Source organism: Silene latifolia, chromosome 4, assembly GCF_048544455.1.
Source record: "Silene latifolia isolate original U9 population chromosome 4, ASM4854445v1, whole genome shotgun sequence".
Classification (NCBI taxonomy): domain Eukaryota; kingdom Viridiplantae; phylum Streptophyta; class Magnoliopsida; order Caryophyllales; family Caryophyllaceae; genus Silene; species Silene latifolia.
The window spans coordinates 89,614,844-89,686,932 of record NC_133529.1 but is presented as its reverse complement, the minus strand read 5'-3'; the positions used below and the strand labels follow the sequence as shown (position 1 = coordinate 89,686,932).

At 38.1% G+C, this 72,089-nt stretch overlaps 1 protein-coding gene and 1 pseudogene across 1 annotated transcript; one reads left to right on the top strand and one right to left on the bottom strand.

Annotated features, from left to right (window-relative positions):
* The first annotated feature begins 50,116 nt into the window (after positions 1 to 50,116).
* LOC141652328 (succinate dehydrogenase subunit 5, mitochondrial-like) lies at positions 50,117 to 52,613 on the top strand. Its single transcript, XM_074459823.1, has 4 exons — positions 50,117 to 50,193; positions 50,788 to 51,098; positions 51,387 to 51,572; positions 52,170 to 52,613. The coding sequence occupies exons 2-4, from the start codon at positions 50,808 to 50,810 to the stop codon at positions 52,302 to 52,304; spliced, it is 612 nt and encodes a 203-aa protein (XP_074315924.1). The 5' UTR covers positions 50,117 to 50,193; positions 50,788 to 50,807; the 3' UTR covers positions 52,305 to 52,613.
* Positions 52,614 to 53,276: 663 nt separating this feature from the next.
* Positions 53,277 to 65,660, bottom strand: LOC141651741 (MACPF domain-containing protein CAD1-like; annotated as a pseudogene).
* Between the last annotated feature and the right edge of the window lie 6,429 nt (positions 65,661 to 72,089).

Sequence of the window (72,089 nt, the reverse complement as noted above, 5' to 3'; positions counted from 1 at the left end):
GAATTTCCTCCTCGGATCGACGGGTAACGGTGCTCGAACTGACTTGAGGACCAAGTCGCCCTCCTGGATATTCCTGGGTTTAACCTTCTTGTTGAATGCCCGTTGTATACGTCGTTGGTATAGCTGGACGTTGTGCAAGGCGTTGAGTCGTCGTTCGTCTAGAAGAGTGTTGGACCATATAGCTTATATGTTTATGTTTTGATGATGTCAAGGTATTTTACATTTTACATACTTGTTGCGTGTAATCGTTTGTTAAGTGTTTTAGCATTAACTTATTACAAGCAACAAAGAGGATTGTGACAATTACATGAGAAGTTCAAGCCTTTGTTCAAGATCAAACAATTCAAAGATTCATTCAAGTATTATGTGAAGACGAAGTTTGTCTAAAGAATAATCAAGCTTGGATGATGATGTAGCCTATACTCGAAGATCTCCTTGAAGATTAGAATAGTATAGGTGATTATCTCGTAATGGTAATCAAAGAATGAGTTTCTTAATTAGTAAAGTTATAGCTTTGCAGCTATAACATTACTAGTAAAAGAGCTCAATGTTATAGCTCTTCTACTATAACATTGAAATGCTGAGTTTTCATACACGACTTATAAATGTTTCGAAAATTATTTTGTAATTGTTTAAAGTTTATTTTAAATGTTTTAATGAAAGTATTTATTTTGTAAAGCCCGGTTTAGTGAGGAGTCCGGTTTTATGGTTAGCGTTAATTGATGGTTATTGGATCAACTTATGAGTTGGACTTTACTATCAATTAGGGTTTCCATATAGCCTCTCCTAAAACCTAAATTCTAATTATATGTTAAGATTAGGGTTTGCATGATTCACGAGCTTATGAGCTGTGTTATGCGTGTTGCCTAAGATATATTAGGTAAAGATTTTATTCTATAATAATATCTTTACATATCTTATATCTTACTTAATATATTTGTTTATGGTAAAAGATATTCTTGTTTTAGGAAATCTTATCATAATCTTAGAATTTATAGTAAAGATAATATTTGGAAAGATTATATTCTATCTTTTAGAATATTCTTTATTATCTTTCATGGCTTTTAGGAAAGAGATAATAAGAAGATATAATTTGTAATTATATCTTATTATTTCGGCTATTAGGGTTCTTGTAGAAACCGTGTAGCCTACCTCTTCCTTGCCTATAAATACTTTGCTATTTACAACATCTAAAACAGAGACCTTAAGCATAAAAATTGTTTTCATATTTTAAAGAGCAAACCGTGTGTTTTTAACGAAAACCGATTTGCAATTTTGAAAGGTCGTGTGTTACAAAACTCGCATACTTGTTCTTCATTTATCGTTATAAGATAATAGTGCTTAGTTGATTTCTTAACTTGTTCATTAACGTGAACCTTTGTTAGAATCATTAGTGCTTTCTTATTAGCGTAAGTTAGTCACAAGAGTATTTAACGGTACTCATTGAGTTACAGCTAGAGTTAGTTGTACGAGTTGGGTTGGTAAATTTGTAATCCGTAGAAAGGTACTAAATTTATTAATCGAGAATAGTGGACGTAGGTTTCGACTTGTGAAACTGAACCACTTCAAAAATCCGTGTGTCTCTTCTTGTTTCGTTCTTTCGTTTATTTCGCTCGTCATCGTTAGTTGATTAGTTAAAGTTTAATCAATAAACTTTAAATAATCAATTACACACGCACAATTGAAAAAGCTTTAAAAAGTTTTAAATCCTCAATTCCCCCCCCCTCCTTTTGAGTATTTTGGATCAATAGACTCTTCAATTGGTATCAGAGCCTCGTGCTCTTGATTGCCTAACCGCAAAGAGGCTGATCTATCTTGTTTTTCATTTATCTTATCGTTTTATATTCCGCTGCCTATCACGTGATAAATGGATTCCAAATATCTCAAGTGTCCCGTCTTTGATGGGAAGAATTACGGATTGTGGAAAAACATGATGACTCACTATGTGAAAGGACACGATTGGGAGTGATGGAGGATTATTCAAAACGGACCGCACAAAATTCTTGTTGCATCCGAGGAAGGCACTACCTATGAAAAGAAAGAAGAGGACTATGTCGAGGCCGACTACAAGAAGGCCGAAAAGAACTCCAAAGCAATAAGTCTTCTGCAAAACGGAATGACTTCTACTGAGTTTGATCGGTTCTCTTCATGTTCCACGGCCAAGGAAATATGGGATGGGCTTGAATTAGCTTATGAAGGTACTTCCATTGTTAGGAAGCACCGAATTGATTTGCTTATGCAAAAATATGAGCTATTCATCATGGATCCTAATGAGTCTCTACATAGTATGTCCGCAAGGTTTTCAAGTATAATAAATGAATTAAAAAACCTAGGTAGGAAATTCTGTACCGAGGACATTGCTAGAAAGGTTCTTAGGAGCCTTACTAAGAAGTGGCGTGCCAAGGTCACTGCAATGGAGGAATCACGAGATCTTGAAACTCTTTCCTATCAAGAACTCATTGGTGCTCTCATGGCCCATGAAATTACTCTTAACAAAGACGACGCTGAACCAAGTCGCAATAAGAGTATGGCCTTAAAGATCGAAGAAGTGGACTCTGACCTAGAGGATGAAACTATCTTGTTTGCACGACGTTTTAAAAATAAGATTTTTCGAAATAAACAAACAAAATCATCCTATAACAACAATAACAACAAGTCATTCAACAAAAAGGTTAATGACTCAAAGTCGTCTTTCGAAAATAGAGGTTGCTTCAAGTGTGGAGAATCTGGTCATATGATCAAAGATTGTCCAACATGGGAGACGATAAAGGACAAGACGAAACGTGAGAAGACAAAGAGAGAATTCAAGCAAGTTATGATGGCTTCGTGTTGGGGAGACCTTGACTCAGAAGATGACGAGGAATCTGAAGACGGCGAAGTTGCAAACCTTTGTCTCAGCAGTGTGAGTCTTGACCTTATCTCCGACAGTGACGATGAAAGCACAATTTCCCATTCAAACTATTGCTTTCTTGGAGAATCAGATGAGGATGACGATGAAGAGGTAAGTTACCTTGAGCTTAAAAAACGTGTTAGGAAATTGTCTAAAAGTGCCTTAATTAACTTCTTTGAACAATCTCTTGATAAGTGTCACGAACAGGATTTGGAATTGAAAGATCTAAAGGAACAGATTCTCGAAATCGCGGAAGAGAATCATACTCTCAAGACTAAAGCTAAGAAGTTGAAATCTAAAGTTATAGCTGAGAAAGCTACAACATTAGATTCTACTATGGCTGAAAAGAAGGAATTAGAGTCCAAAGTTATAGCTAATGAAGCTATAACCTCCGACCTAAAGCTTAACATCAAGCACCTTCAAGCCAAAGTTATAGCTAATGAAGTTATAACTTTAGAACTTAGAAAAGTCAAAGAACTCTTGGAAACTAAGGTCACATCTAATGAAGAAGTGATCTTGGATCAAAAGAAAGAGATAGATTCTCTTTCAAAGCAATTGAAAGAATCTAAGACCGATATGATCAATGTTAAGAAACACCACACCGATGTTGTGTTCATTCTTAACAAACGATTCCAAGACTTTCGTGACAACTTTAAAAAGGACAATGATGTAGATCACACGAAATGTCAAGAGGAAATCAAAACCCTAAAAGACCTACTTCTACACGCTAGAAAGGTCCATGACAAGTGGGAAGGTAGCACAAAAGTCCTAAACTTCCTAACCGAACAATCTGACAATAATATGAAGATGGGGTTAGGACATGAGTGCTACAAATAGTAGAGATCACTCTAAATGCAAATCAACACCTTCGGATTTTGATTTTAGAAAAAGAAAGTATGCTGATCTTCCTGAATACTTGATTTGCAATTACTGTGGTCATACGGGTCATATCCAAATCAATTGTGTCAAAAAGGCTCATGATTTACGGAAAAATGCCGAACATGCCAAAAATGTTGACACAGTTGTCGAGGATAAGGAAATCCCCACTAACGAACCTAACGAAGAAAGGAACAACAAATTTCGTTGGTTCTATGACATGGCCTTTGACTACACTAAGAAACCTAGCACCTCACAAAGCCCTTGTCGATCTCAACCTAGTAAATCTATTCACTAGGGAAATAGTCAAGAGAGACCTAGAGAAATTCCTAGACCTGGAGAAAACCCTAACCCTAGAACTCCTCCCAAGCCAAACAAACCTAAAGTTAGAAAAATGGTCATTAGACGTGTTTGGGTTCGAAAGGATTTAGTATTTAGAGTAACTAATCATAAGGGACCCAACTTAGCTTGGGTACCTAAAAACTGTATCTAATCCTTTTGCAGGAAGTAGTGAAAGAAAACAATCAATGGTATCTTGACAGTGGATGTTCAAGACACATGACCGAAGATAAGAATCTATTTCTTTCACTCAACCCCTTCAATGGAGGAAAAGTGACATTCGGGGACAACAAAAAGGGAAAAGTTATCGGCGTTGGCAAAATCGGAATCTCTAAGTCTCGCGCAATAAGTGACGTTTATCTCGTAGACGGCCTAAAACACAATTTGCTAAGCATATCTCAACTATGCGACAAAGGTAACAAAGTAGTTTTTCATACTGACAGTTGTCGCATTATTATTGAAGGAACTAGCAACGTTATTCTTGAAGGCCACCGAAAAAGGAATGTTTATATGGTAGATTTAAATGTTGTGCCTACTAACTCTTTTTCGTGCATGAAAGTTACACTTGATGATCCTTGTTTATGTCATAAATGTTTTGGTCACATTAGCTCACTGACCTTGAACAAGCTCAAGAAGTGGGACTTGGTTGAAGGGTTGCCTAAGATCAAGTTCGACCAAGAAAAGATGTGTGACACATGTGCAAGGTGTAAACAAGTAAGATCATCGTTCAAACCTAAAAGAGTAGTGAGCACAAATCAAGCCTTGGAACTGGTACACATGGATTTATGTGGACCTATGAAGGTAAGGAGTAGAGAAGGATCCAGGTACGTCTTTGTTCTTGTAGATGACTACTCAAGGTATGTATGGCCTATCTTTCTTCATTCAAAAGACGAAACTTTTGATGAATTTGATTGTCTTATGAAACGTGTTCAAAATAAATATAAGACTAATCTTGTATCTATTCGTACGGACCATGGCACCGAATTTGACAACCAAACTTTTATAGAATATTGTAGAGTTAATGGTATAGGACATAACTTTTCTGCACCAAGAACTCCTCAACAAAACGGTGTTGTTGAACGTATGAATAGAACTTTAGAAGATATGGCACGTACAATGCTTTTGTGTAGTGGTTTACCTCGTAACTTTTGGGCTGAAGCCATAAGTACTTCTTGCTACATCCATAATCGTGCTATGATCCGACCTATCCTCAAGAAAACCCCATACGAACTTCTTAGAGGTCGAAAACCTAATATCTCCCATCTTCGTTGTTTTGGGAGTAAATGTTTTGTACATAATAACGGTAAGAATAGTTTAAGTAAATTTGACCCTAGGAGTGATGAGGCAATTTTTATAGGATATTCAGATCATAGCAAGGCTTACAAAGTATTCAATAAGAGAACTCTCTGTATTGAAGAAAGTGTCCACGTCATCTTTGATGAAGATAACGTGTTCGATAAGCCTTTACAGGATGAGGAAGAAGACTTGGATGAACCCGACTTTCGTCTCTCAAGAGATGATCCCCCGGATTTGGAATTAGAGGATAATGAGATTGAGGGAATAAACGATGAACTTGATCGTTCCTCAAAAGATAAAAAGGAGAAAGGCAAAGTTATAGTTGATGATACTATAACATTGACTCAAGATAAGAACTCCCAAACCAATGTTATAGATGATGTTACTGTAACATTGAATCCAAATCAAGGTGTAGAGTCCGAGGTTATAATCGGATCAAACGCAACACCCGAATTGGATTCAGGGGGAACTTCCTCTAATTCCGAACCAAATGAAGTCGGGACAAGCTCAAATAACGATGGAGAACCAAGCACTTCGACGAAGTGGAAATACAAGAACTCACACCCCATGGACAATATTCTTGGGAATATTAAAAAGGGTGTTCAAACAAGACGTTCCTTAAACAACTTCTGCTCTTTCTACTCTTTTCTGTCCATGATCGAACCAAAGAACATCAATGAAGCTCTTGCTGAATCAGATTGGATTGTAGCTATGCAAGAAGAGCTACAACAGTTCGAAAGAAACAAGGTTTGGCATTTAGTTCCTAGACCAAAATATCGAACAGTCATTGGAACTCGGTGGGTCTTCAGGAACAAATTAGATGATGTCGGAGTCATTGTCAGAAACAAAGCTAGATTGGTGGTTCAAGGATATAATCAACAAGAAGGAATAGAATATGACGAGACTTTCGCACTGTTGCTCGTCTTGAAGCTATTAGACTTCTGATAGCATTTGCCGCACACAAGGGAATGAAGTTCTTCCAGATGGACGTCAAGACGGCATTTTTGAATGGATATTTGCAAGAGGAAGTCTTCGTCGAACAACCCCCTGGTTTTAAGAATATCAAATTTGAGGATCACGTTTTCAAATTAGATAAAGCCCTATATGGATTGAAGCAAGCACCTAGGGCCTGGTACGACAGATTATCCAAGTTTCTACTTGACAGTGGATTCAGTAGAGGATCCGTCGACAAAACCCTATTTCTGAAAACTGAGGATTCTGACCTTTTGGTTGTTCAAATATACGTCGATGATATCATCTTTGGATCGACCAACCGAAGCTTGTGTAAATATTTTTCTGAGTTAATGACTTCCGAGTTCGAGATGAGTATGATGGGAGAATTGAAATTCTTCCTAGGACTGCAAATACAACAAACAGATGAAGGCATTAAGATCCATCAACAGAAATATATCAAAGTGTTGATTCGAAAATTCGGAATGGAAAACTCACACGCTATGCCTACTCCAATGGTCGAAAACAAGAAATTGACATTGGATGAAAACGGTAAATCAGTTGATGAAACTACTTACCGTGGGATGATTGGGTCACTGTTATATTTGACCGCAAGTAGACCGGATATTATGTTTAGTGTATGCGTTTGTGCGAGATATCAATCATCTCCCAAAGAATCGCATATGACGGCCGTAAAAAGAATTTTACGTTATTTAATTGGAACGGCCAACTTATACCTATGGTATCCAATGGAATGCAATTTTGACCTAGTCGGTTATTCTGATGCCGACTACGCAGGATGTTCTCTAGACAGAAAAATTACGTCGGGTGTCGCCACGTTTGTCGGACCATGTATCATCACGTGGGGTTCGAAGAAACAAAATTCGGTTGCTCTCTCAACTGCTGAAGCCGAATATATTGTCAGGATCGTATGTACTCAACTTTTATGGCTTAAGCAACAATTACGTGATTATGGTGTTGATGTAGGATGTATTCCTATTTTGTGTGATAATACTAGTGCGATAATTATTTCTAAAAATCCCGCACAACATTCACGTACCAAACATATTGAAATAAGACACCATTTTATACGAGACCATGTTGAGAAGGGGAATATAAAACTTGAATTTTGTAGTACTGAAAAACAATGGGCAGACATTTTGACAAAATCATTAGCTAGAGAACGATTTGAGACTTTACGGTTGGAAATTGGTTTAATCAGTGGTACCTAAGCTTCTATAGCTGTTCAATCTTTTTATGACTGACTAGTTAAGTTAAGATTGTATGACTGTGTCCGTATATTGCGTTGCATGAATAATTTCGTTTATAGAAATATTTTTATCATAAGATTCTATTTGCTATTTAGAATTTAATTAATATACAAACTTATTCTTATCACAATAAACAAAACACGCCATATTTTTATCTTTCCAAATCATAAAAATTTCTCAAATAAAGCTCACAAGTACACGGCTCATCTTTCCTATATCAAAACAACTTCCTAATTCATGTCTTATCACCATAAATTTCCATACTTATCACTTTCCTATTCCTAATTAAAGACATTTACCATATGTTACCTCCACTTGTTAACCCTAAAACCTACACCTATATCTACCCTTGCGTGTTACCCGTCCACCCATCCCCAACTTGCCTACTTTTCTTTCTTCCAAATCTTTACCATCATTACACCTCTTCTCCTTTACTCAAACAATCACCATCACCTTCTTTTTCAAACAATCACCATCATCATGAACACATCTCATGCAAAAAATACCCGATCCTCAACCCGTCACCACCAAAACCGCCCCTTTCCTCACCAAACATCACCTTTGCCACCACATACCCCTCATTCCATGAATTGTCCTTCACCACAACCAAACCCAAACTCGCCCCTGTTTCGTAGTCGGGACGAATCGGTATCTGAAGGTAAAAGACGCCGTCTTTTCAAGGGTAAAAATAAAGTTGTTGTTGATGATAGTGAAGCTATTGTGGAGGAACCCGAGGTGATAGTTCGGAATGGTGTTGCTCGTACTCTGCTTAGGGATGCTTCGAAAGCCGCGACAAAGGAAGGGTTGAATTGTGTTCGGCTTACTCATGATGAAAGCATCTTGGTTAATCGAGTTTTGAGGTATTCCATTCATGGTGGTCGGTACTATCCAAAATCTTGGTTGGTTAGTGTACCCGCTCTTGCTTTCTTTATTAATTTTCTTGATTTTCAAGGGTGGAGTCACATAAGTCAGTTTTCGGGTCCTATATACCCGGTTGAGGTGGTACAATTCTTTGCTAGTGTCTCAATTAAGAAAGGAGTGTTGCATGCGGTTGTTAATGGTGTCGATGTTACCGTCTCTGTTTCGGATTTACTCGCTCTTTTTTCGGTTCCTAATGAAGGGATTGAATTAAATCCGAGTCTTGAATGGTCTAATGTTGGAAGTGAAAAGGAGTTGTTAGTGAAGAAGTATTTTGTGGAGATGACGGAGGGTGTCAATATCGTGGTTCGACCTCTCTCGGCTAAGATCAAGTTCCTCTTAATTTTTTTGTGGAACACAGTGGTGCCGAGAAGAGGGGGCCGTGATAAGGTGTCGAGTTATGAGGCGATAATGGTTTATTCTTGGTTGGAAGGTCAGAAGGTGAATTTGGGTAGTGTTGTCTTGCACAGTATCATTCAGACTAGTCTTACGGTTACTAAGGACAAGTTGAGCACCACAATCGATTTGCCGTATGGTATGTGGATATCTCGTTTGTTGGAAATTAAGCAAGTGATCGGGCCTGACAGTTATGGTGTTAGTGCTAGAGATTGTATGTGTGACAAGTTAATCAAGCTAATGGGTCTTGTTGTTGATGGACCCGAATTGCAACTTGCAAAGGATGTTGAGAAAGCCCCGGTGGATTCGGGTTTAGGAGCTATGGAGTCGAAGTTGGAGGGGTTTATGAATGGTTTAATGGAGAAATTCGAGGCGCATTCGGCTAGTTTGGCTACGGCATTGTCACGGGTTGGACCATCTCGGTCTTTAAACTCGGGTTTGGATGCTAGTCGGGTGTACTCGTGGATGGAGGACGTAGACAAAAGGTTAGCGGGTTTTGAGAGGGAGCTGAAGGCTATTCGTGGGGAAGTGTTCCCACACGGTGATCGTCTCACTTTCCTTACGAGTCAGGGTGGTGCTTTGATGATGCACGGGAAAGCGATGGCCGGTGATCAAGCTCTCACGTTGGAAGCTACAAAGGCTCTTTCTTTGAAGGTGCTTAATTTTGAAAGGAGCATTGGTACTCTTTCACAGTTGGTTAGGAGCTCCTTCGACCGTCTGGATGCTTTGGAGCACCGTACTAGACCCGACTACGTGAACCCGTATAAGACCTGTAACATCTGATTTCCTCTCGTCCTACCCTCATTAGCCCTTACCTTAATTAGCTTTTCTTTTATTTTTCCTAGTGGTGTGTTAAACAAACTCTTATTCGGCCCATTTTGGCAATACACTTGTGGTTATGACCCAAGTGTTCTATTAGACATGTGTTCATTCGGCCCACTTTGGCTTTAAACATGTTTAATTGTTAGTTTGTATGCTAATTATCTTTTGATGCTTATAGTCTTGCATGTTACTTTTATTTCTTATGGCGTTTTTATCTCTTGTCTCGTCTTATATTATTCTAGTCATTTTTGATTTGTTCTTAACTTTTCGATGATGTCAAGAGGGGGAAAGAACGTTTATAGTAAGCATCTACCTAAGCTTGCTCCTTGTCAAGACCGATTGTCTCTTAAAGTCCTTAAGTTTCGGTTTTTGAAACATTGTCTTAATCTTGCGTTAATCTTTATTATCAAGATAACGGTATTATATTGAGGGGGAACTTTCTTATTAGTCACAAGTTTAGGAGACTTGCCATCATCAAAAAGGGGGAATTTGTTGGACCATATAGCTTATATGTTTATGTTTTGATGATGTCAAGGTATTTTACATTTTATATACTTGTTGCGTGTAATCGTTTGTTAAGTGTTTTAGCATTAACTTATTACGAGCAACAAAGAGGATTGTGACAACTACATGAGAAGTTCAAGCCTTTGTTCAAGATCAAACAATTCAAAGATTCATTCAAGTATTATGTGAAGACGAAGTTTGTCTAAAGAATAATCAAGCTTGGATGATGATGTAGCCTATACTCGAAGATCTCCTTGAAGATTAGAATAGTATAGGTGGTTATCTCGTAATGGTAATCAAAGAATGAGTTTCTTAATTAGTAAAGTTATAGCTTTGCAGCTATAACATTACTAGTAAAAGAGCTCAATGTTATAGCTCTTCTACTATAACATTGAAATGCTGAGTTTTCATACACGACTTATAAATGTTTCGAAAATTATTTTGTAATTGTTTAAAGTTTATTTTAAATGTTTTAATGAAAGTATTTATTTTGTAAAGCCCGGTTTAGTGAGGAGTCCGGTTTTATGGTTAGCGTTAATTGATGGTTATTGGATCAACTTATGAGTTGGACTTTACTATCAATTAGGGTTTCCATATAGCCTCTCCTAAAACCTAAATTCTAATTATATGTTAAGATTAGGGTTTGCATGATTCACGAGCTTATGAGCCGTGTTATGCGTGTTGCCTAAGAGATATTAGGTAAAGATTTTATTCTATAATAATATCTTTACATATCTTATATCTTACTTAATATATTTGTTTATGGTAAAAGATATTCTTGTTTTAGGAAATCTTATCATAATCTTAGAATTTATAGTAAAGATAATATTTGGAAAGATTATATTCTATGTTTTAGAATATTCTTTATTATCTTTCACGGCTTTTAGGAAAGAGGTAATAAGAAGATATAATTTGTAATTATATCTTATTATTTCGGCTATTAGGGTTCTTGTAGAAACCGTGTAGCCTACCTCTTCCTTGCCTATAAATACTTTGCTATTTACAACATCTAAAACAGAGACCTTAAGCATAAAAATTGTTTTCATATTTTAAAGAGCAAACCGTGTGTTTTTAACGAAAACCGATTTGCAATTTTGAAAGGTCGTGTGTTACAAAACTCGCATACTTGTTCTTCATTTATCGTTATAAGATAATAGTGCTTAGTTGATTTCTTAACTTGTTCATTAACGTGAACCTTTGTTAGAATCATTAGTGCTTTCTTATTAGCGTAAGTTAGTCACTCGAGTATTTAACGGTACTCATTGAGTTATAGCTAGAGTTAGTTGTACGAGTTGGGTTAGTAAATTTGTAATCCGTAGAAAGGTACTAAATTTATTAATCGAGAATAGTGGACGTAGGTTTCGACTTGTGAAAATGAACCACTTCAAAAATCCGTGTGTCTCTTCTTGTTTCGTTCTTTCGTTTATTTCGCTCGTCATCGTTCGTTGATTAGTTAAAGTTTAATCAATAAACTTTAAATAATCAATTACACACGCACAATTGAAAAAGCTTTAAAAAGTTTTAAATCCTCAATTTACCCCCCTCTTGAGTATTTTGGATCAATAGACTCTTCAAAGAGTGAGTTGCTCGTACCTTTGACGGGTCCATTCCGCCTCAGGGACCTGACTCTCCAGTAGAATGCGTAGAGAAGGGACCTCTAACTCTACCGGTTGAACCGCCTCCATACCGTATGCTAGGTAGAAGGGTGTGGCGCCTATCGGTGTTCGAATGGAGGTTCGGTATCCCCAGAGTGCGAATGGGAGTTTGCTCGGCCAATCGCGGTAGTTGTCTTGCATTTTCTTGATAATGGTGACAAGAGTTTTATTCGCTGCCTCCACCGCTCCGTTAGTTTGGGGACGGTAAGGGGATGATCGATGTCGCTTGATCTTGTACTTGTCCAGCAAAGCTTGAGTTTCCGCCCGGAAGTGAGAGCCTTGATCACTGATGATTTCATGGGGTACCCCGTATCGGAAGATGATGTTGTTTTGGATAAACTTGGCCACTTGTTTGGCGGTCAAGACTGCATATAACTGTGCTTCTACCCATTTGGTGAAGTAGCCGATGGCGACGAGGACGAAGCAATGCCCCTTGGTGCCTACCGGGTTGACTTTCCCGATGATGTCGATGCCCCAGGTTGAGAAAGGCCAGGGTGACGTCATGGTGTATAGAAGGGATGGTGGTATGTGTTGTATGTTGGCGAAGATTTGGCAATTGTGGCAATGTTTGACGTAGTTACGGCAATCGGCTTCCATGGTGGTCCAATAGTAACCTAGCCGCATGATTTTCCGTGTAAGCATCATTGCGCTCATGTGAGGGCCACATTCTCCGTCGTGAACCTCTCCCATGACTTTTTTGGTTTTGTGATGGTCGATGCAAAGGAGGAGAATTCCTTGGGGTGTTCTTTTGTATAGTTGATTTTGGTTTATCACGAATTGTGATGAAAGTAAACGGATGGCTCTTTGTCCTCTTTGATCAGAGTTGGGAGGGAATTCGTTTTTGGTTTTGTAATTGAGGATGGCTTGGTACCAAGGTTCATCATGGCTTTCCTCGTTGTCGATAATGGCACAAATGTGAGCTGGCTCGCTCCTTCTCTCGACACATAGGGGCATTAATGTCATGTCGTCAGGTATGTTGATGAGCGCGGCAAGTTTTGTCAGGGCATCAGCAAATTGGTTTTCCTCTCGGGGCAAGTAGAAGTAGTCAATTTGGTCGAAGAACTCGGCCTCTTGATTGATCTTTGCTCGGTAGGGAGCTAAGCTGTCGGATTGGATTTTGCATGATCCGGACACCTGATTGATGATGAGCGAGGAATCGCCGTGGACCCTCAGTCTCTTGATGCCAAGTGTGATGGCTGCTTGTAGGCCGATGAGGCATGCTTCATATTCAGCGGCATTATTGGTGACGGCAAAGTCTAACTTGACCGAGATCGGAACATGTTCTCCCTCTGGTGATATTAGAAGGATTCCTACCCCAAAGCCTCTCAGATTAGATGCACCGTCGAAGTATAGGTCCCATGCGTCAGAGTCGGCACAAAGGATGTCTTCGTCAGGAAGTGACCATGTGTCGGTCGTTGGATCCTCGTTGACGGGATTTTCTGCTAGGAAATCGGCAACTGCCCTTCCCTTGATAACCTTGAGGGGTACAAACTTGAGATCAAATTCGGACAGCATGAGTGTCCACCTAGCCAGCCTTCCGTTTAGTACGGGTTTTTCGAAGATGTATTTAACCGGGTTCATCTTGGAGTAGATGTGGACCGAGTAGCTGAGCATGTAATGCCGCAGCTTCTTTGTTGACCATAATAGGGCAAGGCATATCTTCTCCAATTGGGTGTACCTCGTCTCGTACTCAATGAACTTTTTGCTGATGTAGTAGATGGCTCGCTCTTCGTTGCCAATAGTTTGTGCTAGCATTGCTCCCATGGCTGTGTTGGTAACAGTCAGGTATAGGGATAAAGGAATCCCCGGTTGAGGTGACATGAGGACAGGAGGTTTGGATAGGATTTCCTTTATCCTGTCGAAGGCCTTTTGACAGTCATCGTCCTAATCGGTGTGATCGGAGGCGCGAAACTTCTTGAATATTGGTTCACAAATCATGGTGAGCTTGGCAATGAAGCGGCTGATGTATTGGACCTGACCGAGAAATCCCCGAATCTCCTTCTCGTTTCTAAGCCGAGGCATTTGTTGAAGGGCTTTGATTTTGGTTGGTTCAATCTCAATGCCTCTTTTGCTGACGACATGTCCCAAGAGTTTTCCGGAGGTGACCCCAAATGCACACTTATGAGGATTTAGTCTCATGTTATATTTCCGCAGACGAGCGAAGAATTTCCGGAGGGCATTTATGTGGTCGTCCCGTTCTTTTGATTTGACAATCATGTCATCGACATACACCTCTACCTCCTTGTGCATCATATCATGTAGGAGAGTGCTAGCGGTTCTTTGATAGGTAGCCCCGGCGATGATGAGACCGAAGGGCATGACTGTGTAGCAATATGTACCCCACTGTGTAGTGAATGATGTCTTGTGCATGTCTTCCTCAGCCATTTTAATCTGGTTGTACCCAGCATGCCCGTCCATGAATGATAGGAGGGCATGTTCGGCAGTATTGTCCACCAGAATGTCAACATGTGGCAAAGGGAAGTCGTCCTTTGGACTCGCCTTGTTCAGATCCCTGAAGTCGACGCAAACCCGAATTCTTCCGTCTTTCTTTGGTACGGGCACAATGTTGGCCACCCAATCAGAGTATTCAGAGACTTTGATGAAACCAGCCTTGAACTGTTTATCTACTTCTTCCTTGATTTTCAGGGCCCATTCAGGACGCATCCAGCGTAGCTTCTGCTTCACAGGTTTAGCTCCGGGTTTAATGGGTATCCGGTGCTCTGCAATTTCTCTGTCAATCCTAGGCATGTCTCTTTAAGACCAGGCGAACACGTCCTTGTATTCGTGGAGGTCAATGAACTGTTGTCTTTCCGAGGGGTCCAGGGTTGTCCCTATCGTAAGTTCTTGAGGTGTGTTGTCGGTTCCTACGTTAATAGGCTCGGTCTCCTCAATGATGGGGGTTCTGGTTTTCTGTTTGTCAAGTTCTTTGGCTGGGTGAGGTGGGTAGTCACTCAAGTCAAATTCCTCATAGTCATTCAGAATTGCATTGCAGTTAAAATGAGACGAGTCATAAGCAAACTTAGCGATCATTAAGTTGACATGAGCGAAAAGCTCGGAAAGGACAGACATCTCGTGGTCAGTCAGAGGCGACATAACAGAGGAGGTAGCCCCTGGAATAGGCTCCAGGTTGTCACCTTTCATGGGAGTGAGGGTGACCCTAGTAGACTCAGCCTCTGAATCAGCCACGACTTTGTGTTAAAACAGCGGGAAGGGGACCTTGACTGGGACATCAGAAGTGTTAGGAGCCACGACAGACTCTGACTCCGACTCAGACTCCGACTCAGATTCTTCTTTACTTCCCTCTTTGAACATAGGGCCATCTCCAGTTGTGATCTTGAGAATGCGGCCTTGGCGATCGGTCCACTTGACGGTCTTCCTCCAGCCTTGGGTAGCTTTCTCTAGGTCAGTGTCGGAGATCAAGGCAGTTGGGTCAAATTGATTGTCCTTCAGGGCGATGTTGATAATGTCCTCATAGTCGAGGCGCTTGATGTTATCTTCCCCAAAGAGGAGTGTGACAGCTTGTCTGTCGAGGCATGGTGACGGATTAGACTCGGTTGATGCGGCCTCGGTGTTGTCGGGGATAAAGTAGCAGTCCTGGAAGACTTCTACTCCCGGGTATCTAGCCCTGGCCGCAGAGTCATAGATTGGCTCCGGAAAGCCATGATAGAGCTCGGACTCTCCCTCGGGGACAAAGTATCCGTTGAGGGTTGGATGATAGGGACGGAGGATAACTCCGTGCTTCTTGCGCTTTCGAACTAGGAGGTTCATCTCCTGGATATCCTAATCAGTAGGTTAAAATCCCAGTCCAAAGGGGATGTTGGGGACCTTAGCCTGTTTCAAGGGAGGCAAGGTATCTTTCAGTGGATTGAGCGACAAACCCGGGAAGTAACCCTGACGCATCATGATACGGTTGACTGTGAGGTTGGTGAACGGGTCACGATCAAAGGGTGTCGATTCATCAGTTATGGCGTTCACGGCTTGGAAACCCCACATTTCATTGTCATCCTCCTCAATGGCTTGGGAGGCTATTCCCTTTCTCATGACAGCTTTTATTGGGGGGAAGCAGGAATTGTGATTGTTTTCCCGTTGAAGGGGACCCTGATTTTCTGGTGGAGAGTTGAGGTAACTGCCTTGATGGCGTGAATCCAGGGACGTCCCAAGAGCATATTGAAAGAGGCGTCGATGTCGACCACCTGAAAACTGGTTTGTCTTTCCAGTGGTCCGGTTGCGACGGTCAGAGTGATGAGCCCCGCGACCATGCGACGAGTGCCGTCGTAGGCGCATACTCCTTGATTTGTCGGGACCAAATCAGCTTCCTTAATACCCAGCTTGTGAGCAGTCTTGAGAGGAATGACATTCACCGCGGATCCGTCATCCACGAGGACCATGGGTGCATTTTTCTTGAGGCATTGTACGGTGATGTACAAGGCCATGTTATGATTGGCTCCGAACGGAGGGATATCCTCGTCAGAGAAAATGACTGGGTTGTTTAGATCAGGGGCGTCCCTCGTCATATGTGCCACTATTTCTTCTGGGGAAGAGGTGGAGGGCACGGTTAATTTTCCCAAGGCCTGTAGCAAATCCTGTCGATGTTCAAAGGACGTTGCGACCAGTTGCCAGATCGAGATCTCGGCTTTTGCCTTCTGAAGTTGTTTGAGGATCAAATTTTCAGGAGCCCTTGGTTGAGTGTCTACCTCCGGAACGACTTGGTCATTCGTTGTTGGAACGACCGTTGGATTGTTCGGGTTCTGATAGGGGCGTCCGGACCGGGTAAGGTGTCCGATTTCTTTCGCCCGTTTCTCTTTTTCTGGGACCAGGTAGACGTCTTCAACGTCGTCTCTCCAGATGTCGTTGATTTCAGGATCCCGAGGGTACCTTGGAGGGGTATTCCTTGGTGGGTAGTTCTTGTGAGGGATATTTTTGTGGGGGTGATTTTTGTGAGGGTGATTTTTATGAGGGTGGTTATTGTGAGGGTGATTATCGTGAGGGTGATTATTGTGAGGGTGATTTTTGTGAGGTGCATGCCAGAACGGTCGCGGGAGCAATCCGTCCTGGTGTGGGTAGTTTTGAACGCTTGGGGAATTCTCCCTTGGGCGCGGTGGCGAAGGATTGAAGATAAGTCGACGGTAGGCATCGTCAAGTCGGGTGATTCTCTCGGAGAGACTGGCTATGGCTTCCTCGACCTGTTAGAACATAGTGAGCATAGTGGCAGCACTGAACACAAACACTCCGTCTGAGGGATCTTTCTCCAAAACATTCACCTCGTCATCAACTGGCAGGATGAGGTGTGAGCAGTCTAGAGTTGGCTCATCGTCGGAGATAGCATGGATTCCCAAAGGGTTCGTTTTGTTGTTTGGCTTAGTCGGTGGGGGTAAAGGCAAATCTCCTTTCTCAATCATGTCTTGGATGATGTGCTTGAGTTTGAAGCAGGTTTCGGTATCATGCCCTTTCCCTTGATGGTACTGACAGTAGGCATTGGGGTTCCAGAAGCGGGACTTCTTAGCGTCGGTCGGATCCGGGGTGGGTCCGATCGGTTGTAACTTTCCCTGGTCCATGAGCCTCTTCAGAGCACTCGCATAAGTTGACCCAATATTAGTGAACACTCTCCGGGGGCGCTCAGTTCTCTTAGCAGATGGTTCAACGAGGTTAACCTCATCAATCTTGTTCGTTTAGCCGTAAGGGCGGGATCCGGTTGAGGTGGATCCTTGATAGCCTCTGCCAGTAGTCTTGGCCAAGACACCCTTCCGGAGGTCATCTTCAATACGTGTCCCCAGAATTTGCAGATCTTGGAAGGTCTTAATATTCTGATACCTCATCAGGTTGGCATAAACTGGGCAGAGATTGTTGATGAACTTTTCCACCAAAGTTGATTCACTCAGCTTACTGACCAGTTGAGTACTCACTCTCCTCCAACGGGTTAAGAACTCGGTGAACCCTTCCTTATCGTTCTGGGTTAGAACCTCAAGAGTACGGGTATTGGCTTGGATTTCGACATTGTCGGCATATTGTTTGGCAAATTCAACTGCGACCTCGTCCCAAGTGGTAAGGTTTTTCGGATCAAGGGAGTAGTACCATTGGCGAGGGATCGGTTCCAAGGAGGATGGGAAGATCCGGGTGAAAAGCTCATGTTTGACCCCTTTAATGGCCATGTAGTGTTTGAAAGCGCGGATATGATTGAGTGGGTCCTCCACTCCTTTGAACTTAGGCACATCAGTTAGGGTGAAGTTGTCAGGTAATTGATCCCCAACAGGTTCGAACCTTCGGTTGTTCTCAAGATGGATATTGTTACCCCGGGCTAGGAGCTGTTCTTCCAAGAGCTTTAGCCTCTTCTCAGTTTCAGTCAGAGGTGGAGTATTATGTTCTCCAGCTTCCTTGTTCTCCAGGGCGTCGATACGGGTACGACGCAATCCAGGGTGACCTTAAGAGCGGTAAGCAGGCTGACTAATTGATCAGTCGTGACATCTCTGTTGTTATCATTGTTGTTGGATGAAGCTGAAGACGGGGCTATGGCTCTGAGGCAGAAAAACGGCTCACATTACAACTCAATCCGACACGGTTCCAAGACTGAACGCAGACAACACAAAGGGCGAGACAAAGATCAGACTCAACAAGACGAGGGTGACCGTGTGTGGTTCCTCGGTGCTGACTTGATTTATGACATGACGGTGTTTGACCGAACCTTTGACACGATTCCAACGTAACGGCGCGGCGCCATTGGACGGGTCTCGTGGTGAGACGACTCATAAGTAAAGACCCATAAGTACGTTTGCTTCGACTCGATAGACACGGGGCGGAATTGGAATGGTGGACTGAAGTTTTCGAAAATAGAAATTTTCAAAAAGATTCATTTGTCGCTTTATGGACGGCTTCCGAAGATAGAGATCTCCGCAAGTCGATCAGTTGAAAGGGGTTGTCTTAAGTTTATTTGCAAAAGACGGTTTGAGTTTGAGTCGGCTCGGAAAACAGTGCATTGTTTCCCAAGACGGTTTTGAAATTCAAAATTGTATGTTTTGAAAATCGGGTTTGAAATGTTTGAAGAGGTCTCGGGGACGGTGCGTGGTCCTCGGGATCCCGAAAGTGTCTCGAGAAAAGGGTGTGTGCTTTTCTCGGGTTTTGAAAGAGCCATTGTCGGCGTGAAAGGGGTTAAAATACGTGCCTAGACGCGGCGATTATAACGACGTAAAAAGGTGACTTGAAATGGTTGTAGAAAACCGGGTTTGAAAATCGTCATTACGACGGCCTAGAAAGGCGTGTTGAAATGGTTATAAAAAACCGAGTTTGAAAATCGTCATTACGACGGCCTAGAAAGGCGTGCAACGGTCGGCGAAAGACCGAGGTTTGAAACGGTCATTATAACGGCGCGAAAGGTGATTTTGAAAGTTTGAAAATGACACGGAAGGACTTATGATCAAGTAGCACATAAGCACTCACAGTTCATTATATTATGCATTATGCTGACACGGGTTTTGGCTTAAGAGGGTGGGTTACACACCAAGCAATCAACCCCCGATTTGCAAGAGGGATACCAATCCAAACAAAATGTGTAAGGAGGGTGCCCTAGCCTCGTGCTCGAAAGTGATGAAAGCTCTTTGACGAAACAGAAATGTGTAACGTCAACGGTATGCTTGACTCAATCGGGATTCAAAACGCGGGGATGAGAAAAACTCACGCCGACGAGACGAGCCAATTGGTCGAAAAGGGTTAGGTTATGGGCCCGGACAAGGAACCCGACCGTGACCGTAATATCAATTAATGCATTCCAACCAAGACCTCGTTTGAGTCTCACCATCTAGGGATCACAAAGATGTAAGTGTCCTAGTTTTCCCCAGCGGAGTCGCCAATCTGTGGACATGGGCCACCTACACGCCAAGCCAACCTGTTGGACGTATAGCGGTCTTTTGAAAGCCACGCTCGGCGGCGTAAAAATGCTTTCGACCGGATCGTTTTAGATCGGCCGGTTTCATCTCGGTAAGGGTCTCGAAATGATTAGAGATGTTCGGAGTTGCCACCACGCATTTATGGGATGCTTGGAACCCGTTCGAAATCCACTTTATACCTCGGTCAAATCGAAGCACAAAGCAGCGTTTGACATAGGTACTAAAGATAAGGAAATCGTCCCTCTTTAGCATCCTATCTCTAGAATGACTCTCGTACGCCCTGGATAAGGTCGTCCACTATCCAAAGTTTCTGAGTAAGAGGTGAAGGTACGTATTGGGAAGCCCTTTAATCAGACACCCAATCCCGTCCACGGTAGCGGCCTCTACTGATCGATCTTGGTTGGTTGAATGCAAAAGTTGATAAAACGGTTTAAATGCATGAATGCGCATCCAATAATTTAAACCTAACATGTGAGAGCTTTCTAAGTCGGTTGATTTAATCCAAGTATCAAGTATAAGATGTCGAGTTGGATTAATGATTGATTTGCATGCAAGACAGAAATTAAACATCCATTTACCGTATTAGGTTTAGGGTGCATAACGTGATCCATTTGTCTTAGTAAAGCGTTTTGCAAATACGATTTCCAATAGTCATCTGATCCGTCCTATATCCGGGCTAACCGGAGTCGGGATTGTCCTAGACTAAGGCTGGAAGGGAACAGACCCTGTACCAGACGGCTATATGAGGCGCGAGCCAGCCGGCGGTATGAGGGGCCTCTTCCTGGTTTTGAAAATGAGAAATGGAGGGCCTGTTTAGGCGCGGGTTAGCCCACGGTTTATGTGCCATGTTCTGACTTTTTAGAAAACGTTATAAAACGTGTTGAAAAATGGGTATTTGAACCCGGTTTGATTTGAAGGGGTCGTTTAGACCGCATTTGTTAATTTGAAGAACTAGACTCGAATAATCATCATTATTTTGATAATATTCGGTGTCGGGTTCGATTTGACAAACTTGACATGAATAGTTTTGAAAGTAATTATGAACTAATTATTTTAAGTCCATTTGAATGTAATTAGTCGATACTCATCATCGTACCCGGGTTAAAATCCGGCATGGTATGTAGAACCAAGGATGACTTTGTGTTGGGGACTAATATGTTTGTTTTTAGAAATGTAAAGAACTGAAATAAAAAGTTTTAAAATACCTTTTAAATGTCATTAACCAAATATTATCACCGAAACACAGATTTAACCGTCATGGTATGAGGAACCAAGGGTGAAAAATGTTTTATGGTTAAAACAAATGAAATAAAATAAAAAAGGTTCGAAAATATTTGGAATGGTAAAAACCGATTACAAATATGAAAATGGATAAAAGGGAAATGACGAGAACAAACACGGTTGATCTCGGCGACCGGACACCTCATTTAGGCGCGGGAAGTCGGCGACCTAAGGGGCTTCGTCTCGGCCAAAATCGCTTTTGCTCGTTTATTCCATGTTTTGGTTCATGTTATGCACGTTTTAGCATGTTATAGTCATGAAACAAATGAAAACATAATAAAAGAGGATTTTTACACCCTCATACTTACATGTTTGGTTATGGCGAGTGACCGACGTAAGTGTAACAACTCGTTTGATCGGAAAAAACTCGGTTTAGAACCGTTTTGGTAAGTAAAAAGAGTGTTTTAATATTAGTGACGGTGAAGTGGTCGAAATGGTCGGTCAAGTGATTTAATGCACGATGACGGTACCAAACAATGTGTAAGGCTTGTATTTACGATCGGTAGGTCGTAAATACGCGTTGGGTTGTGACTTAAGAAGTCGAGTCGAGAATTTTAAGGGAGAAAAGAGGGGGCGGACACTCGCGTGTGTCTCAAATGGGTGGCATTTTAGGGGTATTTATAGGAGAATGAGTGGTTGTGTGAGTTTTGAGCGACGTGGCCACTTGTGCTGCTCAAAGAGGCGCGAGCCACGTCGCGGTTCTTCGAGTTGTCTTGTCACTTTCACAACAAACGCAATCATGATTTGTTCTATCCTAGGTTTTGTAGTCACATGTTTGGTACTTGACCAACATGAATCCGGGAAAACTTAAGGTAGAAGATTTGAAATGTTTTGTTTTTGGTGGTTGACTCGGTTTGACTCGTTGTTGGAGTCGGGATTTGAATTTTGAGTCGGTTTTTGGTCCGGTGTCGGTTTTGACTCTAGTTAGTGTCATTGCGACCGCGTCGTCATGCATTAAACACTCCAGGTATTTTTAAAATGTTTTAAAATGTTTTATTTTCGAAATCTTTTTAAGTTTTCCGACGTAAAGTTGTACACAAACTGTCGATCAAACGCCGCGATTCCAAAACATGTTGTAGTCCGATAATCATCGGGTGTTTGTTGGAGTCTCAGCAGATACTGGGTATCTACATAGGGCACCAACAAGATCACCTTCTTGTTAGTTCTTGAGCTTTCCTAATAATGGATGAACAAAAGGTCCAAAATAGAACCTCTCCCAAAAGTGAATACCCAAGGAAATCCCTTAATAACTTATATATTTATGAACTAGTAAAAATATAAGTTTTAATTAAAATATGACACAAAAATTAATTTTGTTCTCTTGTCTATTTTGGCCAAGGGAGGAAGGATTTTGGAGATTTTATTTCTCTAATTTTTCATAAGATGTAGAGAGAATTTTGATAGTTTCTTACACTAGAAATTATATTGTGAAGTAGTGAAATGATTAAGAGAAAAACCATTGGCATTTTTCACCTCTAAAAACCGGTTGGCAAGGGAGAGTAGAGCCAATGCATGAGCTTGTTTTTTTACCCAAGAAAGAATAGGTATGCAAGGCTACTAGTTAGATTTAATCATTGTGTTTTCCACTTAAACTAAAAACACAATATAAATCTTATACTCTCTCCATTATTTCGGCACACTTTAAAATAAAATGGGTAGTCCATTTTATTTTGTCATTTGTCAATTTTGTCACATGTTACATGTTACATGACATGTCACAATGTAATGTATTTTTAACATATTAAAAATCAACATATTAATAAAAAAATTAATTAGTAATTCTTGATTACTTGTACCAAAATGGTTTATCAAATTATAGATTACAACAACTTGTATTTATAATAATTATTCATTCAATTTCAATTTCAAATTGTTTCGTAAACAATAATTTTATCCAAGTAATAAAACAATTCGATTACTTAGACCGTATCCAATTTAATCGAATTATAATAAGACACGTTAATCTCACTTACAAATCATCCGTCAATTTTAAGTAATTTAATTAACTCGTATCGGCATACGATTATTTAATTAATCAATTAAGAGTATTTCCCTATAGGTATGACCTAAGGGGATCAACTGATCACCACCGTCGCACGACAGTAATGTCAAATTCTAGTCAGCCAATCATTACCGATATGTGTGGACCAGTTGACTGTAAATAATTACATCCCACATGTATTCTTAAAATGAGATTTAAACATGTGAGTAGCCACCCATGAAGCTTGGCTTTATTTATTGTCTTTAATTTCATGTTGTGTTTTGAATTCTAGAACTATTTTAATTTCCTTGTTTGACATGGAAATTTGTTTTAATCCTTTGAACAATGGTTGTAATTTTGGATTAATAGTGACTTGGTTTGCAACCCAAGTCACTACGTTTATCGTATTTTAATTGTTCTAAAATTCATCTTTATATGCTTGACATAGAAACATATGAATATCTACTTAAATTGATTCAATAGATAATTATAATGATAGATTCATTATATGTCCATAAGCTTGGAGTTTGTGTATGATCGATTATAAAGTAATATTGAGTTAATGAACTCACTTAAGGGAAACTTAATAACCTACATACACCCATTAAATCTTTAAAAATCGAATAAGTCTATTAATCTATGTGATATCTCTCCTTCTTCACCAGAACATCATTTGTGTCACAAAATCTATCTTTTGAATATTTAGTGTATTTATTCTAAAGATAGAGTGGGAGTAATATTAAGACACAAAGAATGATTTGTATACCTTGGGTAGATGAGATCTATATAAGAGAAAATAATTTGTATACATTACTAATTATGTATAGATGGAATCCATGTGAAGAAACCAAAAGAAGATGTTCTTAGGGTAACTACGTGAGGAGACCAAAAGAAGATGTTCTTAAGGAAACTACGTAAGGAGACCAAAAGAAAGTACTTAAAGGAACATGACTAAAGAAAAGACTTAACATAAAGATTCTTGTTTGATTATGATCAAACTAAACATAAAGATTCAACGTTAACGTTTACTTAAGAGCCTAATGAAACGAAATGCATCCTTGAATATAAATGAGATTGATGAAGAGTTGCATAGAAAGACATATCGATGTCTATAATAGCTAAGTTAATGGTTAACCATGCTAGACTCATTTCTAAACTTCATGAAAATGGACAAGCTATACCTCTTTCCGAAATGAGTATTTTGAGAGGGACGTATGAACTCCATATTGAATTTTACATTTTAGTAATGACATTGCTTCGCTTCATTTTAAGAATGAATAAGTTAGAGATTAAAATCTCTTTCCATTGTGAGAGATCAAAACCTCTTTCCAAATAGGTATTTTGAAAGGATATGTTGATAACATATGAGGTTTTATCATAACAACCTAGCAAAGCAAAAATGATTTCAATTCATGAAATATTTCGATTGAGTGGTCAAACACGAAACGTGTGGAATTGAGTGAGAGTTTGAAATTGTCATGTGTAGACATGAGATTTAGTGGGAGTAATCATCCTCCATGAATTTTACAACTTATTACTCATTGAGAATGACGAGCATATACTATCTTTGATAAAGAAAGCACTTAAGTTTTCAATTCTGGATGAATATGGACTAAGATGAATCCAATTAAAACATGGGATGTTGGATTGGCATTAAGATGCGCACATCAAATCAACAAGATACGTAGGTTATTCATATCGATGAATATGGAATTACCATGAGATGGTCATGGTCATTCATTGAACCTAAGAACTGTTGACTACATGACTAAGATTACTAATGTTTCCGCCATTAGAATAATCATGCACATGTCCTAAATAAATCATATGCTTAGAGCGTGATGAATCGTTGGTAAGCCATATAAGAATCGTCATGAATTCTCGAGGAGAACTAATGAGCTACTCTAGAGTTTGGAAGAACACTCAGTTGTGTAATAAGAAGTTACACAAGCTGGAGTTTCCAAACACATAAGGATTTATGAAGATCCTAAGCCAATTACGCTAAGAAAGAAATAAGAATTTGGAAGGATACTTGGTTGTGGTAAGAAGTTACACAAAACTAGTATTTTCTAATATGCAAGGATTTGTGAGAAGTCCTAGACTAATCATCTTGACAATTGTTGCAGGATTCTACAAAACATATACCTAGTGCATTGTGAGTTGGTGGAACACTTGACTAGTGCAAGTTGTATCATCCACCATAATCCAAATTGTTGGTTATGTGATAACAACAAAACGGTTTCTTACAAGATTAAAGAACCAAAGTCTAGTTCGAAGATAGACATGTGCTTGGTAGAGTTCATGCTATGAGAGATGACATGAAAATAATGGAAATCGCAATTCGAAAGTTTGAGCACGTGGACACATGGTGTGTTGAACTTTTATTGCATCAACAAGTGTTAACACACTTGTAAGACATATGGTAGTAATATGGTATTGACTACTCAAATGAAATGTCTACATTTATTCTTTGAGTTATCATTAACTCATCTTGTACTTTGTGACATCCAAACGGGTTGTAGAGACAATATTAAACCCCGTTAAAGTGAACGCGGATTAACATGGTATTTGCCCATAGTCAATTGTATAAGGTGACGTCTCGAAGTGACTAGAATGTAATGCGATTGATGGCAAGTTCAAGTGCCATAGAGTCATAAAAGATGACTAGTCGATCACATAGGCAGACTGTAAGGGACACTCTGTCGGGCTTATGACCGCTTATAGAGTTCTGGCAAATTTATATAGCCTGGTCGTGGCGAGAGCTACTATAGTATTCTAATGAATCGATTCTTTTGACTAAAGACTATTCTCCTAAGGTGGCACAGTTTCAGAGTAACTTTGATTTATGTTCCTAAGACCTTCGTAAATGGGGTCAAATGGGCTTATTTTGGGTTATGATGAGCTGTGGCCAGTCGAAGGGAATAGTGCAATAGGAATTGTCCACCCCTTTGTCCGGATTAAAACAATATCTCAAGGCCACTCGAGGAGTAATGAACTGGAAATGCGTGGCCACGCTCGGAAGGTATCTATGGTAGATAATTCCGGTCAATCAGTTATTCTCCAGATCGAGGAAACCACTATCGATATGATCACTTGCAAGTACGACCCGAAAGACACCTTGCATTGAGTGGGAGATAGTAATAAGACAAGAGAATTGGTGACGCACGCTTGTCGAGAACAAGTGGGAGATTGGTGGACTAAGTGTCCCCGACAATAATGCGATCACAATTGTTGATCATGATGATCACATGTTTAAATCTCATATTTAAGAATACATGAGGGAAAGTAATACTTTACTGTCAACTGGTCCACACATATCGGTAATAACTGGCTGACTAGAGTTTGACATTACTGTCGTACGACGATGGTGATCAGTTGATACCCTGAGGTCATACCTATAGGGTAATGCTCTTAATTGATTATTAAATTAATCGTATGCCGATACGAGTTAATTAAATTGCTTAAAATTGACGGATGATTTTGTGAGTAAAATTAACGTGTCTTATTGTAATTCGATTAAATAACATACGGTCTAAGTAATCTAATCGTTTTATTACTTAGATTAAATTATTGTTTACGAAACAATAAAAACAGGATGAATAATTTATTATGAACACAAGTAGTTGTGATTTATAATTATATAAACCATTTTGGTACAAGTAATTAAGAATTACTAGTTAATTTTATATGTGACATATTTTATAAATATGTTGATTTTTAATATGTTAAAAATTACATAATATTGTCACATGTCATGTAACATGTGACATTAGACAAAATTGACAATTGACAAAGATAAAATGGAACCCCATTTTATACATGTGTGTACCGAAAATGGGGAGGGTTAGGGTTTTAAATTGTGTTGATTATTTTAAATAGAAAACACAATGATTACTCTAGTATATAGCCATGCAACCCTATAACTTTTGAGAAGAGCAAGTTTTGCATGCATTGGCTCCCAAAATCCAACCCCCCTACCCGGTTTTCCTACATGAAAGGCCAAAGGTTTTTCATCTATAATTATTCACTACTTTACTACATTTTTCTAATGTTAGAAAAATAACCATTCTCTACAATTTGTGAAATTAACTTAGAGAAATAAACACTCATAAAATCCTCTCCTCTTAACCGAAAAAAGAGAGAACAAAAATCCATTTTTGTGTCAAGTTTAAGTTAGATTTTAATTAATACTAGATCATATTAATTATAAGGGTTTTTTGTCAAACACAACCTTTAAAAAACTTTTTTTTCCAAACACCACCTTTAAAAAAAAAGTTTGTAAAACACAACCTTTAATAATTTTTTCTTTGTAAAACACGACATTTTGGTCAGAGTTTAACCACTTGCAATAGGGTCACTTTAAGTCGATATTTGAGGTAGCAAACGAGGTCGATTTGAGGTGTTCTTAGACTTTTTGGAAAGGTGACAGTACAAGCTTTCCAGGGGTTACCAATACGGTGGTGACAGGTGGCCTTATGTGGGGTTTATTGGTGTGTAAAGTAAGGCTGATCAAAGAGTGAATTGGAGGTAAAAACAAATCAGAAAAACACCAATTCACTCCTTGACCAGCCTTACTTTACACACCAATAGACCCCACATAAGTCCATCTATCACCGCCGTATTGATAACGCCTGGAAAGCTTGTACTCCCACCTTTCCAACGAGTCTAAAAACATCTCAAACCGACCTTGTTTGCTATCCCAAACATCGACTGAAAATCACCTTATTGCAAGTGTTCAAGTTCTAGCCAAAATGTCGTGTTTAACAAAAAAAAAATTATTAAAGGTTGTGTTTCACAAACTTTTTTTTTGAAGGTGGTGTTTGGAAAAAAAAGTTTTTTAAAGGTTGTGTTTGACAAAAAACCCTAATTATAATTATTAAGGGTGTTGCTTTGGGTATAATTCCTTGGGAGAGATTCTCCACTTGAATCTTGTTCTTCCACCTTTGGAAAGCTCAAGAACTAGTAAGAAGGTGAACTTGCTAGTGCCCTTTGATCCGAAATACTCAATGTAAGAATTGATTTTCTCCTTATACTTGTAATTGTTTTGCATGCATAAGATCTGATTTAATTTTATGACTAAATTAAACTTTTATATATTGGATATGTAAACAAATGAGATTAATGAATCCCAACACCCTATAACTTATTATCATTCGAAAGGCAGCAAGACCAAAAGACACCCTAGAGGGGAAGAGTGAACCCTTTTTAGGGGACGTGATTTAAACTAGTGAATAGTGTCCTAAAATTTAGGATGGGAAATGGTTTACAGTTGGATTAGGCAGCCCGCTACCGTGGAGCCGCCTAATCCAACCCTAAGCCCTCTCCCTAGTGATAGGAACAGGTTTAAATTTGGGGGAATAATTTCCTTAAGTACGCTAAAAAAGGGTATAGGGTAGGATTAGGCAACCCCGCAATCAAGACCAAAAGACAACCTAGAGGGGCAGAGTCAACCCTTTTAAGGGGAAGGGTTAGGATAGGATTAGCCAACTCCGCGGTACCCTTTTCAGGAAAAGTCATTCTAAAGGGGATTAAATAGGAAAGAGATAAAACGACGCACTTTTGTACATTTTTCATGCATGTACAAGGTTGTTGAATGCACATATATTGCTTTTCCATGCATCTAGAAGGCTACTTCATACATTGATCAGGCCATTGCACTCCTAAACTCTTACCATTACTACTGGGTCGGGGATCAAAAACAAAAAAACACAAGTAGTCGTTCAAACAGGGATCAAATACAAAAAAAAAGACGAAACGATGCAGACTTTACATATTTCATATTTCATGAATGTGCAAGGTTGTTTAATGCACATATATCGCTTTTTCATGCATCTACGAGGCTACTTTAAGCACATACAAAGCTATTTAAAACTAAACCCTTGTTATTCATGCCTTTCTTATTCGATGCATTTGTTTATTCTGGTGAAAAATGATCTTCAATTGACTAACCTCCTTTCACTGTGGTTTGTCTTGATTGCAAAAGTCTTTCGCCTCATATCTCGCCCCATATCTGTCAATGATTTGAGTAAGATTGCGATTTTAAGATAGTAATAACACAAACACAAATTGATATATAATGAAGAGATTTTTCAAGTTATTACACTTCTTAATCAATTCGGTTAGATGTCGAGACAATGAACTGTTGTAAAGTAGAGGTAAGAACACATCACAAGTTGATGAATGTGGAATAAGAGAGATTAGGTGGCCCAACTACAATTTAACATAAGAACATTGAATCAAAACTACATGCTACAATATTTTAGATACTAAATGCATATGAACATAAAAAATCAATAAAGTCTAAACATTCATGAGTTAAACTAAGGGTCGCCCCTGCTAGATAAGATCTACTTGTATTTTTTTTTTTGTCCTCAAATCTCTCTAGACTCGTGACTCGTGAGAACAAACACGTGAGACTATCGAACATATCATACAACATTACCAATGCACGTGACAGACAACATTACCAATGTACGTAGCTTACAACATTTGAAACACGTAAGAACATACATTCAAGACTATAAATAATTTGTAACCACACTTTGTTAGGAGTTTCAGGTAATGAGACTATGCTAATGTCAACATAGGTCTTAGCTCAACAAGAAAAGTTCTGAAATGTAATGAGAAATTTTTACCGGAAATAGAAAATAGCTACAAAAGGGGGAAATCAAAATAGTTACGAAATGTAATGAAAATTTTGAACCTAAAGCTTCCAAAATCGAACGAATATAAGCATATTAACATGTTTAATAGCTCAAAACACAGTGAGTATGCTAAATCTACAATGGTTAAACTCGATATATAAACAATTTCAGCAACAAATCGATATAATACGGCTTAAATGACGACGAAACATCAATTCCAACATGGGAAACACAATAAGCAACATTTGAATAAGCAAAAAATAACTTGCTAATTAATAATCGAGTTTTTGAACTATTATAAACTGTAGAAAAGTCATGTATTCAAAACTTGAATAATTTTCGAGCATAAAACTGATCAACAACAATAATTTATTTGTTCATTTTATTATCAACTTTAGTTAACTCTAAATGTGGCTAGTACGGCCTTGCGAGATCTTATCTAAATTTCAGCCAAAAAAAAGAAATAGGCGTATAGACAATGACAACTTTTAATACACAAACAGAAGGAAGATTGGTAGATGGTAAAAGACTAAACAAGTACCTTACACCAAGTTTCTCAGAATGTCACACAACCGAAAATTTCAATCAGCTCTTGGATTCCACTTGGATTAATCATTAACATTGGCGGCCAATTCGAACCTAACTTCAATTGTTGTGTACAAAACGTTACAAAATGAGTTTGCACCATTAGGTAGGTTATATTTAATTTTGCCACCAAGTACGTTTTCCAAGTCGGATTGCCAACCTTGGTATTATATATAGAAGAAATGAATATAAAGGATGGAGCATTTGTTGAAGGCTTGAAGGAATAAAGTAAGTTCCTTCACCTGGAATTAAAGCATTCAATAATTAGGTAAAATTTGGGGTAAATAATTAGGGTTCCAATTCTTTGAATTAGGTAAAACTTGGGGAATATAATTACCTAAATTAGGAACAATTCAGCAAGAGTGACTCTTCTTGGGCAAGAATGGTCATCTCACAGCCAATTCATGTTGCCGTAGGCAGGTGACAACATTGGTTGGCGGTTGGAAATGAAGGAGAGAGACGGTGACGTTAATCGTAGAGGGAGAAAAAAGATGAGTGAGAATAGGTTTTGGTAAAATGAGGTGATTAGAATGGTTTTGGGTGGGGGTAGTTCCTTGTGCGAGATTTTTTAAGTTAGATAAGTTAATCTCGTCGTCCACTCGGAATTAGATCCCATGGTTGTTAGTGGTTCTCACAGTTCTCATTACCTTGATGGTTCTCACAGGATCTCATATATATATATATATATATATATATATATATATATATATATATATATATATATATGGGCGGTTCAAGTACGAATCGCCTTAACGTATTTAACCGTATTTAACTAGCTTATTTTGACCTTTTTTTTTTTTAGATACACTTTATTTCTTTACTACATACACTTCTTATTAGATACATTTTATTACATATGTAAATACAAATTTTTCAACACTAAAATTATAGATGCACTTTTACACTTTTTTAAACTAATTTTTTAACGGATACATTTTATATTTTTTGCGGATACACATGACATTAAAGCCAGATACACATTATAATATTTCTGGATACACGAGTTTATACTTCCGGATACGCATCATATTAATACCAGATACACATGGTTATACTGCCGGATACACATGTATCTCGTATTAATACCGTGTGTATCTAGGGTGGTATTTTGTGTATCCACCCTTCTACCATACTACCACAGCCCACCACCACCTACCGCCACCACCCCCACCGCCATCAGCACTGCCCCCACCCCCATCACCATCACTACCACCACCACCAACATTATCATGCGTATCTGGTAGTAATGTTGTACGTATCCGGTAGTAATAGCGTACGTATCCGGCCTGGTATTTTATGTATCCACCAAACCCACCGTCACACCAGTGACACCATAACTTAACCTGCCGCCACAACCACCACCAGCCCCACCTAACACTACCACGACCACAGCCAGCACGACCACCACTATCCCTGAACTAACCCCACAACCAACACCCTCCCCACCAACAACCCCGACAGTCACCAATACCGCCCCCACCACCGCCCCCACCACAGCGAACGCAACATCGGAACAAATGTCAAAAAGAGCGGTCTCTCCACACCACCACGAATGATGTCGGCGACTGTTTTTTTTTAAATTCGAGATTTAAATATCGTATCTCCGTCATCAAACAACCAGTATCTCTGCCGGATTCGAGATTATGAGACGACTGGTTGTTTACTGGTTGTTAATCAACCACCAGCACGATGACATCTTCATTACTTTATCGTCTTCCTTGCTTTACGACCTTAATCAACCACCATCACGATAGCAATCAGCGCCATAACCACCTTGGATCTACTTTTTTTTTTATTATAAAACTCTCTTCAATAGATCTATGAATAAAGGAGTAAATTTTCGGGAAAATACCGGCATTAATGACCATGAATTGGGTTATAATGGAATTTGGGCTGGTAGTGAGGAAGGGTGAAATGAAAGAAGAAAGAAAGATGGTGGTATGTGCGGAGCAGCCACTGTTGCACCTTCAATTCGAGCTCAGATCCGATAGCAACCACTAATGCCCCTTCAATTCGAGAAAATCCGATTGAATTCAACGACCACAGTTTTCGCTACTACTTAAAAAACTCCAGATCTGGTTGTATGGAGTTACCTGTTTCCATCTCCTTCCCTTTTCTCACTCCTCTGAACTTTCCCCTCTACCTATTGCTGCTCCGACGACGAGCACCACAAGATCGGCACATCTCCGGCGACATATCGACGCCATTTATTCTCGTGAGGAGTTGTCTCGATTTGGTTTGAATGCTTTTCATTGTACTGGACCAGATCTGGTAAAAAAGAGTTAAGAAAAGTAGATCTGGTGGAAGTAGACGACATTTAATCGTGGATGGTGGGGTTAAGGTGACGTGCTCGAAACATGGAAGTGATTGAAGAACACGAGGGTCGTCGGTCGCCAACGACATCTAATCTTTTACCGGTGGTCTGTCAGTGTCGGGATAGGCGACTCGAGCTGAGTGAGGCGGGTTAGAGATGAAGAGAAAAGAAGGATGAAGAGAAAAAGAGACGTCGGGGACGATGAGTAAGTCGCCGGCGTGTTTGACCGGTGCTGGGGGTGAAATCAGTGAGTGGAGGAGTGATGTGGGGTGGGGGTCGTTGAAGTGCTAAGTGTGAGTGAGTGGATAGAGTAGTGAGTGACGACGAGTAATATGGGTTATTTCAGTAAACCAAGGGTTTTTATTCGATTAAATGCAGTTCGCACCATAATTTGGTTAAATGCGTACAGGATCCCGATTCTATATATATATATATATATATATATATATATATATATATATATATATATATATATATATATATATATATATATATATATATAGAGTCGGGATCCGGTGAGAACTCCTAAATATTTGAGGATTGAGGATTAGTGAATACAATATCACGGGTTTTTCAATACAATATCATGAAAAAAAATAGACTTGTCCAAAAAAAAAATTTTTTTTTGAAAAAAATTTTTTTTTTTTTTTTTTTTTGTTTTTTTCGTGTGATATTGTTTCGAATAACCTGTGGTATTGTATTGAACAACCTGTGATATTGTAATGAAATCCTCAATCCTCAAAAAGATAGTGTATACTCACATGATCCCATTCCTATATATATATATATATATATATATATATATATATATATATATAGGGTTGAGGTCAGGTGCGAACTAAAGTACGGTGCGAACTGTACGAACTACTCACATACACAGTATAATACTTTCGGATACACAAGTTAGTACTTCCAGATATACATGATATAACTACTAGATACACATGTATCCCGTATTAATACCAAGTGTATCCCGTATCAATACCATGTGTATCTGGGGTGGTATTTTGTGTATCCACTTCCACTACCGTCATCACCGCCCCCATCACCACCCGCCCCACCACCACTAACCCCACCACCACCGCCCCCACCACCACCGCCCCCACCACCACCACCACTATCCCCACCACCATCACCACCACTCCCCACCGCCAACTAACACCAAACCACCACAGCTTACTAATACACTCAGAAAACGTCGGCGACAACACACACAACCACTCATCTTCGATCGAAAACGACACATCCACACCGGCCACCCCAGAAAATGCCGGCAATATCAGCAGCCACCATTCATACCCTACTTCAACTTCCCGACATCACCATTAGCCACCACATCCACCAACCACATCCACCAAAGAACATGAAATCACCACTGTTGTTGACGAATTGGAGATCTAAAATAATTGATCTCGAAAAAAATCCCCCATCTTCTGAAGACAGCACTACCCACGCCCACTCCCTTCTCCCGACTTCACAGCACCCTCTCACTTTCACCTCAACCACCTTATCCTCTTTCGACCTTCGGTTCCCCCACCAAATATGCCATCAACTGAGTCCCACAACTATCAATCACCCAGATCTGAAGAGAGGAGCCATAGCGGTAAGCGACAATGGTGAGATGTTGTCCTGACGAGCCCACCGCGGCTGTGATGGTGAAAATAATAGATTCTGGCAAGGGGAGACGAGTGGAGAAGGGCATAGTACATAGTGAGGAAAGTTCTTCGCCGGAGAAGTTAAATAAACTAACAAATGGGATCATAGTTATGGCCGGCATCCAGGTGGTCGGAGCAGTCACCGGCGTGTGCTGATGGTTGGCGGAAGCTAACAGAGTAATAGTGTATGGGGATAAGGAAGGAAGTTGGGATAGATGTGTCACGTGTGGAAGATGAGTAATTGGGATGTTTGTGGGGACCGTGGATCATTTTAATATAAAGGTTATTATTGAGTTCGTAAGTTCGCACCGAACTTATAGTTCGTACAGGATCCTATTTCTATATATATGTATATATGTATATATATATATATATATATGTATATATGTATATATATGTATATATGTATATATGTATATATGTATATATGTATATATATATATAGAAATTGCATCAAGTGAGTCTAGGTATCTTAGGTGAGTCTAGCATTTTAATCTCAACCATTCGATTTTAAACAAATGAATGGCTGAGATTAATCCTAGCTCATACTATATAAACTTAAAAATCTAACCTAACAGCATCATAACCCAAAATCACTTTATCTCTCTTCCTCCCATCTCTCTCTAAATCGTCTTCTTCTACAGATCCCCAAATTCTAGGTTTCCAATTTTCAACAATTCACGTTTAATTAATCTCATCAATTTTAGAAACTCAAGCAATAAGCAATTTTATTAGTTCAATCAATTCAGTTAATTCATGATTCTAGCAATTCGGGATTGAATCTATTCAATCGATTTAAACAACTTAATCAAACCCCGATTTAGATCTTTCAGCTGAAATCGCATTTTTCGTTCGATTACCTTCAATCGATTTCCAGGTTACTTCTACGCTTTCTAGTTAATTTAAAAATTGTTATTGTTGATTGTTCATACTATTAATGTCGATTATATGTTGTATTCAATCTATTTACGAACGTTAGGGCTATGTCATGGTGAAACTATCAATCTTTCGTTTTCTCATGCTTTGTTGTAATTGATTTATGTGTTAATTTGCGATTTTATGGATTATTTTGTGGTATAACATCATTTTATATTATTTACCGTTTATTATTTGTGTTATAAATGTTTGTAAAAAAAATTAAGGTTTTCACATTATTAAATTCATACCTGGATTTGTTTTCGTGAAATTGCGGTAAATGTGAGGATTCAATTAGTTTTCGTAAAAAATCAACGAAACCTCATTCTTTGTAATAGCGTTACGGAACATTAAAATCGCATGACGAATTGAACTTAAAATATCCTTACAACATTGTATATTTGATGTTATATGATTTTTTTCAATTAAATATGATGGTTTAACATTGTCATAAACTCGCAATGATGTTATTCTTGTAATGATGTTACTTTGTAATATTGTTACTGTGAAATTATCATTAATAATGGACCACCGACTTTCGCATATGGTTTATCTAGTAATTGTCGAATGTTTTGTTTTGGTTGTCAGAAGAATTGAAGAAAGAAGAAGGTTTGAGAAATCAACCCACACAAAAAAAAGGCGCACAAGGATACAATATATACAAAAAAAAAGCAAGACGTTGAATAATCAATCATGGAGATAGGCATGAAGAAAGCAATGTTATTGAAGTTGGAATGATAGTGGACACTTTTACCATTATTGTTGTGTTATTTGTTGTATGGTCAACACCACTTTATTGCTTTATTAGTTTATTAGATAACTTTGTACGTTCCTCCTAATTCCAATACAACCAATCCTTATTCTCGCCACGTCACAACAATAGTGTTACAAGAATATCGGTCATTAATCAAAGTTACGAGTGTTTCTTTGTAACATCTTCGTTATATTTAATTTTTCAATGGTATATCAATATTATCAGAACAATGTTATCTGTAAAAACATTAATTCATTAAACTAACATGACAACAATGTTACAATAATTATTATTTAGTTTGTGTATTATATCAAACGGTGTAAAAAGTAGTTCAAAAATGTAATGAAAAAGTTGTATGTTTCGTATTTTAAAAGTGACAATGTTATTCTTGTAACATTGATACTGATAATTGTGTTCTTGTAACATCATTCATTCATAAAAATAATACGGATACGATGTTAAAAGACCAAACTTTAATTACTTCAATAATAAAAAATCAAGTGAAAACAGACTAGCCCAGTTGATCCACTAAAATGATTTGCAATATCACATCGTATTAATGTGAAAAGTTTACAAGAAGTATACATCATAATCACACATCAAAATATGACAATAATGTTAATGACCTCAACTAGGATTTCAACTTCATTAATGTTGCCTTCTTCACACCTATCTTCATGACCGATTAGCCAGAGTCTTACTCCATTTTGTATATATCTTCTCTTTGCGCGCCTTTTTTGTATTGGTTGATTTCTCAAACTTTCTTCTTCAAATATTCTGACATTAAAAATAAAATATTCGACTATTAATAACTAAAACTTATGCGAAGCTTGTGGTCCATCATTATTCATAATATTACAAGAATAATATTACAAAGAACATTATTTGTGAGTTTATGACAATTGTTATACCATCAAATTTAATGAGAAAAAACCAATAACATCAAATATACAATATTGTAACAAAAGATTTCAAGTTCGCTTTACGTCATGCAAGAGTAATGTTACGTAAACGCTATTACAATAAGAAGAGTTGAGGATTTTATGAAATCGTTACATTACATCATACAAAGAGTAATATTACAAAGAACGCTATTACGATAAAGAATCAATCCCACGCAAACACAAAAGCGTACATTAATTACTCGCTTTTATAAATCGTTAACCCTAATTTTTAGGCGAAAATTAGAACATGAAGTATCACAGAATTTAATAACTAAGAAAACAAAAACTAGAATTAATTTCTCAATTTCTATGTTCGAAAAAGTGAATATATATACAATCAATTGACAGTTTATTTATATAATTCATGATCAACAAAAGCAACATGCAAATTAAACCTAATTTTTTGGCGAAAAATCAATTAATCAGTTTGAGCAAAACATTAACCCTAAATCAATTAATAGTTTCTTCATATCATCAATAAAATCAACAACAACCACAACAACAATAACAATCATCATCAACAACAACAACAACAACAACCTGAAATAACATAAATCACAACGAAATTTTTGTAAAAATATAACGAAAATTGAGAGCGATTTATACCTCTTCTTTATGCGATAAACAGATCTAATATAATCTTAACTAAACTTTTTTGAAGATCTTCGCTTGATTTTAATAAATATTTCGTTTGATTTTTAATGTTTTTTGGAAAAAGAGGCGGTTGAAGGAATTAGATCGTCTGTTTTTTTGTTGAATAATTGATGACTATGGTGTTTAGAGAGAGAGAGGGGGAGAGAATACTTGTAGAGAGATAAAATTTATGACAATAATGAGACGTGAAAGAGGATAGTGTTTAGTTTTATAATTTTGCAGATTGATAGAGGGTGACGTGGAAGAATGAGGGTTGTTGGATCTTGTTGATCCAACGGTTCTTATTGATATGCTAGACTCATCTAAGATGCTAGACTCATGGGATGCTCACTCTATATATATATATATATATATATATATATATATATATATATATATGTATATGGGCGGGTTCAGGTACGAACTGCCTTAACGTACGAACCGTACGAACTAGCTTATTTTGACCTTTTTTTTTTCTGTTACACTTTATTTCTTTACTACATACACTTCTTATTAGATACATTTTATTACATATGTAAATACAAATTTTTCAACACTAAAATTATAGATGCACTTTTACACCTTTTTAAACTAATTTTTTAACGGATACATTTTATATTTTTTGCGGATACACATGACATTAAAGCCAGATACACATTATAATATTTCTGGATACACAAGTTTATACTTCCGGATACGCATCATATTAATACCAGATACACATGGTTATACTGTCGGATACACATGTATCTCGTATTAATATCGTGTGTATCTTGGGTGGTATTTTGTGTATCCACCCTTCTACCATACTACCACAGCCCACCACCACCTACCACCACCGCCGCTGATACCGTCGTTTAGTACCAAAAATAATATTTATAACCTAAATACTACTAACAGAAGCTAGTGGCAGTCAGGGTCGATCCGCAGGGAGGAAGGGAATTTCAGTTGTTCTATATTTCAGTCTAGAAGTAACAAATAAGGGGGGCGTTTTGGTTGATTGATTCTATACTAACTACCGAAAATTAAATGACGTTTAAGTAGATAATAAAAGGTAGCTAGGAATTTCGGTTCACCATGGCTTAAGGGTCAGTCTAGTAAAGTCAAGGTCTATCCAATACCGTCTCAGGATGTCAAATAAGTCGTCTAAGTCCCTATTCAAATTAAGCCTTTCGGTATCTTTTTCACCCTAGAAAGAAACTAAATTACTTTCGCACTATAGTCTTTCCAATTACTTGCAAGAAGTCAAACTTTGCTAATTTCTCAATCTAGCAAGGGGTAAAAATCTCACAAAGGTAAATAAGGCCGGTACGGGTTCAACCTAGACTAAATAAAATTAACTCAGGACGCCATGGATTCCCTAATTCCTAGCACATGGGTATTTAGCTACTCATACTTACGATAAGAACAGCAATAAAATCAACAATTAAAGCATACGAATTCATACTTAAATTAACTAAACAAACAAATAACATGAAACGATAATTGGCTTTTGGGAATTCTAACTAGCAATTTCTAATCTATGAACGAAATAAAAGCAGCGAATATTGAATAATAGAACAGGGAAATACCGAATGGAAGCAGGAACAAAGATCAAAACCGGATGCGGAAAACAAACTTTTATTGAAGGAAATTATTCTAAGCTAATGATTAAACCCTAAGATTTTATGATGAAAAACTTGATAAAAACTGGATGCCTATTCTGAAAACTAAAGCTACGTTATATAGGAATATCAAGCAACTCTTATTTCTAAACCTAATATACAATGGGCATCTAACTTCTTGTCCTTTTAAATTCTCGTCAGACTCGTGGAGTGGTCGATCGACCAATGAGGCCAGTCGATCGACCAAGAGCGCTGTACAGAATTGCATTCTGACGGATTCTACAGCGCGCGCTGATCTAAAAATAGCTGCCATTTCTTTGTTACTTGGTCAAATCAGGCGTTCTACGCGGCGTTGGAAAGCTAAGAGGATAAGCTTTCACCTCCAGTTGGAATCACTCGATTATCTGCTCTAGAACTCGAGATATAGGCATCTGAAGCAGCCTGCAATGTCGAGAAGCATTCTGACGGTCTATAGACCATGTAGGTCAGTCTATAGACCACTGTAGCTGGCAATCCGCTTCTAAAACTCTCGCAAATGCATCTTTCAGGCCTTGAAATGCATTCTAAACTTCATGTCCGAGTCAAATATTCATGTCCTTCCTAAGCTTAGCTTTCGGGGTCAAGATTTGGTTCATTTTCTACTCATTTCCGCAATAATCTGCAATATTACATAAAAATACGAGAGTAGACAGAAATAGGGGAAATAGTAGAATAAACTACATATAATAGACATAAAATGCGTGGAAATAAAGATGTAAAACATCATATTATAGACACACATCAAACTTACCCAAACCAAACCTTTGCTTGTCCCCAAGCAAACTAAATGCAAAACCAAATCTAGATAGAAAGGAGCAAAACATGGACAAACTGAAAATCGTCTACTTTAAACCAATTTAATGCATATGAATCAACTACTAATAGCTCAATGTCATGCAAACGAATTTATGCATATTTCGAAGAGATGTTGAACGTTTGACCTTGCAAGACTTTCAAGATTGGACTCTCCCGGGTCACTTTTCTCTCAACAAAGCAAAAGGTAAGCAATTTATATGTAAGAGAGAAAGAGACAGAAGTCGCTCACCTAGACTCAACCAACATGATCATGCATGCAATATAGTATGATAAGTAATTCTAGCTACCGTACACATACATTCCAACCATTCAGGGTCCATCACATGCCGAATACTTGCAAAGATTTGGATAAGTGAGGCTATGGGTAAGAAGAGGCAAAACAATATGGGAATGAGAGGGAAATAGCCAAGCTAGCATCCTAACAAATCGAATAAAACATCCACTTCTAACTCAATGAAATAAGCTCAAATGCCTTAATGAATTAGGCAAACACTTCACTAATCCAAATAACACTCCTCATAAAATATAAAGCAAACATAGGAGTAAACTTTTTTCTTTTTTTTTCATTTTTCTTTGTCGTTTCTTTTTCTTTTGTTTTCTTTTTTTTCCGTTTTTTTTTTCGGCAGTCACTATTTTTCAATTTTTTCATTTTTCTTTTTCTTTTCTCCTTCATTCATTACCAACTTCATAGAGTGCAAATCGAGCCAAAATTGATACAATACAACGAATACCACTAAAACTACTAAACGAGCTCAGCAAAGGGTAGGCTTAGTTTATGGATTGTAGCTAAAGGGTCAACTGGCAATTTTTGGCTAATGTGAAGCTAATGGGTAAAATGAATAAAAGGGATTTTCGCAAGCATTCTCCAAACATGCAATACCAACCACTAACCCGAATGTATGCAGGCAAAAAGAAATTAAATGTCATACTTGTGCAAATTAATGTTACACGATATGCAGGGAGTAACTACTCACAATCCTAAATGAAACTGGTCATGAATGACACCAGTTTATAAAGCTCTAATTCCTTAGAAAGTTTTGTAGTTTGCCAAAATTTCAAGTCAAGTCTAATTGTTCAACAAATTTTGAAACGAAATTCGAGATATTGCAAAAACTTTTGCTAAAAGATGTGATAAAATGCAGGGTTTAAGCAAATGACAACTATTAGTAATGAATACTCCAATCTGACTCAACCTATTGTGCAAAATTAAACGTGATATTTTCGATTTATTGAATTTTTTGAAACTTTTCTAATTTAATTTTTTTTGAAATTTTGTATATATTGGAAAATAAAAAACAATGCAAGACAAAAATGTAAACGTGAATGCAAAACAGAATGAAATGCAACGCAAAACCCTTCCCCAAACCAAATCCCACAATGCCCTCATTGTGCGAAATCATGTGAGAAAAGAAACAAAGGAAAATGGGATTTTGCGATCACTAAGTAAACAAGACACGAAGTTAAAGCTCGGAAACTCACAAGACTTTAAGCGCGCAAAAGGAAACCTCCCCAAACCAGCGTGAGCTAGGAGGTTTCAGTAGCCAGCAGTGCTACCATAAATACCTGAAAAGAAACAAAATACCGCGCATAATTCCGAGAAAACAATTTATCAAACGCAAAATTAAGTGCAAAATAAGAAAACAGAAAAAAAACAGAAATGAGTCGGAGAATAAAGTGGAGAAAAGACTCCCTCAACTCCGCAAATCGACCAAACACAGCAGGGGAATGATCGAAAACAGGTACAGCAGCGTAAGGCGGTCGATCGACCATAGCAGGCAGTCGATCGACCAAGTTGACACGAACAGAAGCTCCTGTAACTGTAGCAGTCAGTCGATCGACCAAGTAGGCCAATCGATCGACCGAAAATCCTGCTGTAAGTTCTGATTTCTTCGAATTAGCTCAATAAATTGAGCTAATATGGTCTAATAACCTGCAAATACACATAATAACGCGCCCAAAATTGCGCAAAACCCAAAGTAACAGTCGAAAGTCTTAAAAATCCTAAGCAAACTTATAAAAGCAAAGTCTCGCGCAAACCAAAGCAATAAATAGTCTAACAAGTGCAATAAAAAGAATTGTCTTAAAACTCAAGCAATAAAATGTTTATCCGTGAAAATTGCGGGATAACTCCGACCATGGCCTTTGGTTAGATGCAGTCGCCTCAGCAATACTAATCTCAGCAGATGGAGACCACCCATCTCCGTCATCTAGGCATCTCAATGGATCATCAGCAGCTCTGGCCTCCCATGCTCTAGAATCGTCCGGCTCATCAAACTCCAGATCATACTTCATGCCTCGCTCTGACTTCTTCAAAGCTGGAAAATTAGGTGGCTCTTTCTCCGGCTCCTCATCTGGCTCCTCGTCAGTGCCATAGCTAAGACATCCTAGACCGCCTCTCTGAACAATTGGTTCCTTCACAGCTGGAGCAATATGCGGTAGTTCCTTCCCCAAAACAGACCCTGCAATAGTCAAAACAGTAGAATCTTCCTCCATCTTGCTCCCAATCTGGGGCGGAGGTGTTAGAGCAGGAATAGGGGTAGGAGATAGAGGTGGGACATCATCAATAATCACGAAACGTACCTCATCTTCTGATTTCTGGAGTTGCTCAGGAAGTGGAAGCTTTATTGACAACTTAGCTCGCTCTTCTACTTCCCTCATTGAAATACCCTTTGAATTAAGGACCTTGTCCTTATCAACACGCGGAAGCAACTTCATGGCTCGTGAAATGAACGACCCGTCAATAACTCGGGCCAAAGTATCACGTAACTCAACAATATCGAACTTGCGCATGTTCAAAACCTTCGTCACATCATCATTAGCTGTCGAATCTTGCAAATCAAATGATGGTTTTGCATTCTGTACCGGTGCACCAGTCGATCGACTGGTTAGGTCGTTCGGTCGACTAACAGGGCTGATCGGTCGACCAACAGGGCTGGTCGATCGACTTTCAGATGCCGCAATTCGACTTCTAACGCTGTTCTTCAGTTGTGGTAATTCAACCTCTTTTCTTCCCGAGTCATCTCCGTTAACTTCTGGGCTTACCCTTTCCAAAACAGGCTCTTCAGGGGCTGACCCACTACGGACGCGCATAGCATGCACGGTCTCCATGTGTTGAGGAGAAGAAAGATTGGCCATTCGGGACTGAGTTGATTTAAACAATGCTGCATATTCCTCACGATGTTTGGCAGTTTTGGCCTCAAGCTCTCGCATCATAGCTTTGAGATCCGCAATGGTTGTAGCTACATCATTATCCATGAGATGACCTGTGGATAAGAGAAAACTACAATAAGAGTGTAAAAAGAGTTTAAGGAACGGTAGTTCCTTAAACTAGAAAAAGACTAAAACAAAAAACAACTAAAACTAGCGTTGCCTCCCCGGCAACGACGCCAAAATTTGATATCGTCGTTTAGTACCAAAAATAATATTTATAACCTAAATACTACTAACAGAAGCTAGTGGCAGTCAGGGTCGATCCGCAGGGAGGAAGGGAATTTCAGTTGTTCTATATTTCAGTCTAGAAGTAACAAATAAGGGGGGCGTTTTGGTTGATTGATTCTATACTAACTACCAAAAATTAAATGAAGTTTAAGTAGATAATAAAAGGTAGCTAGGAATTTCGGTTCACCATGGCTTAAGGGTCAGTCTAGTAAAGTCAAGGTCTATCCAATACCGTCTCAGGATGTCAAATAGGTCGTCTAAGTCCCTATTCAAATTAAGCCTTTCGGTCTCTTTTTCACCCTAGAAAGAAACTAAATTACTTTCGCACTATAGTCTTTCCAATTACTTGCAAGAAGTCAAACTTTGCTAATTTCTCAATCTAGCAAGGGGTAAAAATCTCACAAAGGTAAATAAGGCCTAGACGGGTTCAACCTAGACTAAATAAAATTAACTCAGGACGCCATGGATTCCCTAATTCCTAGCACATGGGTATTTAGCTACTCATACTTACGATAAGAACAGCAATAAAATCAACAATTAAAGCATACGAATTCATACTTAAATTAACTAAACAAGCAAATAACATGAAACGATAATTGGCTTTTGGGAATTCTAACTAGCAATTTCTAATCTATGAACGAAATAAAAGCAGCGAATATTGAATAATAGAACAGGGAAATACCAAATGGAAGCAGGAACAAAGATCAAAACCGGATGCGGAAAACAAACTTTTATTGAAGGAAATTATTCTAAGCTAATGATTAAACCCTAAGATTTTATGATGAAAAACTTGATAAAAACTGGATGCCTATTCTGAAAACTAAAGCTACGTTATATAGGAATATCACGCAACTCTTATTTCTAAACCTAATATACAATGGGCTTCTAACTTCTCATCCTTTTAAATTCTCGTCAGACTCGTGGAGTGGTCGATCGACCAATGAGGCCAGTCGATCGACCAAGAGCGCTGTACAGAATTGCATTCTGACGGATTCTGCAGCGCGCGCCGATCTTAAAACAGCTGCCATTTCTTCGTTACTTGGTCAAATCAGGCGTTCTACGCGGCGTTGGAAAGCTAAGAGGATAAGCTTTCACCTCCAATTGGAATCACTCGATTATCTTCTTTAGAACTCGAGATATAGCCATATGAAGCAGCCTGCAATGTCGAGAAGCATTATGACGGTCTATAGACCATGTAGGTCAGTCTATAGACCACTGTAGCTGGCAATCCGCTTCTAAAACTCTCTCAAATGCATCTTTCAGGCCTTGAAATGCATTCTAAACTTCAAGTCCGAGTCAAATATTCATGTCCTTCCTTAGCTTAGCTTTCGGGGTCAAGATTTGGTTCATTTTCTACTCATTTCCGCAATAATCTGCAATATTACATAAAAATACGAGAGTAGACAGAAATAAGAGAAATAGTAGAATAAACTACATATAATAGACATAAAATGCATGGAAATAAAGATGTAAAACATCATATTATAGACACACATCAGCCGCCACCACCCCCACCGCCATCAGCACTGCCCCTATCACCACTGCCCCCACCCCCATCACCATCACCACCACCAACAACAACATTATCATGCGTATCTGGTAGTAATACCGTATGTATCCCGTAGCAATACCGTACGTATCCAGTCTGGTATTTTGGGTATCCACCAAACCCACTGTCACACCAGTGACACGTACCATCACAACCATCATTGGCCCCACCCAACACCACCACCATCACCATCATTACCAATCTGATCCCAACTAACACCACACCACTACCGCCACCACCCCAGACAACACCATCGACATCACCAACCACCACAAACAGCGCTGGCGATATCATCGGCCATCTCAGAAATTGCCGGCGATATCAGCAGCCACCATTCCTATCCTACTTCAACTTCCCAACGTCACCATAAGCCACCACATTCACCATAGAACACGAAACCACCTCTTTAGTTAGCAAATTCGACATGTAAAATACAAGATCTGAAAAAGAATCACTCTACTCCAAGCAAATCCTCACCACCGTCATCCTCCCGTCTCTCTCCTTGCCAAAGAAACCACCACACCAGCCTCCCGCCGACCTCATTGCATTATTCCACCCCGCAAAAACCATAAACACAATCCCCCTACTCTTTTGATGTTAAAATGATTTGCATCGGTCGACGCACCACACAATAACCACACAATAGCCATTGTGCACCACACAATGGCTAGATCTAAAACAAACGAAGTAAAATTTAAGAAAACGGATTGCGCTAGCGAAGTAATCGAAGTACTTCTCGCCGGAACCCCACATCAAACAACCATCCTATACTTTGTCGAAGAAGAGACGACGAGGAAAATGGTCGAGGTACTTTGCAATTAATACGCAAGTAAGAAGTGAAGGGGAGTCGAAAATGATCGCCGGTTGTTGTGTGGATGCACGCCGGCGAGCAGCGGCAGCAGGTAGTTATTGAGGTAGGAGAAACCGAGAAAATTTGGTGTTGAAGACGATTTAGGAGTGTGGAGGAAGGAACGAAACAACCGGGGACAACAAAGTCAGGGTGTTGCGCCGGCGAGGTCATTATCGGAGCTCCAATGTCAGTGAGGCGGCCATCTCAGCAGCATCAGTGGTGGTGGACGGTGGTGTAGTTGGTGGTGTGTGTTTAGTGAGTACTGAGTTGTGGCTGAGTTATGTTATGGGAGAGGAGAGATATGGGATAGATAAAAGGGTTTGGGCCTTTTTTTTTACTAATTGGGTTTTGATAATCTGGCTGTTAGTACTAGTTCGTACGGTTCGCACAATAATTTGGTTCGTACGGATCCCGATTCTATATATATATATATATATATATATATATATATATATATATATATATATATATATATATATATATATATATATATAAATTGAATCATGTAAGGCACCCTTCTTAGGGTGAGGTAGCTGTACCAATCCTAAACCGTCAGATTAAAAAATTACAGATGCTTCAGATGATGCAACATGTCCCCATACAAAACCCCATCTAACACACAATTCCCCCTTCAATTTCCGTCATTTACTCCGACACACCATCACTCGCACTCTATTCGCATTCTCTCTCTTTACTCTATTTATTCAGCTCGTCTTCGCCATTCACTCGGATTTCAATCTCCATTTTACCACTCGAATTTGATCGTCATTATCATCCTAATTTCTTTTCGGATCTAGGTAATTTCGATCACCTAATTTTCATTTCAATTTTATTGCGCATCCATCACACTTCGATAACCCTATTTAATTTGTTAAATCCTCTATCAACTCATTTAATTACTGATTTTAACTCTTGTTTATACAGGTTTGATCAATTTCTCCCTTCATCGTATGTTCCTTTCCCTTTCTTTACTAGATTTCGATTTTTGTTGGTTAATCTGTTAAATGTTGGTTAGAATCTTATTTAATTAGTTTAATTACTGAGTTTTGCTCTTGTTTTACTATTTTCCTTCACTCGACTTCATCGATTTCTTTGCGTTCCTACTCTGCTCAATTATGCTCGTAGTTTAAGTTTCATTGTTATTGTTCACTGTTAAATATGATCGATTTCATGTAACCTATTTCAGTAGCTGTTTCGTCTTTTTAAACGTGTTTTTGCTTGACTGGTCAATCGACTGTTGCCGAAACGAGCTGTTCGTCTGCTATTAGTTTGTGTTGTATCAATTAGTTTGTGTTGAATCAATTTGCTGTCTTCTAGGTTAATCTACTTGATTTGTTTGTGAATTTAGAGGTTAATTCCGTTATTGTAGCTTTGTTTCTGATGTTTATTATATTATTATGTTTGTTTTCCCAATTTTCATTGAATTTGTGAAACCAGATTTTCTCAATCTTAGAACTGATTTTGTGAAAACCTGACTTGATTTTGTGAAGCTTGGACCTGGTTATGTGAACTTAGGACTTAATTTATAGCGGTGAAGTTAAGAAGCTCTAGCTTCAATTTATGATGTTGTTAATACGTTTCTAGCATCATTTTTTATGAAGGAACTGTGACAATGATGCTTTTTGGAATGATATTTGTTTATTGCATAATGCTTTAATGACATTCAGCTCCGAGTAACAACATTAATGTTAGATTGATCACATTATGCTCTCCATGTGAATATCCTTTTTTAGCTTTGCATTTTATCGTCTTTGAATGATGCACGGAATAATATTCTTCAGAACTCCGTTTCCATTCATATAGCTATCTCCTATCTAACAGCATTGTCAGCCTCGTTCTTGAATAATTCCATAAGAACATTGTGACTCTATTATAAAACATCTCTGCATAGTGGTTTTAGGAGTTAGGATTAGCATAATTGCATTTTTCTAAGGTTATGAGTGTTTGTTTATAGTAGAGAATTGGGTCCATTACAAGTTTTAAGTATGTGCACGCTAAATTGTTCGTTTCTAAGCAGTGTGGCAACAGAGATCAAGTATATGTTCGAAGAGTTGAAGACAAAGATCAGGTTTATTTCCCCTTTCGTGAATCCTAGAGCTTAATTTGTGAAACTGGGAGGTGATATTGTGAAACTAGAAGGTGATATTGTGAAACTAGAAGGTGATATTGTGAAACTTGGACTAAATGCGTGTAATCTTTTTCTTAAGAGTTTCTATTTTTGCTTATGTGATTCCTAGAGCTTAATTTGTGAAACTGGGAAGTGATATTGTGAAATTAGAAGATGATATTGTGAAACTTGGATTAAATGCTTGTAATCTTTTTCCTAAAGAGTTTCTATTTTTGCTTATGTGAATCCTAGAGCTTAATTTTGTGAAACTGGAAGGTGATATTGTGAAACTAGAAGATGATATTGTGAAACTTGGACTAAATGCTTATAATCTTTTTCTTAAAGAGTTTCTATTTCTGCTTTTGTGAATCCCCGAGCTTAATTTGTGATGCTTGGAGGTGATTGTATGGGAAACCCAAAACTCAAATTTATTGCTGATAGCTTAGTGAGAGACCGTTTCTCCAAAGTTTTTGTGAAAATTGTATATGATTCAATTCAAGAAAATAAAATCAATAATATTTTGATTTGATTCCTGAATTCTCTTACTCATCTCAAATGAACTTATTCATCATGGCTTGATTCCTGATTAGTTTCAAGAATCGAGTTTCAACCATATAGCAAGCATCAAAACACAGTCACGCCTCTGTAAGATCCCCATGGTCATGAGAATCAGGTATTAAAATGGACTTGACGAAAGATCGGTTTATCTAACAGATACTAGAACGACCACTGTCCTTGTGGTTCACAAATCTATATGAGTTCTTATGACACTAGTAAGTAGTAACCACAAGAGCAACTACATTGGTTAGAAACTTGACCCATCACAAGCTTGTGACGGATATACCCGTCACAAGAGAGACTTATTGTTTACACTTTACATGCTGTATTTCATAGCCCACATATCAGTTGTAATACAATGGTTTTCTATGCTTATGGGTACTCTATCGAGTGGGCTTACTCTGTCGAGTAAGTGAATTTGGTTACAAAACAGTACACTGTCTGATGGGTACTCGATCGAGTAAGTGTGGCACTCGATCGAGTAAGTGACTTACTCGATCGAGTAAGTCGGTTCTGCTGGTTATTTTAGCCGGGTTTTGTTAGCAACGCGTGATTGATATTTAAAGCATTCCGTCAGTTTCTTTATCACTTTTATCGTTTCTAAAAACTTTTCAAGAGAAAAAACAAGTTACGTTACTTTTGTTCTTCGCATTGCTATCAAATCCCAAAGGCTAGGTTTGTCGGATCGTTGTATTCTTTATGTTGTTGAGTTCAGCGTGTCGTGGATAAGATCCTTGTATAGTTTTTATACCTTTTCGTTGATTTTGTTTAAACCCCTAATTGGGTAATTTGGGGGTTTTGGGAGTATGATGTTGTATTAGATAGTGATTGTATGGTTATGTGATTATAGGAGGTGGTTTCGTAGAGGAGCAATTTTGAGTAGCTGCTTTGTGACGATCTGGTGATTTGCTTATTCCAGGTAGGGTTTCCCTACTCGGTTATTGATTACATAGATGTTGGTGATGGATGTGTGTAATGTTGATCTTTATCGTATTGGTATTGTGTTGGTGTTGTGTTGTATAATTGGTTGTGTAATTGTCTGTGGTTCTCGAGGCGTGTCGAGCGGGGATTTGGTGGGTACGGCTGCGGTCCTCCACTGGCGGCGTGGAATATCTGTTGCGATGGGTATTCTGGTAGCACTACACACTTTAGTGTGTAGTCAGGTGTGTGGAGTTGTGACGAAGTTTGGGTAACTTGTGTGTTGTATCTTTTGTAATGTGTTTTGTGTAATCAGTAACTGACCTCATTTAAATGTTTTGAAAACTGTGGTGATCTATTCGGGGATGGTGAGCAGTTATTGAGCAGGTATGAGATGGCTTATGCGAGGGATAGCTGGGATGGAGTCACCATGAGTCACTAGAGTCTTCCGTTGTGTCATGAACTTAGTTTTCTTTTCAGTTGGCTTGATTTTTGGAACATTTGTATTTACTTTACAGTTTTGGTTTGGAGTTGTAATCACTTAAACTTATTTACTTAATTCAGTACGTTTCTTTATGGTCTATTTTATATACATTGCCTCGAGCAACCGAGATGATAGCATTTCCATACATTAGGTGGTCCTGGTAAGGCACCTTGGTGTATGAGGGTGTTACATCAGTGGCTGAAGTGAATTAATTTAAGCATTTTGTGTCCTGGATTTCTTCTATTGCTTGAATAAAATTTCAAAAATAAAGAATATTCTTGGTGAAGTAATGCTTGCACTGAAGGAACTCCTCTGAAGCCGCTGTTATGGTAAGAAGGGTTATTGCTGCACATGTTATATGATTCTAAATATACTTCTCGTTTTCTCTTGAACATGGCGAACATATATCCGTGTTACTCCTCAGCTCTTTTTTTTATACGGGTCATATAGGAACTCTTTTTTTTCCGAAGTATTATGACTCTGGTACTTTTCACTTGTAGTTTTCAAAGTTAAGAACATGATATTCCTTACAGTTCAATGAATTAGCCTCTAGCTATATATTCCATTGTAGTGGTGAAAGACCTCAGATGCGCTTAACCGTCTTATATGTGACTATATGCAAATTCTTTTTTGTGGATCCATAATCCAGATCTTGTGTAATTATTTTTGCCTATAGTTTTATGAAATAATAGGGTTGGAAATTGGAACATTATAAACCAATTTGATCCGATAACTTGATGAAATCGAACCCCATGACCACCAGCGTTCAGCCATGACCCACGAATCATGATTGGTGAAAACTGAAAAGTCAATATGTGTTCTTGGCCTATACCTTCTTTATGCTTCTTATTATGAGCACTATATATTATTCACTTTTTAGTGCTCCACATTTAAAGACTAAAATTGTATCTGGTTGTGAACAGACTGCAGGTCACCCTTTGGAATGTCAGTTGGAAGCATTCGTTTATTTTCTATTGATGTTGCTCATTACCCTGACATTAAACACCCTGAGATAAACAATATTTCCAAGGATTTTATGGCTGCCGAGTGGGGGGAACTCCCTGATCCACTCGTCAATGGTGCATTGAATGTGTTATCTAAGGACACCAATGAGAAAGCTGGCAAGGAGACCTTGAAAAATGTTTTTCGTGCCGCCGAGGCAGTTGAGGAGTTTATAGGCACACTTGAGTCTTTGAAAATGGCTATTGATGACCATGGTGGATTATCAGGCGAGGTATTATCCTTTTCATCAGATGTACTACTATATCCATTCCATCATTTATTATTCCCATTTCACTTTTGTAATCAGATCTTCTCGGCTTTGACCAAGAAGTTTTCCACGTTTATGTAGCAATACAATATTTTATTTATATTGTTTGATTCATCAAAACTATATTATAAAGTTGTAGCTAATGTATTTTGCTTGAAAGTATTGGTCACAGTTGACAATGATTGATAGCCAAAGTGAGATTACCAGTTTGGATTGTGTCATGTCTCCCTAATGCTCTTTTTTATATTGTAGAATGAAAAGCCGTATCCTGAATATTTCGAACATGCAATAAAAACAGCCTATCACCGGTATACCAAATATCTAGATTCATTTGGTCCTGATGAATTTTACTTAAGGAAGAAAGTAGAGACAGAGGTGGGAACAAGGATGATTCATTTGAAGATGAGGTGCAATCGCCTTGGCTCGGAATGGGGAAAGGTACATTGTATTCTGTCTACTGCTTTTTGGTAGATTTATGGTGTGCTATGTCAAACGTGACATTGCAAGATTTCTTAGTTATGTCATATCTAGTAGTTATACTGATATAGTAGTCCAAATAAAATGGTTCGACCAACTTAAGAGTCAAGGATTGTAGATCATTCTGTGTTTGGGTAGTAAGTTACGTTGAAAAGAAATGGACAAGATGAAAATGAAGGTATCTATTTACCCCTTTCTAAGGCAAATTAAAATCTATCCAGCATAAGAAAGATTCGGGGAAAAAATTTATTATCGATCTACTCCCATTCCCTCCATCCACTCCCTTCAACCATTGTAGCCAAACAAACAGACCCTCTTACGGTAACAATCGTCCTGGTGACCTTCAAAACTGTTAAAAATTGTTTGTAAGGTGTGTCTTAATCTATAGTTTTAACTTTTCAGTCATAACCATGACCCGTCTACATATGAATTTGAACTATGCGTACGACATTCAGATTAATAAATAAAAGATATGGAAATCTTCACTAGAAATTTCTTGTGGTAATTTCACTGGAATCGTTATTTGTTTTTTATCAGCATTTATTTTTTCGCTTGCAGGTCACAGTCTTGGGAACTTCTGGAATTTCTGGTTCATATGTTGAGCAAAGAGCACGTTGTTCATTGGGAGAAGGATTTCATTCTGGATCAAGAACTTCACCTGAATCTTCAAATCGGGCTTTGAATAAATTTTAAAATGTCCATTTCTTTCCCTCTCCATTTTCTTCCATTACCTCTCAATGGCCTGGATTTTATCCTGAAACGTTTCAAACGGTTAAGTGTTTGTTGAGGTGGAGAGTGAATAATGATTTAATATTGTTGTATTAGAGGAAATGGAAGGAAATGGAGAGAAAAAGAAATAGAGAGGATCCATGCTCGTTCCATTTACTCCCAAGTTATATGTCATTCTCATCATTATCTCGGTTACAAGGAGTCAGAAGGTTATACATAATACCAACTACTGTACTTCTGAGGTTAAAAGAGTATAATTTTTATGCTGATGGTTTCGCAACAAGATCATGAATTCTAGCTAAGTTGTCCGACAATAATTACATTACTCGCTTTAGTTGAAGTTATTTTATACGTTTGTTCAATATTATTCACATAAGTTGAACATTTGAACAAACGTGTATGTAAATGACACGAAAGGAGAAAGTACTTCATAAGGTGTGATAGAGGTACTTCGTATATGCAATTAATGGCACTTATGTTGGATCAATGAGAAATATCTCTTAACAAAAACTTTGAGATCAGGTTGTGGAATTCTATCAGTCACACAAGACTTATAACTTACAAGTGGGTACATAATCCATCAATATCCTTGAAAATCATTACCAAGAAATATGAGTACAAGAGAGTTCCTTTACATAATATTTTGAAGACATTAAAGCAATAAACAAATAAAAAAGAAAAGGCTCCCTAAAAACCAGAAAAATCGATAAATATAGTTTAGAGGATAGTAATCTGACTTCTATCTAGACTAAGTAAAACCAAAAAGAAAAAAAGAGTTTATCATTATTATTATTATAGATTTACAACCTCTCAAGTCTCAAACCCTAACTGAACCATCACAGCAACAAATAAAACAGTTCCATAAGTAATTCAAAACCCCGGTTACCTCAACGCAGACGGGGCGCTTTGATGCAGTGGGGTAGTATTCTTCTTCTATCAGTAATTCAACAGCGAATATTTGGCTCGTAAGACTATCTTCCCTCTATCAACCCCAAGCTTTATACCAGTGACTAACCAATGGCTAGGACAATACTGTGGGCCCTGCAATATCTTGGTTGAATCTACTAGTTTCACGAGCTTTGCTGCACTTCCGGAACCATCTGATTTCTTATCACTTCAGCTCCCAGCATTTTGTTCGTGCAAGTTCACCTGGCTATGATCCCAAACGGAACTCCTTATGTAACACCCGCGAATTTCCCCTTATGACATTTAAAATTTATTAAACCGTCTGATTACTTTATTTTATATTTTTGAGTTATTTAATTTAACTAAATTCATTTTTAAACAAGATTCCTATAAAAATAATATTTTAAGGCATAATTTGTATGAAAATGCGTATTTTAGTCGGATAACTATAATAGCGACAGTAATAATATTAGTTTCCGTCTCAAGTTAAAATAAACTCGAGACCTTATTCCGTCTAGCTATAGACCATCACATTTCACTTTGCACCCACTTTAATCTGGACCAATAAAAAACCAACAACACATTCACCCACCTTCAAAATATCTCTTTTATATATGTTTATATATTATTATTATTATTAAATATTATTATATATTAATATTACTATTAATATTGTTTTGTTGTTGTTCACGTCCCCACACCCTACCCCCTTCTTCTTCTTTTTGCGAAATGCAGCAGCAGCAACAGAGAACACAAACAACCCGTACCATCACCATTTTTGACCTTTCAAACCAAGATCTCTCTCTTATTTCTCAACCAAACTCCATTATTTTTGCACCTTTAGCTTCCTCTCTTCTTCCTCGTTCTTTTAAGGTAATAAAGTCTTGATTTTGTAGAAGTTCGAAAATACCGTCTCATATGGCAACTCGGTTTCTGGTCTTAATCGACTCGTTTTTCCTTCTTTTAAGCTGAAGACTGAAGATAGGCTCGTGTCTTGGACGTTTTTAATCGGGAATTCGAAGAGTTGAGGTAACGGTGATTGGTTACTCGACAAAAACGTCGAAATTCCGTCTTAAGTGTCGTGTTATGTGTCTTTGTTTGATAAACTTCCATTCTTTACACCTTTCCTCATTAGTATGCTCAATTTTTATCTCGCTATTTCTGTCTTTATGCTCGGATTCGCTGGTTGTGTTCATGAAGATATTGTGTCGAGGTTCCGTCTTAAAATAACGCTTGAATCAGACTATTTTACACGAATTTCGAGCTGGGTTATGTTAAGTTTGGTGAGTGTTATTCTTGTTTAACTGCGTTTTATTTCCGTCTCAATCCCACTTTATTTTTCCGTCTGAAAACTTAGCTGGTATGGACTGTCGATTTTAGTTTGGAACCGCGACAGGGGGATTTGTGAGCCCTGTTTTGGGGCGTTTTAGCACAGGGATTGGGACTGTTTTTGATGGATTGAGCAGGCGGTCATATGCTGGTGGGCGACTGTTTTATGGGTTGCTTATGGGTTGATAAAATGTGTGCTTTTACCTTATCATTTCAGGTTAGGATCGTAATTTGTATTCTATGCGTTAAACCCGTCTTTTGGTTGGTGTTGGCCTCGGTTTGGGGACTATGTTGGGGTCGTATGGCATGGATGTGCTGGATGTGCTGGGGCTACGGCCTGTTTCAGCATGGATTAAGGTTGGTTTAGCATGGCTGCAATTTAGGGTGGTAATGGTGACTGTTGGGTGAAGACATGAGACGGTTTGGGTGCGTGTTTGCTCTCTGTTTTGGGATGAATAAAGTGTGCGTTGTGCTGTTTGGGACTGTTTTAAGATGGGAAAGGGTGGTGTTCTTAGATGCTTTTCTCGGTTTATCTTTGGGCAGCCATGTTAGTGCTACCTTGGGCAGCGTGAGAGGCGTTCGGAAGCCCGTGATTGACACGATTTTTGGGTGATTCACCGATTTGGTACCCCTTTGTTTTTCCCTCCTCCCTTTGTTCAAATTTTGTTTGTTTTACATTTGGGCTTGCACATATATTTTGTGTTATTGGGCCGCACTTATAGTTTGTGTACTTTGGGCCAAGTTTGCTTCTTTTGATTTATTTAAACCCCGACACGTGTTTTATATTACGTAATTCGTTAAATATCATTCATTCTTATATTCTTCTCACATGATTTATTTATTGGGCTTATTCTAGTCCATTCATTGGAATTCACATGATTTATTTATTGGGCTCATAAATGGGTCACTTGGACTTGGTCACATTTCATTTCGTAATTTCATATAACGTAAATTATTCTTGGTCACTCATGATATTTTATTTAACCAGCATGTTAAATTATAAAATGGAATATCTATTAAGATAAGACAAGTATGAGTTATCATAATTAAATAGTTATTTGTGAAGGGTCATATTCTTGATAATGCCTTGTATTGTCCTATTGTGAGAGTCTTGGTCCTATCGGATACTAGGGGTGAGCTATAAGCCCTCTAGTTGCGATATGATCGTTGGGATTAATGTTCCCATCTGTACTCATGGTGAGATGCAAGCCATGAGTATGAATGTGACATTAAAGATCCCGTGTCATACGATGTGTGCATGATCATTCTTACTCTTATTGTGACTCAAGTGTGATGTTTTACATTGTGTGACGACTTGACTTTCCTTTTTACCCCTTTCGGACCTTTGGTTACGAGTGTGTGCCATGTTTCCGGATTGGGTTATCTTTCCTCTTTCGGACCTTTGGTTACGAGTGTGTGCCATGTTTCCGGATTAGGATATCCTACCGCCTTTCTTCGGACCTTTGGTTACGAGTGTGTGCCATGTTTCCGATTAGAGGTTGCTCGACCTTTGGTTACGAGTGTGTGCCATGTTTCGAGTCTTGGATACGATTGGTATATCGTATGTCGAATCGGGTGACGTCCATCCCGAGAGTCGGATCCGGTTTAGACTAGGACCGTATTATGATCGTCGTCCTACCAAGAGGTTGGAGTCTAGGATGTAGTCTTGTGTGTGGTATCTCGGACATGCTTTAAAGGTAGCCTCTGAGTCGGATACTCCGTCTACACTTTGTGTCGGTCTTACACTTGTTGAGTCGGTCAATATGAGTTGGTTGACTTGGTTGCTCCATGCCCTTGATTGCATGCTTATTCTAACATATCATGCCTATTCTATTAAGAAAGTATTATGTCTGTCTCATCATGATTTTCATTATATCTTCTTGTCCTTCATTATCTACATGTGATGCATGACTATTATGTTCAACTAAGTGTTTGTTACTTGCATTTCGACATATTGTGGTCGGGAGAACCTTGAGTTACTCCCCACTGACCGTGCGTTCATGTTTACATGAATGACAAAGTGAAGATGCTTACGTGGGGAAGACGTGTGGGCTAGCGAGAACTAAACCCTTGGACCTTAGTTTGCTAGTTAGAAACCCTTTATTTGTTTATTCGTGGGATATCTTTTCCCCGCTTTCTAGACTTGGGTTGTAATAACCTAAATTTGTCTATTATCGTATTTGTTTCATTTCGTTTTTGGCACCCGCGTGTTAATCTTTAGCTCGTAATAAAAAGTTTTAAAAATATCACAAATTCCGCTTTAATTTATTGGTTATATTTTTCCGCTTTATCGCGGGGTGTCACAGTTGGTATCAGAGCCTATGTTGCTCCCGACGCACACACGTGTACCCCGAATTTAAACTTGAACTTGACCGTGAATAATGAATGAGAGATGGGTAGACTTAAGGACCTAAGGTGGTAGTCTGTAATGTGTTTGCTCTTTGCTAGGTTCTAACATGTTTGTTGATTGTCATTTAATATCTGTTGTGCCTTTGGATCATGACCGTGAACTTACAGTGTGGTGATCAAGATTTGGTTCCTATTGATGAGAATTGAAGAATTGTTCAACCTTTGAAGAATGCTTCTACTTCCTCGAAGATGTTCTCATTCTTTGTGTACCTTGCCCTGTTCTTTACTTCTCAATGCATATTCCCTCTTCTAAATCCTCTTTTCTTTTTCCTTGCAAGTCACTCTTGTATTCCCTAACTTGTTCCTTATTCCTTGCTTATCCTCCCTTAATGCCTTTTGATAGTACTCTTTCTTTTGAGGATGTTGACCTTGGTTGGAAATTTTGACTTTTGAGGAGATTGTCTGTGTTTGACCCTTAATCCTGGTTTTGAGAGGATTTGATGTTAGGAAGACTTAGATAGTATCTTGAGACATACTTAATGATTCTTATACCCAGATCCTTGATAAAGTGAGTATTCTTGATTGGTGGATTCTGTGTGTTATGTGTGTTAGGTGTGAGTTGCATTTGTTACTAAGGTTATAGAACTTGACTTTGTTGTTTGTGTTTGGGATTTGAAAGCCTTGGGATACTAGTGCTTAGATCTTGACTTAAAATGGATGAGATTGAATGGTGAATTTGAGGATGTGGAATTGACTAAGTAAGTCGAGTTTGTGATTGGCTTTCGTAGACACTTTGGACATGAGAGTTTGATAATGTATATGTTACCATATGAGAAATACTAATTGTGGGGTTATTAGTTGGTCTAAGTGAGTGATCTTGATTACTACTTGAGGTATGGTATGAGAGTGAGACTAAGCGACATTGTTTGGAAGTCTTAGCGTTTGTTTTAGTAACTAGAAAGGGTAATGGTTTGGTTGACACCAATTGTTAGGTTAAAGAACATGGTTTCAATTTATGGTTTTGGGAACTTTGAGGTGGTAAAGTGTCGTTACAATGAAGACCTTGTTTCTTGGGAATTCGATGGTAAGTAAGTTTAGGATGCCAGATTTGAAAGAATACTCCTTGGGATGTTGATGACCATAATGGATCGGTGATGTGGTTTGATAATAGTTGGCACTTGAGGGTTCTTGAGTTGAGAGAGACTTAGTATTGAGAAGTCTTTGTTAACCCTATGATTTTAGAAACTTTGAGGTTGTATTGAGTACTTGAGATGATGGGATGATGTTGTAGATAAGTGATATGAGGAAATTCTTGGGAATGTGTGATCATAAGTTTCGTTGTTAGGAAATTTTCAGAACCGCTTAGAATGATGTTGTTGTTTGAGGTTTGAGTACTTGGTGTTTCCTTGTTGTATTCCCTTCTTCTTTGATCGTCAACGTTACCGTTTATACCTCTCTTCCTCGCTTCATCTTGCTCCTCCCTTAAGTTGGATGCTAGTGACCTATGAAAACTCTACCCTTGACATTCTTATTGTTTTGACTTCAGTTCTTACCCTATGAAGTCCTTCATAGCTCTTTTGATTAGTTAAGTTGAATCCTGTTTGCATACCGGTATCTATGATGTCTAAGTTACTTTTCTTTTATTCAATTTCTAAGCTTTCAAGCTACCAGTTTGAATTCGTTATTAAAAGTTTATGTTACTTTTGCAAAACCCTACCTATTTTAAAGATTTGAAAATGGAAATTTGATTTAGTTCCCTATTTATTCTTTGAATATAAACTCCTTTATCATAATTTTAACTGCTAAACCCGAGATTTCTTTAAAGTTTATCCATTTTTTGTTAAATTTGATCTATTTATGATTTATTTGTCAAGGTTTGATGTTATCTTTTCACAAATTTAACTCCCTTTTTAGTTTAAAAGTGAAACTTTTATCTCTATTTTGGCTTTTACAAGAGAAAATTTGAGTGGATTATCTTTCGCTTTTGATTTTAATGTTGATCGGATGTTAGAACTCGTTATTAGAGACGTTTAATAACTTGTTTTACGCTTGTCGACGAGTGATTTTCGTTTTTAATCTGTCTTTGACTTGGAAAGTTAGCGTTCTTGTGTGCACGACAAGAGCAATTTCGTTCCATGAATTAGACTTACACTTTTGAAAACTCTCCGTTGATGTTTTTGAAAGTGTTTTGATTTTGATTTATACAAATGATTTGCCTTTCGACTTGGTTCTGTCGGAAAATTTTATTTGAAACTTTTAAAAAAAAAAAAAAAAAAAAAAAAAAAAAAAAATTAATTCTCACGATAAGTAACCTTTTAAATGTTTGGGTTACCGATTCCAACTCCAGTTTTATTTTTATGACCTTTCATTCCTACTTTCAAGTTTCGAGGGCGAAACTTTTTAAAAGATGGGGTGATTGTAACACCCGCGAATTTCCCCTTATGACATTTAAAATTTATTAAACCGTCTGATTACTTTATTTTATATTTTTGAGTTATTTAATTTAACTAAATTCATTTTTAAACAAGATTCCTATAAAAATAATATTTTAAGGCATAATTTGTATGAAAATGCGTATTTTAGTCGGATAACTATAATAGCGACAGTAATAATATTAGTTTCCGTCTCAAGTTAAAATAAACTCGAGACCTTATTCCGTCTAGCTATAGACCATCACATTTCACTTTGCACCCACTTTAATCTGGACCAATAAAAAACCAACAACACATTCACCCACCTTCAAAATATCTCTTTTATATATGTTTATATATTATTATTATTATTATTATTAAATATTATTATATATTAATATTACTATTAATATTGTTTTGTTGTTGTTCACGTCCCCACACCCTACCCCCTTCTTCTTCTTTTTGCGAAATGCAGCAGCAGCAACAGAGAACACAAACAACCCGTACCATCACCATTTTTGACCTTTCAAACCAAGATCTCTCCCTTATTTCTCAACCAAACTCCATTATTTTTGCACCTTTAGCTTCCTCTCTTCTTCCTCGTTCTTTTAAGGTAATAAAGTCTGGATTTTGTAGAAGTTCGAAAATACCGTCTCATATGGCAACTCGGTTTCTGGTCTTAATCGACTCGTTTTTCCTTCTTTTAAGCTGAAGACTGAAGATAGGCTCGTGTCTTGGACGTTTTTAATCGGGAATTCGAAGAGTTGAGGTAACGGTGATTGGTTACTCGACAAAAACGTCGAAATTCCGTCTTAAGTGTCGTGTTATGTGTCTTTGTTTGATAAACTTCCATTCTTTACACCTTTCCTCATTTGTATGCTCAATTTTTATCTCGCTATTTCTGTCTTTATGCTCGGATTCGCTGGTTGTGTTCATGAAGATATTGTGTCGAGGTTCCGTCTTAAAATAACGCTTGAATCAGACTATTTTACACGAATTTCGAGCTGGGTTATGTTAAGTTTGGTGAGTGTTATTCTTGTTTAACTGCGTTTTATTTCCGTCTCAATCCCACTTTATTTTTCCGTCTGGAAACTTAGCTGGTATGGACTGTCGATTTTAGTTTGGAACCGCGACAGGGGGATTTGTGAGCCCTGTTTTGGGGCGTTTTAGCCCAGGGATTGGGACTGTTTTTGATGGATTGAGCAGGCGGTTATATGCTGGTGGGCGACTGTTTTATGGGTTGCTTATGGGTTGATAAAATGTGTGCTTTTACCTTATCATTTCAGGTTAGGGTCGTAATTTGTATTCTATGCGTTAAACCCGTCTTTTGGTTGGTGTTGGCCTCGGTTTGGGGACTATGTTGGGGTCGTATGGCATGGCTGTGCTGGGGCTACGACCTGTTTCAGCATGGATTAAGGTTGGTTTAGCATGGCTGCAATTTAGGGTGGTAATGGTGACTGTTGGGTGAAGACATGAGACGGTTTGGGTGCGTGTTTGCTCTCTGTTTTGGGATGAATAAAGTGTGCCTTGTGCTGTTTGGGACTGTTTTAAGATGGGAAAGGGTGGTGTTCTTAGATGCTTTTCTCGGTTTATCTTTGGGCAGCCATGTTAGTGCTACCTTGGGCAGCGTGAGAGGCGTTCGGAAGCCCGTGATTGACACGATTTTTGGGTGATTCACCGATTTGGTACCCCTTTGTTTTTCCCTCCTCCCTTTGTTCAAATTTTGTTTGTTTTACATTTGGGCTTGCACATATATTTTGTGTTATTGGGCCGCACTTATAGTTTGTGTACTTTGGGCCAAGTTTGCTTCTTTTGATTTATTTAAACCCCGACACGTGTTTTATATTACGTAATTCGTTAAATATCATTCATTCTTATATTCTTCTCACATGATTTATTTATTGGGCTTATTCTAGTCCATTCATTGGAATTCACATGATTTATTTATTGGGCTCATAAATGGGTCACTTGGACTTGGTCACATTTCATTTCGTAATTTCATATAACGTAAATTATTCTTGGTCACTCATGATATTTTATTTAACCGGCATGTTAAATTATAAAATGGAATATCTATTAAGATAAGACAAGTATGAGTTATCATAATTAAATAGTTATTTGTGAAGGGTCATATTCTTGATAATGCCTTGTATTGTCCTGTTGTGAGAGTCTTGGTCCTATCGGATACTAGGGGTGAGCTATAAGCCCTCTAGTTGCGATATGATCGTTGGGATTAATGTTCCCATCTGTACTCATGGTGAGATGCAAGCCATGAGTATGAATGTGACATTAAAGATCCCGTGTCATACGATGTGTGCATGATCATTCTTACTCTTATTGTGACTCAAGTGTGATGTGTTACATTGTGTGACGACTTGACTTTCCTTTTTACCCCTTTCGGACCTTTGGTTACGAGTGTGTGCCATGTTTCCGGATTGGGTTATCTTTCCTCTTTCGGACCTTTGGTTACGAGTGTGTGCCATGTTTCCGGATTAGGATATCCTACCGCCTTTCTTCGGACCTTTGGTTACGAGTGTGTGCCATGTTTCCGATTAGAGGTTACTCGACCTTTGGTTACGAGTGTGTGCCATGTTTCGAGTCTTGGATACGATTGGTATATCGTATGTCGAATCGGGTGACGTCCATCCCGAGAGTCTGGATCCAGGTTTAGACTAGGACCGTATTATGATCGTCGTCCTACCAGGAGGTTGGAGTCTAGGATGTAATCTTGTGTGTGGTATCTCGGACATGCTTTAAAGGTAGCCTCTGAGTCGGATACTCCGTCTACACTTTGTGTCGGTCTTACACTTGTTGAGTCGGTCAATATGAGTTGGTTGACTTGGTTGCTCCATGCCCTTGATTGCATGCTTATTCTAACATATCATGCCTATTCTATTAAGAAAGTATTATGTCTGTCTCATCATGATTTTCATTATATCTTCTTGTCCTTCATTATCTACATGTGATGCATGACTATTATGTTCAACTAAGTGTTTGTTACTTGCATTTCGACATATTGTGGCTGGGAGAACCTTGAGTTACTCCCCACTGACTGTGGCGTTCATGTTTACATGAATGACAGGTGGTGAAGATGCTTACGTGGGGAAGACGTGTGGGCTAGCGAGAACTAAACCCTTGGACCTTAGTTTGCTAGTTAGAAACCCTTTATTTCTTTATTCGTGGGATATCTTTTCCCCGCTTTCTAGACTTGGGTTGTAATAACCTAAATTTGTCTATTATCGTATTTGTTTCATTTCGTTTTTGGCACCCGCGTGTTAATCTTTAGCTCGTAATAAAAAGTTTTAAAAATATCACAAATTCCGCTTTAATTTATTGGTTATATTTTTCCGCTTTATCGCGGGGTATCACACCTTATGGTACACCCAGGTACCTTTGAGAAAAGGAGCTCCAGCAGGAGCTGACATACAGGGCTCAGCTGATTCTAGTCCAAGCTCAGGCCAGGGCCAACCAGGTTCCAGTTCAGGCAATGCTCAGGCTTTCAGGAGAATGACAAGGTTCAGCTATCAGCTGCCTACCTGGCCAGCTGATAGAACCCTCAACTAAACTCCAGGAGACTGAAATCCAGGGTTAATACAGCCTAGTTAGTTCAGTACTAACATCCAAATAACAAGTAGAAAGCAGTTGAGAAGTAGGAGGAATGTCACTATCAATGTCACTATCACATTTCCTTAAATGTTCAGACAAAGGCTAAAGTGAAAAGCTCGAGATAATTGAAAGAATGCAGAATTGTCCAGCACCTTTTTGCAAAACAACAAAGACAATTAGAGTTTTTGAAACACTAAAAAGAGCACCACCACAGACCTGCATCAGAACAAGAAGCCTGCACCATAACAAGACAAAGGGGACTGACATTCACTTGTTTCACCTCTCTTTTTACCTTGCTTTTAGTTTACTCCCTTTTGTAATATATTTATTTTTATTGTATGTTCCTAGATGGATTGTTGCCCTTGGATCAATCGTACTTAGAACTGTAACCTAAAGCTGGCCTATATAAGGACCAGGTTTCTACTGAATTCAACAGACTTTTGATGAATAAAAAATTAAACCTTGAGAATTCTCTCAACTTTCAAACTTGTGCATTGCTGTAGTTTGAGTCTAGGCCTGTTAACTGACTTGTGCTTTGCTGTAGTTAGTTGAACAAAGTCTGTTGGCATAATTGAGTCAATCCTCTGCACTGTTGTAGATTCATTCAGTTGTGTTGTTTCCAAGTTTGAGTCTTAATCCTGTGCCTTGCTGTAGATTTGAGTCTTAAATTTGTCAAATTATTATCTTTAGTATCCTGTGCCTTGTTGTGGGGCTTGAGGTCATAATTATGTCCAGTCACAAGTCCAAAAATCCAAAGAGTCAGTCGATTCAGCCTGTTCTACCTTGGAATAGTAACTGTCCTAGGGTATTACACTGCAGGAGCATTAGATACAACACGCTTTTAGCACCAAAATCCCATACCCCGAGTTGAACTCCTATTACTATATGTATAACGGAGAGATCCACAATACAAGTTTATTTTTGTTCTATTGGAGCCGTGCTCACATGAGAGAAATGCTTCCATTTGATCGGTTCAAACCAACAACTATCTTGTTCCTCGGCACCTTGCCATTTTTGGGCACCAATGGCCATATGGGCATCCCAATGAGGCTGCAGAATTTTTGGGAGTGAAACTAGGTGTTGGAGATGAATTGCAAGGCGGTTTTGCTTGCTGCCTTCTAGGCTAAGCCTCAAACTTGTAACTGGCTTACGTCCGACTGTCACCTACAAGATCGAATGTAGTTAAATAATAAAATACGGAGCCATATATAATCTGTGTAATTAAGTTGAGAGAAAATTCTGAAGGGTTTAGACTTGTTCTTTCCATGGTATATTGTTTATCAGAAGCCGTTTGTGGCTTCATCATAGAAAGTTTTAATTGACGCGTACGTAAATCACCTAATCAAAAACTCTATCATAACAAGCTTCTTTTCTATTTGAATTGCTGTAGTTGCTTTAAGCACCAATATTAATCGGATAAGTATGTTGAGCATTAATTAAAGTTGACCATGGTTATATGTATTATTTTAGAATACAAACTGTAAGGATAGAACTATAGAAGAGACATGTTAAGCACAAAGAAAATGAGCAAGATTCAGACTTGGAGCAATTACATTGAATCAGTCAAGAAAGAAAAGTAGGACAATTCCACAGAATAGGAGGGAGTAATAAACTGCCTACGAGTAAAAAATAATCAGGAAAAGGATGAAAGTTACCTGTTCAGGACTGATGTAAAGCTTAGGACCCATCAAGCTGAATTGTAGGGATTGGCAAACCAGTTCTTTTCTGTGCAGAAGACTCTGTTCAGGTGCCCAAGCTCGAGCTATTTGGAACTCTAAGAAATATTGAAGATCTTCGAAAGGTGGCTTTTCTATCAAAAAGCAAAAATTTAAGTCAATGAGTAGATTTTGTAAAGTAAAGTATTCCTCCTTCCAGCAAGAATAAGAAGGCATCTTGACCTTCAACCAAATTAACCAGACTCCTGCTTTAGAGATCTAGAAAAGACTAAAAGCGACTTTAACCGTTCAATGTAGTTGTCATATTGAGTTTTTCTTAAACAACCCTGTCCCAAGGGTATTAGGGTGTTGTACAGGTTAATTTTATCACACAATTTTCTCCTTTTTCCAATTTTGTGGAATGTGAAAGTACATAAAATGGCCAACTATAGCTTTTATTGTTACATAGCAGCCATTCAATGGATGCTCTATGCATTTGTTATTATGGGTCACTAGAGGACATTTTCGAGTTTACAACGGTTCACTTGACGATGTTCGTCAAAAAGCAGACCTCATAATTTCATATGAGCAAATAGCAAACAGATGATACTCTATTATCTTTGCCAAAACAATATAGCAAGCAAAAATGTATAGACAACATGACATTAAGCACAAGTTTAAGTAGATAAAGGTAAGACCTTACACTCCAATTACAGCTCCATAGTATGGGCGATATGTTTGACACCGGGAACTTCTTGAAGAAGAGAGACAATAGGGACAAATGTCATGTCGATGACATCTGGTGCTAAGTTTACGGTCTCTGTCCATTTGGCAGAACTCTATTCTAGATCATCCCCACCTCTCCTTCTGAAAATAACAGTTACTTCCTACATGACCAAAAAAAATCACGTCTTACATTAACATTCACTTCTCTTAAATTTGCTAAACAAACTTGCTTAAAAAACACATAATCCCTCCCCCGTCATAACTGTTGCCACCACCACCACGTGGGCCACGACCCCGTCTCCTGCCTTTGCCACCAGGACTGTAGTACTTCTCTCCATTTGTTGGCTTCAAAAACTCATTGATGCTGACAGACTGCAAATACACCCGAACAGTAATTACAACCCTAAACGTTTTTCACACAGAATTTGAGTGAGAGATTATTGCACGTGGGACCAATCCATCAGCTATAATTGTGTATAAATCGGTATTTAAGTACGGTCTCATGTGATGTAAGATGGTCTCATACAAGACTCCAAGCGTATCCCTAACCTGACAGAATGGAAAGGGAAACAAGATGGATGCAAATGACAATAATAAAAGTTGCATATGTTGGACCTTTTAAATCACTCGCTCTTTACTTCGAGAAATTTACAGGTGAGGTTCGATAGATGAATGGATCAAGTACTACCTACGTTTGAATTGTAGTTCTTATTTGAGCGGATGGTTTGATTTCTGGGTTAAACCGCCACTGGAAAGAGAATTACTCGAAACTATTGGGAGTCCAAAAAATAATATAGGCACAACCACCACGAGCTCGAAAAAAATGTATCAAAATTAGATGGGTACCATCTCGAGACTGGAGTAGTGATTGTTACCCTCTCACAACTGATTTACACCTTATGTGAGCGCATATTTTACCCACCCAAATTGACTATGCTCCTTATGAGAGCATAACACAAGAGAATGCAAGGCAGTAAAAATAATGATTGGAAATGTAAAACTTTGCTTCCTTGAGATTGACCCTCGACAATGCACAAGTATTAGGAAACAATGCATTCATACATCATTTGGAGAGCTACAACTTCATAACCAACCCCGAGGTAGATCAGAAACATATCTTCTTTGTTCTCTCCCTTTCAGAAGCCTTTTTTTTCTTATCCTTGTCAGAACCCTGAGATTAGCAAGCAGTTCTACAGGTGAGGTGACTCCCAACCATTTCAGTAGTATAACCATCAGTAGAAATAGCAGTAAGAGACTTACCAATTTAATGAAAACGGACCCCTCATCCCTTCTGCTTGAAAGTTGTTGCATGGATTTCATTCAACCACTTATGACCAAGTCTCACAAAATTAGCATATAAGTTCACAAAACAAGCTCTATGATTCAAAAAATCACCTTCAAGGTTCACAATATCGAAACATATAATCCGCAAAATTGAGCACAGATTTTCACAAATTAAAACTAAAATAGAAAACAATAATTAGATCTTCAAAAAAAGGAAATACCTGTTTCGATAGCACTATTATCATCAACCATTATGATATCTATAATCTTCATAGCAATTAGAGCTGCAATATCGTCGAAAATAATGCTGCCTTCTAGTTTCACAATATAAGCTCTATAATTCACAATACAAGGTCTAGGATACACAAAAAAAAAGGAGCAAAATAGGTGATTTCGACCATTTATGACCATGTTTCACAATATTGCCTTCTAGTTTCACAATGTAAGCTTCAGGATTCACAAAACAAGGTATATGATTCACAAAATAAGAAAAAGGGAAAAATAGGTGATTTCGACCATTTTATGACCCAATTTCACAATATTGCCTTTTAGTTTCACAAAACAAGCTCTAGGATTCGCAAAATAAGGTATAAGATTCACAAAATAAGAAAAGGAACAAAATAGGTGATTTTGATCATTTATAACCAAGTTTCAAAATATTGTCTTCTAGCTTCACAAAACAAGCTTTAGAATTCACAAAATAGGGCATAAGATTCACAAAATAAGAAAAGGAGCAAAATAAGTGATTTCGACCATTTATGACCAAGTTTCACAACATTGTCTTCTAACATTCACAATATAAGCTCTAAGATTCACAATATAAGGTTTAGGATTCATAAAATAAAAAATAATCGAAATTTTCACAATATTGTCTTCTAGCTTCACAAAACAAGCTCTAGGATTCACAAAACAGAGTCTAGGATTCACTAAATCAGGTCCTAAGTTTCACAAAAACATGTCTAATTTTCACAAAATCAGGCCTTAGATTCATAACTAAACAAAGATATATGCATCATAAACATTTCACCGTGATAGAGCGACAATTAAAAAGTTCACAAAATTAGGTCTAAGTTTCACAAAATAAAGTCCTAGATTCACATTTCATAACTAAACAGACATATATTCATCATATGATTAACCTTTCACCGTGACGGAGGGCCTATTTTAAGGTTCACAAAATCAGGTCTAAGTTTCACAAAATCAGGCCCTAGATTCACATTTCACAACAAAACAAACATATACACATCATACATTCTAATAGTCATAAAATTGTTCAGGATATCTACTTTCGCTATAGTAACATCCTAACAAAATCAATAACAGCATTATCATAATCATCACAATATCAAAATCGCGAGGTTAAGATCAAAATCGACCCTTATATTAAGGAAATCGCTCGATTTTAATTTGATAAAATTTGAACCTTATATTTAGGAAATCGCTCAATTTTGATCAATCGAGCCTTATATCATAAATTTATTAGTGAATTAACAAAATTATATGAATATGCTCAATTTTGATCAAAATTATGAAATTACCTGGAAATTAATCAAAATCTTCTTCTGAAATTACTTGAATGACGTTGCTGTATGTTGTTTTGGTAAAATGCATGAACGATTTTCTAGGAAATCGTTACAATTGTTGTTGTTGATTCGAATTTTCCAGGAAATCGCTGAAATCTATGAACAATTTTCCAGGAAACCGAGATATCGTGATGTTGTGTTCGTTGTTATATTTTGAGAGAGAGAGAGAGGGGGGTAAGTATTTGGGCTGTTGATTGTTTATTTTAGATAGAGAAAATATTTGGATCAAATGAAAAGTTAGGAATGACCCCAAATTTTCAGCCCAAATTAAATCAGTCCGCCCAAGTTTAGAAGAATGAATCCGCCCCAAGTTTACTGAAGGAATTTGGTGAGGCCGGCCGCTTCGCTATAATTAACGGCCTCACCGGATCCCGACTATATATATATATATAAGATCTCGTGCGAACTTACGAACTAATTTAAAAGACCTCAAATAAAAACTCACGCGCTAATAAAAACTCACGCACTCCACCATACTCTCACTCTCAATCTCATCCATAACTCTCTCATCCATACCCATGCCCAAAACCTCCGATCATCAACCACAAAAACTCGTCGGCACTTCCCCACCGGTTGTCGTCGGCGGCGAGCACCATCCATGTCGACAAATCACCGTGACACTCTTAGACTCCGCCGACCATACTAACATCGTCCTTATCTCATTGGTGAACAACCCCGAATTCGGCGTCCACACTCCTAGACTCCAGTGACTACACGAATTCCGACAACTTCGCCGGATCCCTATCTCCGGCAGAACCTCATCCACAAATTCCAATTTTCTTTTTCAAAATGTCAGATCTACTAACAAATACAAGTAATTTCAAAAAATTAATCATATAATTGTAATCCTTGCGAAATTTTGATGATGGTTGAGTTGACGACGATAGTCGTCTGATCACACGCGTTATTCCATGTATCTTGGCGTTTGTACTTGAGGTTCATAGATCTGAATAACTAAAAAATGATGAAGGATAGAGATGGTTGTTGCGTTTGTGTTAGGAAGGTTGGTGGTTGATTATGTGGTGTTCGACTATGAGCAGCATGGGGTGTGGTGGTTGTATTGGGCAATAATGTGGCTGTTGTGGTTGGGATTGATATTGGTGATTTGGTGGTGATTCATTGATTGGATAGTGGGTTTGGTTCATGGCTTGGCAGATGTTGCTCTGAGTTTTCGGAGATGTCGCTGACAGGGTATGGCTGATCGCGGCGCTGACTGATGTTGTTGTTGATCACCGGCGTGAGTCCATCCGGATTGTTACCGGCGATAGCTTGGGGTGCTGGTGGTTGCATTGGTTGTTGGGAGAGGTGGTGATGTGGAGGACGTGATATAATGTCCGTCGAGGTAAAGGTGTGGTGGTGGGTGACGACTTTTGGTACGTGTGTGTTGCCATTGGGGATGAGGCAGTGGTGGTGGTAGTGGTGGCAGTAGATTCAGTTGGTTGTTGGGGCTGAGGTGGTGGTGGCGGCAGGTGATGTGGTGCTGGTCGTGGTGGTGATAGTGATATTGGTGGTAAGATGGCGGCGCTGATAGTGGTGGTCAGATGGTGATCGTGATGGTAAGGTGGCGGTGGTCATGGTAGTGGTAAGATGGCGGTGGGGTTAGTAGGCTGGCGGAGTGGCGGTGTGATGGTGACGGCAGCAATGATGGTGGGCTTGGTGGAAGTAGAGAGGTAAATACACATACTACCAGGCTGGATACACATTATGTTACTGCTAGATACACAAATCGATTTGTATATCTAGTAGTAATACCGTGTGTATCTAGTAGAAATATCAAGTGTATCTGAGATCATCAAGCTAGTTCGCACAGTTCACACTTGACCCCAACCCTATATATATATATATATATATATATATAGGCAAGATCCGGTGAGTTTGCCACTTTTCGTGAGTTACCCTCGCATTTATATACCATTGGATCTAACAAGATCAAGGGCTGAGATTAGACCCAAAAAAAATATACACACTCATTTTTTTCTCTCTCTTCCCCTCATCCTACGTTTTCCCTAGCCTGCTTCTTCATTCTTCCCCACTTTTTTCTTATTTTCTTTAAATTCATAACACAATCTAATCAATTTTTCACAAAACTGAAGTAATTCATATCAAAAACATAAAATTAATTCATTATCTTCGTTCAATTTGATTGATACACGCATCAATTGTCAGTTTTTGCCCAAAATTTGAAGAAAAACCCTAGCACAAGCACAAATTTGATTAGAATGTGCGTTAGTATGCTTGTTAATTCATTATTTGTAGCATACTAACCGAGTAGCACAAATCGACAAAACGAAGGTAAGTGTAGATTATGTAAGTCAATATATGTTATTTTGCGAGTTATTTCAATTGCTACTCCGTTAGTATGTTTGTTTATCATATCGTTAACATTTGATTGATGATTTATTATCATAATCCTGAAAATTGTTGGTAATCTAGATTAGCATACCAACTGTTTGTTAAAATGTCTAGCTGAATGCACAATCTCAGTTATCGTAATGAAAAATTGTGGTTATTTAATAGTTATTCAATTGCAAAAACTCAATTATTGTAATGAAGAAACTCGATTATTGTAATGTACAAAGTCGAAAACTCGATTATTGTAATGTAAAAACTCTGGTATTTGTAGTTATTGTAATGTAGAAACTGAGTTATTATAATGAATAAATTGTGTTATTGTATTGTGATGAAACCCAAATATATTTAAATTTCTTGTTCACCCATTAGTTGTTGTAACATTAAATCTCGATTATCGTATTACTTGACCCTGTGTTATTGTATTATTAAAATTTATGTATTGTATTTTGTAGTTACTTCTTGGGTGTTTTGGTAAGTAATATTCTGCTTTTTGGTGATTTGCAGGTCGAATCACGATAGATGCGGATAATTGACGTTCAATGGAAAAATTGATGTATATACTTGGTCATTTTAATGAAGAAATGTAGTTATTTTATAGTTAACTCAGTCGTTTAATGAGAATAATGTTTTCTGGTATTTATAATTATTGTAATGTTGAAACTCTGTTATTGTAATGTATAAACTCTACTATTTGTAGTTATTGTAATGTAGAAACTCAATTATTTAAATGCAAAAAATCTGCCATTTGTAGTTATTGTAATGTAGAAACTCAGTTATTGGAATGAATAAAACGTATTATTGTATTGAGATGAAACTCAAATATAGTCAATAATCTATCTTTTGTTTGTTTTCATCTTGTTTAATTGAATAATGGCCATTATTTTCAATAGAATAATTGATTTTCTTCAATGAAATGATTGATATTGGTTAATGCAATAACCAAGCTAATAAAACTCTTCCCGATTTGTCAAGCGTGCTTTAGAAGAAGAAGGCGAGAAAGATGAATGTATAAGAAACTGGATGATAAAAAGAGGATGAAGATGAATTGGAATCTAAATTTGACATAAGCAACACTTGTTTAGAACATAAAAATAGAGTAATTACATCAGAGTCGTATAATAATTGACTTAAATTATTACAATAACCGTGATTGAACTTTACAATAACCATGCGTCAACTATGGTGTACTATAATAATGATTACAATAATCGTGATTGAACTATACAATAACCATGATTGAACTTTACAATAACCGTGATTGAAATTTACAATAACCATGGTTGAACTATTGTGTACTTTGTCTCATACTTTATCCATGGAGTTAAACATTAACAAGAACCATGTCTAGCCTATTGATGAGGGATAGACTTGTTAAAAGCAAAAGCTCCCTGAAAGAAATAAAAACAACGAAGAGTGTAAGTTGAAATAATTATGCAACTGAAATACAATAACCACCCATAAGTATTGAAATAACCATAAAATACTATAAAATAACTTGTTAGTTTAGATAAATAAGAGCATACTTTGTCAGAATGGAGTAACTAAGAA

Bases quoted from the DNA above. Each gene is read 5' to 3' on its own strand.
- LOC141652328 (XM_074459823.1), top strand. From the start codon at position 50,808: ATGTCAGTTGGAAGCATTCGTTTATTTTCTATTGATGTTGCTCATTAC. The intron at 51,099-51,386 runs GTATTATCCTTT...TTTATATTGTAG, and splicing joins ATGGTGGATTATCAGGCGAG to AATGAAAAGCCGTATCCTGA. The intron at 51,573-52,169 runs GTACATTGTATT...TTTCGCTTGCAG, and splicing joins TTGGCTCGGAATGGGGAAAG to GTCACAGTCTTGGGAACTTC.